This window comes from Littorina saxatilis, linkage group LG9, assembly GCF_037325665.1.
Source record: "Littorina saxatilis isolate snail1 linkage group LG9, US_GU_Lsax_2.0, whole genome shotgun sequence".
NCBI classification, from domain to species: domain Eukaryota; kingdom Metazoa; phylum Mollusca; class Gastropoda; order Littorinimorpha; family Littorinidae; genus Littorina; species Littorina saxatilis.
In genome coordinates this window covers 63027429-63099517 of record NC_090253.1, presented here as the reverse complement: position 1 = coordinate 63099517, position 72089 = coordinate 63027429, and the positions used below count along the sequence as shown (strand labels likewise).

The 72089-nt window shown below is 40.6% G+C and overlaps 1 protein-coding gene and 1 long non-coding RNA gene across 2 annotated transcripts; both read right to left on the bottom strand.

Annotated features, from left to right (window-relative positions):
* Positions 1-23835: 23835 nt before the first annotated feature.
* On the bottom strand, positions 23836-28105 carry LOC138976761 (uncharacterized). The gene is made up of 3 exons (XR_011459137.1): positions 27324-28105; positions 26441-26531; positions 23836-25436 (listed from the first exon to the last, which is right to left on the bottom strand). It is a non-coding gene; the product is annotated as an uncharacterized lncRNA (long non-coding RNA).
* A 2369-nt stretch (positions 28106-30474) lies between these two features.
* On the bottom strand, positions 30475-58960 carry LOC138976756 (zinc finger protein 665-like). Its single transcript, XM_070349646.1, has 5 exons — positions 57295-58960; positions 53539-53639; positions 52480-52592; positions 45625-45836; positions 30475-38636 (listed from the first exon to the last, which is right to left on the bottom strand). Exons 1-5 carry the CDS (start codon positions 57512-57514, stop codon positions 36505-36507), a joined length of 2778 nt encoding a protein of 925 aa, XP_070205747.1. The 5' UTR covers positions 57515-58960; the 3' UTR covers positions 30475-36504.
* Positions 58961-72089: the final 13129 nt, after the last annotated feature.

Sequence of the window (72089 nt, the reverse complement as noted above, 5' to 3'; positions counted from 1 at the left end):
ATTACACACTCAGACTATTTGAAGCCGCGTTTGTTCTCCAGTGTCCAATTGCATAAGAATATTCTGGTGATGAATAAACGCGCTTTGTGTCATTAGCATCTAAAGATTTCTTGTTTACAATAGTTGTGTTGATCTGATGAAGCGCGGAACTGATCTTAGGGTTGTCATGGTGAAACACTCGCTTCTGAAACAGTGCTTCCTTGTAGTTATCATGCGATATGCTCGACTTTACAACCTGTTTGCTTACACCCTTTGCTTTTTTAACCACCCCTTTCTCACTTGCAACACTGTACATCTTTGCACGCAATCCAACATACTCCTTAATTATCTTCCCATTCATTTCATCTTTCATCTTTCCAATAACCTTCTTGTTAACATTTGAGTGCAATGGTGATTCTTTAGGGTAGTCGCAAGTGTCATAAAAAGAATCTTTTCCTTTTACTGCAGGACTTTCAGCTTCTAGATCTTTGTAAATGTCATCCGCTGGAATGTCAAGTAAGAATGAATCTGTGTCTGTGTAAAGTACTCTCGATTTGGGATATCTTGGTTTCAAATAATCATACAAAAACTCAAGCATCAACAGTTTTGACAACTCTAGCACAGTAAAGCCTATGAATACTGGTTTGTCAAGCTTGACTACAAGTTTTTTCATTAAGATACCATACAGCTGTTCATGAAAGTATTTAAAGTCTTGATACTGTGGTTTGGATGTCAGCTTGATGGCCTCATTTTCTCTTGTAACAAGTCTAACATCCTTTCTCTTGTGTGGGTTTTCCATTGTCTTACCAAAGCAACTGTTGTTCATCAGTTTAAAAAAGTCTTTCTCTGATGCATCAGCGGCTTTGGTTCTCAGTTCTGTGTTTTTCATGATGTAAGGTTTCATAAACTGTTCTTGATCAAATAAAATTATACGATGAACAGCCTTCAAAATTAATCCATGTCTAATGTAAAACTGTAACAGTCTGTAGTGACACACATACTTCTTTTTGTGAAACAGATTGGGCACCAGCTTTGGAGGTTCTCTTGGGTTTACTTTTAACCTCTCAGCCGCTAAAGGATAATCATTATGTAGATCATGAAGTGATAGTGGATAGTCTAAGTCAACTTCTAGTATCCATCCCTTTCGACTGTCTGGGCCTGCTTTTAATATTGTCAGCACAACACATTGTGAAAATGGTCCTGAATAGATCTTAAAGTTCCGAAGTGGAAGCGTCTGACACATTGCCCAACCATACAAATTGTTTGCATCTAGATACATGATGTAATTAGAAGGTTTCATAGGATCAAAGTCGTCCAAGTATTTGTTGTTGGCTTTGCAGTAATTGTGTGAAGCCATACTGATTCCTCCACGTAGTCCATTTTCAATCATCTGAAGTGTAGGTAGATCTGATAGCAAGTCAATCTTTACTCCTGTAAATCTAAGAAATGCATCCCAGCTCATGCCTGGTGCAGATATGTAATGTGAAGGATCTAGATTGTAGTGCTTCATACATGTTCTTCTGTAATTCTCAAATATATCTGCAAGTAAACAAACATCAGCCAACAAATATTGATCATGATAATCACCCATTGTATTACATCCTAATTTATTCCATGCAGTCTTAGCGTGTTCATAGTCTTCGTCACTTATACCTTTACCCTTCAGCCGTGAGAAGTAAGCATCCTTTGGTGGTAACTCATCTTCATCAAACCTCTCCCACGAATCCATGTATTCATATGGATAGACTCCCTTTCTAACTAAGTCACTGTCAAAGTACTTACATGTGATTGGAAAAGCAGTTAGTGATGAAGATAAAGACTCAAGTGTTCCCATCAGATGTTGAGCAGAATCGTAGAAGTGTAAACTATTCAGAGTAAAGGCCATGTACTTTTCTGAAGACTGCGCAATGCATCTTGCTTTGTATTCATCAGTTACTGCCTGCATGATCAGATGTGAATCATAACCGCGCAAGTTATGGAAGAAGATTGGAAGCTTCCAAGTCTTAGGATCAAACTTTAATTGTAGATTACATTTGCTGTGTGCTGCTCCTCGGAACTGCCCACTTACATGATCATGATCTCTTACTATTGGATTGTCTGTGTTTGGTGTTAGACTTTGTTCGCATATCCAACACTGTGTGGTAGAGTTAAACTGTTCTTGGTCTTCAGGTTTCATAACAATGTCTGAAAGATTCAGTTGTTTGGAGCAGTCATTTCGCACTTGGTTCATTTGCTGTAAGAAGTTCTTTGCTGCATTAGGTCCTCTGTACAATTGCGGTTTAGAATGTTTACCATCTGAACTAACAACAATAAATGCATATGAACAGACTTGATGATTACTTAGAGTTACTGTTTTAGGTAGGTCTTTTGGTAAAGGTCCTTCATATGGCACAATGATAGATTCAAAGTCAGCATAAACAACATAAGGACTTTTCTGTAGTTTGCATACATTCTTAAAATACACTTTGCTGTCTGGCGGTGGTGTTGTTAACTTCACGACCGCATCATCAACGCTCTTACAATGTTGCTTGTGTATAAGTGCTGCATGAATTGATGGAATACGCAAGAGACATCGCCTACAAAAGTCTTGTTTACTATTGTGATTGCTTGTGCTCGCCATCAGTCTACTCATTGTACGAATCAAAGTGTAATGATATTTTACACCATCAGTCATTAGTAACATGTCAACATGGTTAGTATCACAATCACCAATCGTTGGTGAGTTCTTTGATATTCTGACTGGTTTCAGTTCATCTTCCTCATCCCACGTGTAAACATTTACGGTGATGGGTTTGTTTTGCTGTTCAAATTTGTCAATGCTTGTAATGCTGACAGGAAATTCAATACCAGTAAAGTTTAGTTTATTTCTGTATGCATGATAGTTAGACACTCTTTCTGCATTTTTCTTTACACTGTACAGTCTTGCCAGAACACACCACATAAAACATTTGTCATCATCATTCTTTATGTTCAGCACAGCACGTTTTTTGACAAGAGCAGGAGGTAAAGGTATGTAACTTCTACCTCTGATGGGGGCAAATTTACTTAGCTTCAATTCTATTTTTATAATTTCACCTTCTGACCATCCGGATCCTTTCATCTTTGCATCCTCTGCAGCTTGCTCAAACCGTTTCATCATTTCATCTGCCCAGTTTCCATTCAATTCTGCCATAGAATTAAGTGCTAGTTGTCTGGTTGAAACATGAACTTCTAGCACCTCATCACTGACTGTTTTGTATTTTATTAAACTGACTATCTGCGCTTTTACTGGAGGTTCAATCAACAAATTGTTTGGAATTTGTTCAATGGCGTCTTGCACACTGGACTGCACATTTTGAGGATCCGTTACTTGTAATTCAACGGTGTCAAATACTGTCGATAAAGATTCTAATACAGAGTCTTCCATCGCTGTGAGTTTGATTTTATAACTCAAAATAAAAATATAAATTAAAAAAATGAAGTTGCTTAGAATTCTTTCTCAGAGCTTCCATTTTTGTTAACACTATAAAATCTGAAATAAAAAATTATTTAACATTTGTACCACGTGGAACTAATTGTAATTCCTCTTTTACAAAGGCTCTTTGCGGTGCTGGTTCTCTCAAGTAATATATAGGTGGATTTGTCTCTACTACTCTCTTGATTTCATGAATGTCAATACTCCAGATTGGATCCGTTGCACGCTTCCTGCTGTCACCCTCAGCTTCACCGGGTGCATATAAATATCTGACTTTCTGATTGAAAGGTAGTAATGCCACTGGTGTTGTTGACTTTGGAGCAACAGGTATTGTTTTCTGTTTGATTGCATCAACTGGTCTTAACCCTGTAGCTTTAAATACCTCCAGATTCATTGCTCTAAGTACTGATGGTAATCTTTTGACCCATTCAGTGTTACGCAATTTACTTTCTGTGTCCAAAAATTCCTGATGGTACTGATATGAAAACAGTTTTTCTGCCAACTGTTTGTTAAAGCTCTCAACAATAGCCTGTGACCTGTGGTTTCCTGGAATACCTCTCTTCACTGTAACATGATGTTTTAACAGAAGCTGGTTGACAGCTCCTTTAAACTCCTTACCATCATCGCACTGAATCATTCTGGGATACTTTAGTGGTCCACGTCTGTAAATTTCTTGCAGGGCAACAGCTGTAGCTATAGCACTTTTCTCTGTCAACGGTTCAGCATCTTTGTATCTTGTTGCAACATCAACTACAGTCAGTGCATACTTATATTTCTTCCTTCTGACTGTGTCATGCGGTAAATACAGCAGGTCTATTTGATGAGTGTCATTCGGTTTAATGTTAACAAAGTGTGGTCGTGTAATTTTTCTTGGTGCAGGTAAATAGATCTGCCAAACTGCCTGCTTTGACAACCATTTCTTTGCTATATCTTGAGAAACACCTGCTGCGTCACTGAGCTTGTCAATAGCAGTTCTTCCTTTCCAGTATCCTTTTGGGGAATAATATATTTTAGATAACAAAGCATCACTCATGGTTTTTTAAATGACAGAATATTAAGATTTGACAGCACGCGCAATAAAGTAAACAACAGCCATACCAATAACAATGAAAACAATCTCGCCCACCTTCTGCTCTTCTGAAGGCTGATAAAAGTCACCCAGTTTTGGAGGAGCACTTGTCTTCATTTTCTTTCCAGTTACAAGATAGTATTCTTGAATGGCTGCATCAACATTGGCAAAGGTTTTGTTTGCATGTCCTTGCTGCCTGAGTTTATCATTCATAAAGTCTAACTGCGCAATTCGTTTCTTCTCGTATTCATCCTGTGCTTTCGCCAGTTGTTCCATGGCTTTGTTGTGCCTTTCCCTCTCTTCACCATTTTGCAGTTTAGAAAACAAATAGTTGCTGCCAGAAAATGCAAGCGCATTTACAATCGCACCTCCCACCATCATAACCAAGCTAGCCATTTTATTGTCTTACATGTTTATATTTTCTGGAATAATTCCTTGCTTCACCAGGAAGTCTTTTGTTGCAAAGGAAGCTGTCACAACACCAATTAGTTTAGCACCGTCTTCGAAGTCTAACTTTCCCAAGTCGGCTGGTTTCATTCTGAGGAGACTTTTACCCAGCATTGTGTAACCTACACTCAAGCCTCCAATCACTGCAGCGTGATAAACTAGATTAACTATTGTCTTTTCAGAACTCATTTTTATGTTATCAAAATTAAAATATTAAAATTATTCCATATGAAATGAATCCACTGCAGGTACTACTGTGGGCTTTTTTATTGTTTGTACTGCTTTGTTTGTTGGTTTTGGTGTTTCTGATTTTGGTGTTTCTGATTTTGGTGTTTCTGACACTTTATATTTGCCTTGCCAAAGTTTGTAAAGCAAGTATCCACCTCCTCCAACAACAGCTGCTACAGCTACTTTTCTGTATGATAGAAATGAAGATTTTAATTCTTGATCAGTTTGTGTGACCTTAGTCACTTCAGGAATGTCTGGTGTCTGCTCAACTTCAGACATAATGTTCTGCTTTGCCTTTTGATTTAACTTTTTTTGTCTGTTCCATTCGGCTAGTTTTTTTCCTGCTTCTACTCTACCAGGTTTCTTTGTCACTGTGTTCACTTCTGGTATTTTCGTCTGCTCCACTGTCTGCTTCAACTGATCCGTCATCTTTTTTATTCTGAAAATTAATGTGTTTGAAAGTAATTAATCCAGCAACAAATGGTACTAATAAAGCACCAAATCGATAATACAGGCCACAGGCAAGAGATTCGAGGGACTTGGAAACAACAGGGTCATGAGTTAGATCATGTGTTAAGTCTTCCTCCGAGTCGAGAGGTGTAAAATGTCCAAAAATCTTTGTGTACAAACCTATAACAGTCTGTCCAATACTTCTAACCATCTTAGAACCAAGCACTGATTCATACCGTCCATGATACTTTTCTATATCTTCTGAGGAAAGATGTTGTACTTCTTCCACAGTTAACTGCTGCCCAAGGTAGTGTTTTGTTTTTCCACAAACAGCAAGTGAATACAATCTTTCTTTTTTATCAGGTATAGTCCTACTGTCACAGATTTCAATATCTGTAGCAGTCTGCATCAGCAATTCATCACAGTTCATTTTATTTTGATGCAGAATAAAATTAAAATCTAGTAATTAAACTTGAGTAAGAACTTGGGTAGGAACTTAACAAGAACTTAGGTAGGAACTTGAGTAAGAACTTAGGTAGGAACTTAACAAGAACTTAGGTAGGAACTTGACAAGAACTTAGTAAGAACTTGACAAGAACTTGACAAGAACTTGAGTAAGAACTTGACAAGAACTTGAGTAAGAACTTGACAAGAACTTAGCAAGGATTTCTACAAACATACATACTGAACTGGTTGATCAGTTTTTAAAACCAGTTTCGAGTGCTTAGAAGATTTCAGATTATTCTTTATTCTTTCTCTCTCCTGTTTGTTTTCAATGACATCATTTTCTCGAAGACACTCTTCAAAACTGTCACGGTCCTTTGAATAGAACAATGTTATTGTTTTGAGTTGCTCTCTAAAGTCTTTCAGAACTGCATTGTATTTTTGTGTTAATATCCAAACTGATATTAATGCATGTCGTCCACTGAATGCAAGCTTTGCTAGTGCACTTTTCTTTCTAACAATGTCACGTTCTGCTGCACAGTCATCAATAATAAACAGTGTTGGCGTGTTCTGAAAAAGATCGAAATAATGCTCCAAGCAAACATTTAGACGATCAGAAGGATTTACAATAAATATATTTTGATCAGACCATATGAATTTTCTCTCCTTGTATGTTCTGTTATGCTTTATGGTTGGACAGAATATGACTATGTGTTCAAAGTGATTTATGTAAACAGTCTGTAATAAATCCAAAACATATCTTGTTTTGCCGCAACCTGTTGCCCCACAAATCAAAGAACAGTGTGGATCTTTTGGAAGAAAATCTAGATACTTCATTTTAACACGTTCAATAAACAATATCCTGTAATCTGCTTTCAGAGATGTTTAACTGCGCATCTGACACAACAAACACGTAGATCTTAACTGATTTACTACTACTCCCTACTTCCTTTTCAATTTGTATTGTGATTCCTTCTGATCCGTTTTCAATTCGCCTTCCACTTCCATGCAGTTTGTTGTCGTCAGTTGTTCTGAGATCCAGCCATAACGCATATTTATTTGTCAAGAAATCTTCTACGCCAACACCGTGTAAATGTAGATCTTTAGCCACAAGATCAGATGTTGGGTCTTTCAATCTTCCTCCAGTAAAGTACTTTCTTGCTTCATCATAGTGTTGGTATGGCAGCATGCCAGATGCAAATATTTGGTTTGGCTGCCCTTCAATTGTGCAATATACTCTATTGATTAGTGGATTGTAAAACTTTTCTATTTGCCTTTCATATGAATCTTTTGGTTCCTCAAACAACATAAGTATTCCCTTCATTGACCTAGCTGGTGTATTCAAGTTAATGTTCCAGATTGGATCAGCCTGGCTTTTTGAAAGTGTACTGTGATTCAACACTCTTTCATAATAGATAGGCAGCTTAGAACTGTACTGATTTTCTATAAGTCTAGCCAGTTCAGGATGGTTTACAACATCAAACTCTAAAGAAATTCCAGACACCTTATACTTTGCTTCCGGGTCTTGTGAAAGCATAACACGATCATAACTATTGAAAGTCAGGTCGTATGACAGCCTGTCACGCAATGCTCCTTGATAGAAGGGAGGATGTGAATTTATGAGTTCAAAGTCAAGTGGAATACAAAATTTGTTTCCAAAAGCAACATTGACAGCGTTATCTTTTTTGTTGTCAGCTTTATCTCCGGCTCCTATTCTAACTTTTATCCCATTGTCTGACTGAATCCCTTGAAACACTCTGTTTTTCTTTTCATTGTCAGTTAACCAATTATCTGCATAAACTAAAAATACATCTGCATTATTCAATGACATCACTTCCCGCCCTTCCAGTTTGACAGTAATCTTCCTCACAATTGCTCTTCCTACATTATAAGCCAAAGTCCTATTTTCATCTGAGCCAGATTCTAATTCTAATTTGAATGATAGTCTTACAGTGCCTGGTACAATAACATCGTTCTTACCTAGATTAGGAAACCTAACAGTAAGTATTTCATTCTGATCAATAGTAGAAGGATTATTTGTAACTATAACTGTTTGCCTTATTCCTTTTACCCCGAGAGGTTCTTTCAGCCTTCTGTAAGGATCAAGAACAGAACCGAACGATTGTGCCATCTTTTTTTATTTTCAAAATAAAAAATAAGTTACAAATGGCAGAAGGTGGATTTGAAGATTTATTTGAGCCAGCGGACGACATGAGCGAAGCAATCCCTTTGGTTCCCTACCATCATTCACTGCATTATGAGGTGGCACGACATGAACTTCTGGAAGGTAAAGTTAGAGATTTCTACAAAAGTTTAGGAGAAGAACCTGATGTTTTAGATCCAAACCAGTTCAAAATGGAAGCAAATCATTTATATACAACTAGCGATAAAGGAGAAAAAGTCCAACTTACATATAAATCTAATCCTGCTAAGTTTCTATCAAAAGTTTCACTAAAACAAAAACTTACTGCTAATCGACTTAGGCAATTAGATATTGTGCCTAGCACACGGTCATCACCTTCCCATGTTGTTTCCTTACTTCAACAAGCAGAACTAGGACTACCAACTGCTACTCAAATAGAATCTGTTCCATTGCAAGATCTTAATAAACTTGCAGATGAGGCTGATCAACTTATACAAGAGATAGAGACTTCTTTTTCTGAGGAAACTTCATTGAAGACTCCACATGAACTATTACCTATGAGAGAAATAGAAGCCCTTAATCAATCACTACAAACCATCAGAGGTGAAATAGCAAATAATCTGTCAAAACTAGGTCAGCTGGATGAAGATATAAACAAAGAGAAACAAAAACTTGCTGATGCTGATGATTTGAACCTAGAACAAGAAGTAAAAAACAGAATTTCTAAGCGTTTAAAAGATTTGCAGGAGGAGAAAGCCATAAGGTTAGAAGTTCTAAGTAACAATAGAGAACAACTGAGAACACAGGTCAGCAGAATAAAAAATACAATTCAAAGAATCCTTTACGAAGACACAACTCTTGCTGAAAGAATTAGAACGCTTTTCAGAGAGCAGGGAATCACAATAGCTAGTATACTAACTGCGTTAGGATTTGCAATAAGCACATTAGTGTTAACACTCACAGGTGGCACTGTCACACCTCCACCTCCACCTTCACCTTCATCTCCATCTGATCCGGGATGGGTAAAGAAACAACTCAAACACATTGCAGAACTATTAAAGAAAATAGCAGCAAAAGCTTTGGATGCACTTCCAGGAATCATTGGTTCAATTGTTAGCTGGCTGTTATCTTTTGCAGGTAAAGTTGTTGGTTTCATGGCTGAACATCTCTGGACTCTAATAGTTTTAATTGCAGGTGTTCTGCTAACGAGAATAAAGCAAAAGTAAGCCTACACCCACTCCACCAATTACTAGAGCAGTCTTCTGCGATTCATGATCATCACTAATACTAACAGCTTGATCATCACTAGTGACAGAATGATCTTCACCTGCAGCGTGATCTTCACTTGTCACGCTTTGTTTCTGTTCATTGTGATATGGCTGTAACATCGTTCTGATTTCTGAATTCAGTTCTTCACCCTTTCCAAGCGGCTGGGTGTCACTAGCAATAATGATTTCATTGTTATAATTTGTTATTGTTCCAATCTGCAGCTGGAGATCAGAAGGTAACATGTAAAGGCAGTTACCAACAGCAAAGTCAACTTTTGATCTTGCATAACGGAGAGAGTCTTGATACCTTTTGATGCTGGAAGGCAGATCAACTGCAGAGTTTATGACATCTTCTAAATTTGATAACAACTGTTTCTGTGCACCAAACCCTGTGCTTGTTCTCATTATGTTTGATCGTGTCTGTGCCTGCGAGCCTAGCAAGCACCACGCATATGTTCGGATAGATTCATTGATCCTTTCAACACCTGATCCAGTGAAACCTTTGCCGGTGTCTAATATAAAAGTAGTCCATGCATTGTGGTGCTCTTGTTCTATTGATCCTAACTGTACCTGCACATTTGAAGAAAAAGATGTATGACCTGGCCAGTAATCAAAATTATACCTCCTGTGGACACCCCATAAATATAGTGTTCCCATGCCATGGTTTTTGTCTTGCTTTTGCCTAAAGTCGGTCTTAAAATCTATATTGAATTCATTGCAGAGACGCTCATACACTTTCATGTTTATCCTATTGTTGAATGGGTTCCAGCTCTTTTCATGCGGCATTGGTGCCTGAAGTTCAGACAAGATTCTCCTGCACTGATAGTAAACGTGAAATGTGTACACACACTTTGTCAGTAAGTTTGAATTATTCATGTGGTCTGCATAGGACACTCCACATCCTGTGGTTGCACAGAATATTGCAAAGTTTAACTGATTCTGATAGAACTGAATTGGGTGAGAGTTCCACATCTTTGGAACACTATCATTTTTGATTGGGGGATTTAGGTAAGAATGGAATGGGTCAGGCACTTTAACGCGAATGGATTCTGTTTCTGTTACAGCAAAGTCCAACTCATGGAAAGAAATAGTCTTTGGATTGTAATATGGTCCAGTTTTGTATTTAACGTCTTTGTTGAATTTATACTGAATCATTTTTGTTGTTGAATAAAAAATGTTTATCACACTAACAAATGTGAAGACTAGTGTGCCAGTTAAACTTGCAAACCCTATCAACAATCAAAATGGAGGAATGAAAGTTGCACTGCATGAAATTATGTACAAGGTTACTTGGTATAATATCAGTAAAAAAAAGGCTAACAACTGGGTTAGAATTAATGGTAAAACACATTCTGTAGAAGATGGTTACTATGACTTCTGCACTTTAGAGAAAGAATTGTTTGCTCCAGTAGGTATTACAGCGAGTTTAAATCATGCAAGTCTCATTGCTACTCTTACTATGCCCAAAACTAGAGAAGTAAACGTTGAGTTTCCAACCAAACTCCTTGATATGCTTGGAATTACAAATTTATACAAGGGAACACGTCCCATTGACATGGATGTTAACAGTGTACTGTTTGTTCACATGAGAGAGCTTAACACATCCTATAATCTGTTTAATGATCAGCGTTCTGATCTGCTTAGAATTCTTCCACCGAGTGATGCCTCTTTTTGTAAAATGCACGTGCCAACATTTAAGACACTTCAGTTCAAGGACTTGGAGGAAGGGTGTCATGAATTCCTACACATTGATCTGAAAAATCAAAGTGGACAACCAGTTGATTGTTTGTTTAACATTACATTGGAAATAGTTCCATAAAATATTGAGTATTAAAATGTCGAGTGGACCTACAATAGCTTATCCTGTTGCATGTTCAACTATAGAGTTGAAAGATTTAGCAGACGCTATCGACTTTGAGAGCAATGCTGAAGTTGGTGCAGTGTATGCATTCGAGTTTACAGACACTGGTCATTACAAGAGAAAGGAAATCGACGATGAAAAGAAACCAAGATTCCTCAAACTAGGTCAAATCCGTGATGTTAATGTACCTGATCCAATTGTCGATGACACATTCTACATGTGGAAACATCAGAATAAAAAATGGGTACTTAGTCCTGTTATGAAAAAGATTGACTGGGAAATGAAGTTTGAATTTGTGAGTCCATACACTCTTGTTGGAAAAGACGACACATTCCGTAAGTCAATCAATGCTAAACCACTAATTGTTAGCCTTGTTCCTGCGTTTAACAGCAGGGGAGAAGTTGCAGTTAAACCTTTCCATAAGAACAACTATCTCATTCACAGAAAACAAAGTGTTGAAAAGGACGCTGACACCATTGTCGATTTTATACCCAAGCTTCCAATAGGGCAGAATGCAACTATGATATTTGATATAGTTGTCAGGAAAAGGGAAGAAACCACAAACACTGTTCTAATGAGAGGAATAAATCTCAACTGGAGACCATTAAATGTTGAAGAAGTCAGAGTATTTATTGCTGTTCAAAAGGATTCTAACACAATAAAAAAACAGACGTCAAACCAAAATGTTGTTGTTAACGCAGATATAAATAATTTAACAGAAATAAGAAGTATTAATCTTACTTATCTTGATTTGATTGCTTTCTACTATACAGATAAGGTGTTAAGCAATGAACAGCTTCAAAGCTTAGCAGAAACACTGGCCAGTGAGAATTAAGATAAATATTTTATATTTTGCATTAAAAAGATGACTAGCAGTGTGAAGCTTTATCCTAATATTGATGAAAGTGCAGCAGAAAGTCAACAATTCAGACTGGCACACATTAGTAATATACAAAAACAACTAGAAGATGAATTAGAAAAATATTCTCGCGCTAGACGTAAGTACTCAACAACTTACAACAGCCTTTCTAATGCCAGCACTGGTTCTACTATCCTTGCATCAGCTGCAGGTGTAACGGGAACAATTCTGTTAGCTACCGGAGTAGGGACTCCAGTTTCTCTAATCCTAGGTGGTGTGGCAGCAGCAGTTGGTGGTTTATCATTTATAGCATCAGCTATAATGAAAAAAATTGTGAAAAAGCTTGAAAAACACGAATCCATTTCCACTCTTGCATCATCAAAATTGTCTAGCCTAAAACTGTCTATCAGTAAAGCACTTGAAGATTCAAAAGTTTCTGACGAAGAATTCAAACAGATACAAACAGACTTTGATGACTACAAAAGTAAGAAAGCAAGTATTCAAACAAAAACACGAGCTGAATATAACAAGCCACTCGATATAGAAGATCTGAAAAAGCAGTTTTTAAAAAAGGGGATTCAAATAGGACGGGAAGAAAAAGTAAAAATAGAATCACTTGTAAAGAGTTAACTATTCGTTTAGACAGTCACATTGCATGTATCAGATATAATTCTAACAGTGAAAGAACATATGAAGTAAAGTTTGTAAATGAGAGAGCGTATTGAGCTTAAGAATGTTGTATCAGAGAAAGGGAGAATGTACGTTCTGGGTTACTGATTCCGACAGACCCGGCATTGGTTCAAAACAACCTTACTTTACTGTATTTTTTTTGTATGGATTTATGCAGTATTTTTCTGATTTTGTCGCATGTTTCATTTTAGTAAAAGTTTAGTCCAGAAGCCTATTTTGCGTTAATATTTAGGGTCTGTCGGAATCGGTGAGCCAGAACGTACATTCTCCCTTTCTCTCCCCTTTTAGAAGTACCATATGCAAAACAGACGGGACACCAAAAGGAGCTTATCTGAGTGTGCGCAGGTCACCTAGGTTTAATTTCCCCACCTAGCTAGCTTTTTTAGGACCGTTCAGTCACCTGAGGCTGACGTTCTAACAGTCCGGTTGTTTATTTCTGACTATCTACGAATTCTCGCCTATGTATCTTTTGAACCTTTACTGGTATTTGAGGTAAACAAGCCAGTCGCATGCAGGGCTATCCTTTGTAACTGAATTACTCCTACGCTGTCCTGACTTTATGACAAAGTGGTACGATTCTCTAAGTTCATTTACTCTACGTTTTTCCCTGTGCTATCCTGTTGAAAGAAGTCTCCTCTTCTTGTCCCTAATCTAAATCTTGATCTAGTCTACCTTGCCTCTTCTCTCTCCCTATTCTAATCCCTAACCTAGCGCCCTCAGTCTATGTCCTTATTCTAACCCATTCTATTCTGTCCTAGAGCCTGTCCTGATGCGTGTAGGAACTTCATTTTACACTGTCCAATCTGCACAGCAACGTAAACAAACACACCGAACCAAAGGCATATTGGCTGACCGAAAAAGAACATTAACCACACTACTCAGTTTCAAAACTTAACGCGGACAATATAGTCCGTCCTTTTTCCTTTATCTTTACACTTGCTGGTCACAACAAGCGCTCTTTTAATAACTGTTGGCCATATTAAGCAACCTACAACACTATCTTCATCAAAGAAACCTTGTCTCTCCTCCCTTTTACGGATGCTGTCTCTCCAAGTAAGATCACTGAACAACTAGCGGTTAACGTTATTGCCACAACGACGAGTCGCTATGACTTTCGCGTTGCCTGACTAAATAGACCTGTTCGGTATCTGAGCAGCTCTCGCGAGATATACGCGAGACACGCTCTTTGTTATGCTTTGAACGTCGCGAGAACTTCGAACCTCGGCTTCTGCAGCTCGCGCGCGATCACTGTACCACATGCTTTGCTATGCTCTGAAGTTTGCGAGAGCTTACGAGAGCTTAGAATACCGATAGGGTCTATTGACAACTACCTTTCAATGGCTTCAAAACATATTTTAAACACTTTCATCCACATTTCTACCATTTATCATATTAACAAACACATTTTCCCAATGTTTATGAATCTTTACTGCTAGACCGCATCGGTACCGTCCAAAACGGCCGACCAAAACAGAAACCGAAAGTTCGATTACCTCCCTTAATTGCGTCGTCTAGCTTTGGTTTCGATACTAAATACACTTCTTTTAAAATCTGGGGCCAGCGATAGCATGACAGAGGGAACTCTGTATGCCATGACTGTCCCGAACCTTCAATATTTACTTCATCTAATGCTAACTTTTTCAAATATGGCTCTCCAGCCACACTATTATTCACACTCCCTGGTTAACATCTGTTAGGATATCAAGTATGTACAGTCTGGTGGGTCATCAATTTAATTCAGTCTGTTGGATTATCAATTTAATTCAGTCTGTTGGATTAGGTCTGGTAGGTTGTCAGAAAAATCCTTTCAGTTGGGTTATAAGGGTAAATTCTGAGTAGTCTGTTGCGTTATGAAGTTAATTCAGCCTGTTAGGTCATCAGTCTGTTGAGTTATCAATGCATAAGGCAAATCCAGTCTGTTGGGTTATCAGGTTAAAATTCAAATGAAGAAAATCAGAACAGAGGATGGCAATCAGTACAGTGGTCGCCGCTTAATAAAACCGTGGTTAATAGAGCCAGCCGCTTGTGACAAATGGATTTGTACATAATTCAGTATTAGATGGTTTAAACAAATGTGTACAGATTGGCTTGCCATACTTGTAGTTATCACGGCTTGACCGCGTGATCCCAGCGGCACCTGTTGAGATGAGGTGACCTATTTTTGTTAGGCGTATCTCCATTGGCTGCTGTGACCAATGAGTCATGTCATCTTCAGAAATTTTCTGACGACTCTGCCGTGGTTGGTTGTATTCTTGATGGTGATGAGAGCTTGTATAGAGAACGTATTGATGATTTTGTGTCTTGGTGTGATTCCAACTTTTTAGTATTAAACGCAAGCAAGACGAAGGAAATAATTTTTGATTTTCGCAAAAAGAAAGACTGTCCATCCTGTAGTCATCAAAGGTGATGCGATTGAGATAGTCAGCGAGTACAAGTATTTAGGTGTAGTTCTAGATAACAAGCTTAGCTGGTTTAATCATGTTGATGCTGTTTTTAAGAAGACGCAGTCAAGATTGTTTTTCCTGCCCAAGCTGAGATCATTTCATGTGTGTAACAAGATGCTGTACATGTTTTATCAGAGTATGGTGTGCAGTGTGATGGTGTTTGCATCAGTGTGTTGGGGAGGGAATGCCACTGCATGGGACACTGGCAGGCTGAACAGGCTGATAAAGAAAGCGAGTTCTACTGTAGGCCAGAGCCTTGACACCCTTGAAGTCCTTGTTGAAAGAAGGCTTGCCAGTAAGTCCAGAGCTATTCTGCTCGACCTAGGGCATCCCCTCCACGACGCACTGATGGATCTCCGCATCACACGGAACGCTCGGTTTCTTATGCCTAGGTGTCGAACGGAGCGTTTTCGGTGTTCTTTTCTTCCTGCAGCTGTGAGATATTTTAACAGCAACCGAGCCATTGTCCTGGCCACAGACTATCAGTGATGCCTTTTAAATGTACCTCTTAATGATAGATTTAATTTGGTTTGATGACTGTTTGACCTTTGATCATAACTAGTGCTGTGATAATGAGCTTTAGCACTGTTGTGATGGTGTTGACACAATACTTTGCCCAATTGAGTCTAACTACCTGATGGCTAATCTACTGTGATACCTGTGATAACTGATGATGATTACTGGGATTGGTTTTATGTGTTTGGTAATGGTCTCTTCTTTTGGTAGTGCAATAGAGTTAATTATGGATTGTTGTTATCATCATTTACATAAAAACTTATCTGTTAATCCAAACAATGATATAATTACTGTGATGTTCTTAACTACACTTTAACATGGAATGTATGAATGTATGTATGTATGTATGTATGTATGTATGTATGTATGTATGTATGTATGTATGTATGTATGTATGTAGGTATGTATGTATGTATGTATGTATGTATGTATGTATGTATGTAGGTATGTATGCATGTGTGTCGGTGTGTCATGTGTGCAATTAAAAAGGGTATTGTAGTTGTACATATATTACTTTAGATATTTTTTTTGTTATCATGGGTTTTATGAATTTTCTTCTCTTATTCTTTTATAATTATTAATTAATGACCTATATGTGCTGATGACCAATTTAATTTCCTTTGTTGGATCAATAAAATGTTATGAGTTATGAGAAAGAGAGGTTAGCATTGTTGGATGTGAAGGGTAGAGCGTGCCCGACAGTTGCAGAGAACAGACGTGTTTCTGACTGATGTCTCCACGTTGGGCTGTAACGCTGCTCACCGAACACTGAGGTCGAACACCGTACGACTCGTGTTGCGGAAGAATCATGAGTGGTTCTATGCTGTAAAGATACAGGTATTTATTGAATTGTATTTTGCTCAGTAATATTGACTGGTGAAATGACTGTGAGAGTCATGTTGTAAATTGGGTTGGAGAAGCGTGAGCTGTGTCAGCCATTTTGAAAAGGAAGGTTGTATGTTCTTTTGGTAATGAAGTTACTTGTAAATGAGCTGGTGTAAATAATATAACAGCATAAGTTGGTGAACGGATAGTTGAACAGTATTGAGAAAGAATAGCAGTATTATTTCGTAGAAAAGTTTATCTAAGAATTGAGACTTATGGTAGCCTAAACTTTTTACGCAGCACCCCGGTCGGAGTGACGAATGGCACCACTCGGCAGCGGGAGAGAGAGAGACGGGCATTCCCTCGTTAGCGCTACGAATCGTTGATTGTGGGCGCAGGGTTGTATCAGCGCTGGAGTACTGGAAACTGGTGGAGCCTCACCCCATAGTCACCACGAGCGGTATTTCGTCGTGGGTGATATGGATCCAGGGTATGTACCCGCTTAAGATTGTGGAGTCACTGTATGTGTGAACTGCCACCGAAGAAACATAATCGTCAGAAAGATTGTGTGAGACGAAGACGTCGTCAACTAAGAATTACGTGACATGTGAAATGTGCGTAAAGTGAAACTGTGTTAAACAGGAAATCAAAACGTTAGAGGAATTGTGTGAAACGAGAACTTCATCAATCGTGCGACGGTTGGTCTCCGACGTGTTTCAAGATATTATTCTTCTTATATGTGAATGCAAGTGATTTGTAGAATGCATGAGAAATAACATATTTGTATTATTGTGTTGATGTTACAATACAGGTACGAGGGCAAAGGGCATTAACTGTGTTTAGTCTTTGTGCCTTGTTTGAGTGTTGTGTGTGAGTAACAGTTAGTTAGTAAACAGAGCAGAGCACGCATATTTTCTGATATAGCATAAATACACACAAACACTTACCCGAAAATTCATCAGTAACACCGCTTATAAAAGCCGATTTCAGACGGTCCGGATTTATCACTCTATCTTATGTATTAGAAAAAGCCGGTTAATAAAACCAACCCGCCGCTTATTAAAGCCAGTTTTCTCAGAGAAATCACGTAGTTTGTGACTAAAACTCACATTAGCTTGTTCTTGTAATCGCTCAAGTCATAGGCCTATTTATTTTCACACCATCGTCACTGATTTGCGTGAACGTGCGAATGTGGAAGCCGGGCTATCGGACTTGACAGGTGATGATGAAGATGACGAGGAGGATGAAGAGATGCCACCCCCACCGCCTTCAAACACAGAGATGAGGCAAATAATGACCCGCCTTCGATCTGGTCTGGAAAGTCGTGGTTACTGCATGGAATTTGAACCATTCGCAGACTCAGTGAGAGAACTGATGTGGAAGACGACCAACAAACAAACACTCATAAAATCGTTCTTCTCTGCCGTGTAATGATTCGTGACGGTGACAGTGAAATTATTGATGTACGGAAGTGATCAAAGTAAACGTACATGTATGTACATAATTAATACAAAAGTTCAACATCCTTCGTGAAGTTTTGTTTAGATTCAAACAAGTGTAAATGACGAAAGAAAGTGACTGAGTGAGGTAAACAAAAGAGAAGAATTTTTTTCTCGAAAATGACGTATTCCTGGACCACCGATTAATAAATCCGCCGCATATTAAAGCCATTTTTCGTCGGTCCCGATGTGGCTTTATTAAGCGGCGACCACTGTACCAATAAATGTTCAAGTTGAACATCAAACACTGTCCGTCCTCTTCTTTTCTTCAATCTCTTTCTCTCTCTGTCATCCCTTCTGTTTTATGTATTTTATGTGCTGAAGAAGAGTGCATGTCTCTCTCTGTCATCCCTTCTGTTTTATGTATTTTATGTGCTGAGGAAGAGAACATGTCTCCCTCTGTCATCCCTTCTGTTGTATGTATTTTATGTGCTGAAGAAGAGTACATGTCTCTCTCTGTCATCCCTTCTGTTTTATGTATTTTATGTGCTGAAGAAGAGTACATGTCTCCCTCTGTCATCCCTTCAGTTTTATGTATTTTATGTGCTGAAGAAGAGTGCATGTCTCTCTCTGTCATCCCTTCTGTTTTATGTATTTTATGTGCTGAAGAAGAGTACATGTCTCCCTCTGTCATCCCTTCAGTTTTATGTATTTTATGTGCTGAAGAAGAGTACATGTCTCCCTCTGTCATCCCTTCAGTTTTATGTATTTTATGTGCTGAAGAAGAGTACATGTCTATCTCTGTCATCCCTTCTGTTGTATGTATTTTATGTGCTGAAGAAGAGTACATGTCTCTCTGTCATCCCTTCTGTTTTATGTATTTTATGTGCTGAAGAAGAGTACATGTCTCCCTCTGTCATCCCTTCTGTTTTATGTATTTTATGTGCTGAAGAAGAGTACATGTCTCTCTCTGTCATCCCTTCTGTTTTATGTATTTTATGTGCTGAGGAAGAGAACATCTCTGTCATCCCTTCTGTTTTATGCATTTTATGTGCTGAGGAAGAGAACATGTCTACCTATGTCATCCCTTCAGTTTTATAATTGTATGTGCTGAAGAAGAGTACATGTATCTCTCTGTCATCCCTTCTGTTTTATGTATTTTATGTGCTGAAAAAGAGTACATGTCTACCTATGTCATCCCTTTAGTTTTATGTATTTTATGTGCTGAAGAAGAGAACATGTCTCTCTCTGTCATGCCTTCTGTTCTATGTATTTTATGTGCTGAAGAAGAGAACATGTCTCTCTCTGTCATCCCTTCAGTTTTATGTATTTTATGTGCTGAAGAAGAGTACATGTCTACCTATGTCATCCCTTCTGTTTTATGTATTTTATGTGCTGAAGAAGAGAACATTTCTATCTCTGTCATCCCTTCTGTTTTATGTATTTTATGTGCTGAAGAAGAGTACATGTCTACCTATGTCATCCCTTCAGTTTTATATTTTATTAGCTGAAGAAGAGTACATGTCTACCTCTGTCATCCCTTCTGTTTTATGTATTTTATGTTCTGAGGAAGAGAACATCTCTGTCATCCCTTCTGTTTTATGTATTTTAATTTTTATGTGCTGAAGAAGAGAACATGTCTACCTATGTCAACCTTTCTGTTTTATGTATTTTATGTGCTGAAGAAGAGTACATGTCTACCTATGTCATCCCTTCAGATTTATGTATTTTATGTGCTGAAGAAGAGAACATGTCAAAACCGGCCCACTGTGAAGTTGTTCGTGTTGCTGTTTATTCTGGTGAACATTTTTTTCCTTGTTATCTTGTCCCAGAAATTGATAATTTTTCTTTTTATGGGGCAAGCACGACCTCACTATGACCTCAGCATTTGATTTTAACCAGACCTGTATCATGATGGGAGGTGGTCATCCAACCCTAGAAGCCAGTAAAGTTACAAAGCTCTTAGTTTAAACATCTGAGAAAACCTAAAAGTAAATTTTAATGACATGAACGTGACACACTGTGACCTTGAAATTTGATGCCAGACTTGCAGTTTAGAAACCTTCAAACCCAAAACATTTCAAAGCTCTAGCTGCAAAAACATTTGAGATATATGTAACCTCAACGTTTAGATCTTTGCTGACAGACGGACGGATGGACAAACTGACACTGCTCATTACAACGACTGACTTATTACTCAGGTGAGTCAATAGAAGCAAGCTTACCGTATTGAAGGTGTTCAGCCCTGTAACAACACTGCGGCATGTCTTCAGCCACATCAATCTCTATCTTGACGTCTGACACAACGCCTGTGTCTCCTTCCTCCATGCTGTTACGAGAAGCCCCGACCCCTGACTGTTCACTTTTTAGGGTGTTGATGATCCCTGACTGTTCACGACCCCTGACAATCCCTGACTGTTCACTGTTCCAGGCACTGCTGTGACAAAACAAAAACAAAACTGTCAGATTCAACATTTACAGCAAAGCAGGTAAAGGTATTCCAGGATATATAAACTGAGCAAAAACATTATTGCACCCATTTTTGTACCCCAACTAAAACGTTCATTCCTGTGTCATTTCATTGAAACTTTATATTCTTTCTTTATTTGGTGTTTAATGTTGTTTTCAACCATTCAAGGTTATATATCGCGACGGGGAAAGGGGGGAGATGGGATAGAGCCACTTGTCAATTGTTTCTTGTTCACAAAAGCACTAATCAAAAATTTGCTCCAGGGGCTTGCAACGTAGTACAATGTATTACCTTACTGTGAGAATGCAAGTTTCCAGTACAAAGGACCTAACATTTCTTACATGCTTGACTAAAATCTTTATAAAAATTTATTATTCTATACAAGAAACACTTAACAAGGGTAAAAGGAGAAACAGAATCCGTTAGTCGCCTCTTACGACATGCTGGGGAGCATCGGGTAAATTCTTCGCAGTGGCTACACTTATGCCGCCCGTAACTTTTCCTTTCTTTGCTTTGATTACGCCACAAAGAATTTCTCCGCCAGGGCCGCGCTCTACTTCCGGTTTGATTCGGTTTGGGCGGCCATTTTAAAGCGTGGGTCGTGTGAGGACAGACGTGTTCAACAGTTCATTAGTAGTGGTTGTGCGTTAATTTCTACCCGTATGCAGGCCGGTTTACTTTAGTCATGGATAGCGGACTTCACAGCGAAGCAGTTTTGACAGTAGGAAGTACGTTTGAGTCCTTCGACAGGTTGCAAAAAGTTATCTCGGACTTTGAAACGAACACGTTCGTCCAGCTCTACGTTCGGTCGTCGCGAACCCTGCAGGTGCAGCGCTAACGAGCCCCCAGAAAGACTTTCAACGAAGCATTGCAGTTTGGCGAGTTGGACTATGCCTGCATCAATGGAGGACGAAACTGATCTGATGCAAACAAACAACCACTACATTTTCCCTCCAATTAACCTGTACGCATAGTACACAGTCATACGGGAAAAATATAACCCATAGTACATTCAGTACAGTACATCCTAGTACACACCATGGAGGAAATTCCACCACAAATCATACACACGATTCCTAGTGAATAATAGTGAGCGTGTTACGACAGTAAAATGGCGTCATGTCGTAACTAGACAATGTCCGGGTAGGATCACGCCGCGCCGTACGTAATCAAAGTCTGGCCGAGTGACTCTACGACTCGTGGAAAAGGTGTAACCGAAGCCTGTAGTGAGCGGGTTACGACAGTAAAATGACGTCATGCCGTAACTATAGAATTTCTGAGTCGAATTACGACTTGAAAAAGACGTAACAGTAGCCCCTACCTAAATTCTTCCCCCAAACCCACATGGATTATGATCTTTGAACTGACTACGCTCAAGTTCAACATTACCCTTATTTGTTGAATTTGCCGGGGAAGCATTCAGCCTTGAGTTCATTTTGGTAGAAGCCAGGCTGACGTCCTACGAAAAGCCGCATGTTTTCAAAACTTACATTTGATGGTAGTTCGATCGCCATTGGAGCTGAGAAATAGGGGACTGTATTCTCCGTCAACTTTTACTCTGTGTGGCCAAGAGTTCAGTACCTTTCGCTGTGCACAGGCGCCTGGAGTATGTCAGCTGCGTCAGTGGCTGTAAACAATACCGGTCAGCGTCTGTGAACAAGGACAGGTAGCTGGTCTCAGGAAATGTTGTGGTGTCATAAACCAAAGAAACGTTGTAAGGTTCAGGGACGTGACAGAAATAAAATTATAACCAAAAGGTAAAATTATGAAATTGACAAAGCTTGGAAATTATTACACAAAAATAAACTAACAAAAAAAAGTACAAATAACATCGCATAGAAGGCACAAGGCTCATCTGGCCTACAGGCACTCCATATAATTTGATAGTTATGATATGATAATTGACCCGAAGTCCCATGTACAAGGCCAACTTTTTATTAAGGTATAACATGGCTTTAATCTCACCCTGATCCGGGAACCAACACTCTGTAAACTTCTACCTTTGTAAGCAATGCCAATATTAAGTTCACATTCGTTCTTGCAATGATGCATATGCATGGATATTGAGATTGCCAAATTAACTCTCACCGTAAACATGGTAGTCACCATGCCCCTGTCCGCAACACACCGCAACAACATGTATTACTAGATTCTGTCACAGGTACACATTTTGAACACACGTAAAAGTCCATATCCCGCACAACACAGATTTTTTTTTAATTAGAATCAAGTACAGTGCCATCTGTCTTCACTGGCAATAACACATCAGGACTCGTGTAACATCTTTTAGTTCGGCCTTCGGGCAAAACTACCACGTGTGACACTAGCCCAACAAAGGAACAAGGGGGTGTTTTGCATTACTTACGTAATCAATCACTTCTTTGGTTAATCACCTCACCAAAAGCATGTCTGATAACTTATTCGACATGCAAAACATCCAAAAACAAAGAGACTGCCAACGTTCCAAAATTCAGAATTAAAAAACAAGAAAACTAAGTTGTTCAGTCGAACGGTTGTTATTTGACAAAACAATAAGTTACGTTCACAGATATTTCCACCCAGCTTGTGTCTTCTCCCCAAGCAGCTGCACTTTTTGCTAGCTAAGTATTTTTTCTGTTTGATTAATATTAATTTTGTTTGTCTGTGCACTTAAAAGACCGCTGGGTCGAAATATCTGTGAACGTAACGTATTGTTTTGTTAAATAACAAACGTTTCAACAACTTAATTTTCTTGTTTATCTTAATTTTTATTCAACATAGATGATTGGCAGATCTATAAAGATATTGCACGTAGTAGCAGGTCAAGTTACTAGTTCACTATAAGGCCACTGGTTGAGAACACTTGAGGGTGACAGCAGCGAAATATCCAAGGGAAGTAACTACCTAAATAGCTCGACCCAGAATGTACACTGGGTTACTTCCCGTATACTGATTTGACAGCGTACTTCACCCAAATGGTAGGTTGAAGGGTGTCTACTTCAAGTCAAAGAAACTACAATGGGAAGAAGGATAACTTCCTCATTGGGCATGCTTAGAAATGAGAATGGCTAAATATGAGTTATTCCCCTTTGCTGCATGCTGACCAGACTGTCTCCTGCTTTGTTATGACTAGTACAGTCGATCTTTCTCATGTTGTGACTTGCTTTATTTTCACATTTTCGGTATTTAAAACAGCAAACACACACACACACACACACACACACACACACACACACACACACACACACACATACACTGAAGAAGTTTCCATTCTGATTCGGTTATTTTATTTGGTGCTATATGTTTGCTTCACATTGTTTCTTTTTTTTACATTGCTTGAGGTATCCCCATTCGCTAAACACATCCATAATGCATGCATGGCTCATTCGAAAGAGGGCAACTGAACAACTGATGCCCAATAGCAATAAATACTGAACAACTGAACAATAAATAGCAATAAAATGATGACAGTGCCAAGTTTTTAAGTACAAAGTGAAATCATGTGACTGGACAAAGGCACAATTACAAAATACAAATAAAAAAATCGTGGCCCATTTTAAATTAAGTTCTCAGCTCATGGGGAAGCATAAGATGACCCTAGAAACCGAAATTAGGAGACCTCCCGCCCCCAGGGCAGACTACAAAAAAAAAAGGGGGGGGGGGGGGGTAATTTGTGAAAAAGTATAAAAGGAAACTGTATACATGTAATTAGTTAATACCCCAAAAAGTTGTATAGTATATACAATGTCAGACCCTAAAGAAAGTTTGTTAGTCATTGCTTAGGCAAAACAAAGCAAAATAGTCTGTTTACGGTATCCCGACCAACCCTATTATTTTTTCCCCGCCAACCCTAGACCTTTTTTTTGGCATTTGGAGAAAAAGAAAAAGAAAAAAAATCAATTTTGTTCCTGTTTTTTTGCAAAATAATTTAAAAAGATGGTTATAAAAAAAAAATTAAGAAAAGCCGACCTACCGACCCTCTTTTTGTGTGCCTATGTTACTGTAAACAGACCAAAAGGTACATCAAAAACAACACACCAGGGATGCTACTCTCCCCTTAAAAATAGCCATGGGTCATAGGTGTGACGTTTGAATCTTTTAGCTAAATAAAACCATAGGCAATTGATCGGAAATATCAGGAAAAATCTTACAAGTTTATTATTTGTTTGCTTGGACCAATCCTCTTGCCGAAGTGTTTTACAGTAAAAATTGATTTTACGTCAAAAGTATCACAGGAATATCGAATGTTGAGGTAAGGCTGGGATAGCCAAGTTCAAGAATAACGGAAGGTGACTGTTGAATCTTTTTGAAAATGTATAAAAATATAGATGGTAGGCAATTCAAAATTAAAAAAAGGACTCTCGGAGCATGGACTTTTGAGTCAAAAATTAAAGAAGGCTCTATGAGCCGAAGTACATGTTTTGTCTCTTTTTTTTTATTTTGAATTCCCTACGATCTATATTTTGATACAATTTTGGACCCTCTTTGTACGGAGAGAGTTGGCAATTGTTAATCACATTCTCTCATCTCATCGACTCTCCTTCGGCTCCTTGGTAACATGCGTTCCGTCTCTGCCAGGAATGGACACAGCAGCAGATAACCGGTAAATATGTAACAGGCATAAATGGCAAAATAGCTCGCCTCGCCTGATAATATATGAGACAACTGTTCTATTACAAAGTCTTTCTTGGGAGGCTTGGCTAATTTACTCGCTCGTTTTACACGGGGTTCCATCGTTTTCTTTTCTAATCGGAAAACCTTGCTCCTCAGTTTGTTGACCTTCTGCCGAAGTTCCGCTTCACGAGGGGATGGAGAGGATGACGACTTTGATGCTTTACATCCTATGTCCTCCAGGATCGCCTGAATGTCATCTAAAAAAGAAAACACACACACAAAACACACATAAAATAACATAACCATAACAAGTTACAACCTGGAAGAAATTAAAACATGTGTAATTCAATCACAAAATGAAAATAAACAATAGCGTAGGAAGGCAGGCCAGAAATGAAGTGTATTAGCAACTATGGATTCGATGTGGAACAATGATGGAATTGACCTTGTTTGGTACTGAATGGGTGAGGCCATTAGAACTGTACCCACGGAATACGCGCTATATAAGCTTTATATTGATTGATTGATTGATTGATTAGGACAACAGTACCAGGTAAACTCCTCACACACCATGCCTCTTTCTTTCTTTCTTTATTTGGTGTTTAACGTCGTTTTCAACCACGAAGCTTATATCGCGACGGGGAAAGGGGGGGGGGGGGGGGGAGATGGGAATAGAGCCACTTAATTGTTTCTTGTCAAACCATGCCTCTAACAGGATATGTTTCCCATCTTTACGTGTGGGAACTACAGGTACAATTTCATCCATCCATGCATCCGCCCTATACAGCTTCTTCTTCTTCTGCGTTCGTGGGCTGAAACTCCCACGTGCACTCATTTATTTGCACAAGTGGAATTTTATGTGTATGACCGTTTTTACCCCGCCATTTAGGCAGCCATACGCCGCTTTCGGAGGAAGCATGCGGGGTATTTTTGTGTTTCTAAAACCCACCGAACTCCGACATGGATTACAGGATCTTTTTCGTGCGTATTTGGTCTTGTGCTTGCGTGTACACATGAAGGGGGATAAGTCACTAGCAGGTCTGCACATAAGTTGACCTGGGAGATCGGAAACATCTCCACACTTAACCCACCAGGCGGCCGCGACCGGGATTCGAACCCTCGACCTTCCGAGTTAATAGACCGACGTCTTACCACCCCGCCCCAGCGCCCGTCACCCTATACAGCGATTATCAACTATGTAATGGATGGGTTTAAACATTTTTTGATGTCAGGGTGTTCTTCATGGTTAAAAATCTCTTACCTGGTTGAACAATTTGTGTATCAGGCGACAGGTCGGTGCTGGCTTCATTTGTAGCTACCCTTTGCGATGGTGGCTTCCTCCCACTAGCAACCTGCAAATTGCACAGCTCTTTAACTGACAAACTCACAACCAACACCCAGTCACAATGAAACATTTCTCCCAATTTCATGGCATTGGTCTTAGGCCACACACAAAAAGTGTATGTTTCTGGTAAGGCAAAACAAAAAATAATCTGTTTACGGTATCCGGACCGACCCTATTTTTTTCCCACCGGCCCTAGACTTTTTGGGGGCATTAAAAAATAAAATTAAAATATTCAGATGGCTAAAATACAAAACTAAAAAGCCGACCTACCAACGCTATTTTTGGGGGGCCTATGTTACCTTAAACAGACTTTTTTGTGACCTAACATGACTAAAGGTGGAGATTTTTTTTCTAACCTTTTTTTTTAAAACCATCTTTTAAACTATTTTGTTGAAAAACAGGAAAACAATTGATTTTCGAATACCCCTTTTATTTTTGAAAATGCAAAAAAAAAAAAAATGTCTAGGGTCGTCGGGAAAACATAGGTAGGGTCAGGTGACCAGAAACATACAACTTTTTTGTTGTTGACGCCGACCCTATACCTTTTTTGCCATTTGGGGCTGTTTTTTTGCAAAATAAGTTCATCATATCATCATAATCAGGACGTCGATCCAAAATAAGTAACTTTTTTTTGTTGGCCTTATCATTTTTTTGCGCTAAATGCAAACAGGCATTATTTGATGGGAACAATGCTGTTGTTTTCAATTCTTACATCAGCCTCAAACTTGTCATTACTCAACCTGCATTTAATAGTGTGCTTCTTTGGTTTGCAAAAACCTAAAACCAATAAATAAATAACCTTCGGTGGTGGATTGGGCACTGCAAACAATGTCGGGACAGCATTCCACACAAGTGATCCTCTCTGCAGGATTGTTTTACTGGTTGGCCTCAAAGTGATCAATACAAAGCTTGAGACCTTGAACAGCAGCTGGCTGCAGCTTTTCAAAGTCCTCTCGCCTTGTGAATTGCATCCATATTCTGCACCTAGTTTGACAATAAAAACAACAATGTTATTGTTAAACTAAGCAAAAAGGAAAGACAAAGAAAGCTAAATCAGATCTTCAGTCTAAATCTAACGCTCTGCCTGAACGCAAAACGGATGAGTGATGTACCTTTGTACTGTAGTTTTCCCGTAAGCAAGGTTTGATAAAGGTTTCGGCAAATATTCCCACGGGTTTGTCATCAAGTCAGTGTAAACTGTTGTTTTGTACTGACTGCTGACTCACACTCACAGTCGTAAGTACTCGCTGACGCTGTAGTCTACTGAGTGAGTTGACTCGAGCCATTGCATTCTCATTCTGAAGAAGGTAAACCTGATGAAATAATCACTGCACAACCCACCTTTTTTCTTCTGTAGGGAACTTGTGGAAAGTTTTCCCGAAGCAGCTCTGTTTGTAACGGGCGTTCTTGCAACAAAAAGCCGAGCACAATTATTTACCACCACCTCGCACACGATCGGTACCTACGCGATCCGCCATTTTGTTTTCGCCGCCAGCATGTGACTAGGGACGATAACCCACAAACACTTTTTCGCATTTTCTTCGCAAGTTCCACGTCTTCCTTTTGTACAGTGTTTGTTCAAGTGCATGTTGTTACTTTCAGTCTGTGTGAAGTAAATAGTGAAGTGTTTCTTTTCCGGTTTGGTGCAAATCATTTCTGGGCAGATTTTTCACTGTTGCCACAAACACAGAAACAGACAGACAGACAAAAACACATACACACACACTCTCTGATTACACATACGCTACAACGAATAACATATTATTGTCAGGGTATATTTTAATAAGATGCAAAACATCTTGAGAATATTTGATACATAACAAGGCAATCCTAAACATTCTCCACCAATAGATATTTGGCTATAGTAATCACATGTGCAATATTCATATAACATATTACAGTTAAATAGCAATAAGACCAAAAAAAGCCTTGCACATGTGAGCTTGGGAACGACAGTTACGGTACACATGCACCTGTGTGCATCCGTGTGAACTCGTGGTACCTCTATACTATCGGGGATCCATTAAGGTTTCCGAGACTGAGTTTCATTTCTATTGAATTGGTCTCGCGGAATAGCCGATTCTAAAATTTGCATAGGTAAAACGATTGGTTTTTTTGGTACAAGCCTCTGGAGTAAATTTTGTGATTAATGTTTTTGTGAACAAGAAACAATTGACGGGTGGCTTTATTCCATCTCCCTTTTTCCCTCCGCCGCGATGTAAAGTTGAATAGTTGAAGGTGACGTTAGGCACTAACTAAAGAAAGTGGGGCTGTCTGACACCCCTCGAGTTGAATGGGTTAATCTTGTGACACCGGTGCACAGGATGTGAACGCTAAAACTGTGCTTTTGCTTGGAATCTTTGAGGGAAAAAGACGTGTATTTGGTGCGGCGTGTTTTCGATGCCGTTGTGTGACATGTCTGTCACGGCCGGAAATCTTTCCGGAATGTGAGGATTCTTTTGCTGGTAGGTTAATTTGATTTGATGGGGTTGTTATGTACAACTAGAAACACATTTTTCATTGTCTGCGATGTTCTGCCTAGCATGTGTGTACAGTTTTATGCAATTCGACTGAAATGTGTGATTGAAAAAAAAATGCAACACTATTTACTTTTGATCTCAAGTCTGAATCTTTTTTTTCTAATTGGACCAATGTGCAGTTTTATGTTATTTTTGTATTTGACTGGTATCTACCTGATTTGAAACTGTTTACAGTGATGCTAAACCTGAACAGAACTTTGTACAGTTACTTTTATGTTTTTTGACAAGTGTGTGATTTTAAACAAAAACAACACTGTTTATGTGGATGCCAAACCTGAAACACAGTATTAATTTGACTTATGTATCTGTATGACTTGTGCTGGCGTGCATGTGTGTAGTTACTTTTTTTGCTTCCTGGCTCAAGTGTGTATTTATATTATTCAAAACATTTTTCTAGGGCTCAACACTATTCCTTATTTGATTTTGAGATCTGATGCTAAGTGTGTGGTGTGCAGGGGCGGACGAGGGGGGGGTTTCTGGGGTTTCCGGAAACCCCCCCCCAGCCAAAAAATAAAAATATTTTTGTGTGTTTTTTTGGGTTGAGTTTCAATTTTGTGGGTATTAATCAGTGACAAAATCTGCTGCCTGGAACTGGTAATGATCATCCTCAGAATGCACCAGCTTGCACCATTTTGCATCCTTTTTTTCAAAATTTTCCGGGGGGGCATGCCCCCGGACCCCCCTAGCAAGCTAGGCGCTTCGCGCCGTCGGCTCGGCGCTTCGCGCCTTCACACCCATATCTTCACAATATACTTTTGGAAACCCCCCCCATAAAATGAACTGATCCGCCCCTGGGTGTGTGTACAGTTCTTTTCTTTTTTACACTTTGACGGTATTGATGTGTAAACTGTTACCATTCATTGATTCTAACCCTCAACAGCAGTATTAATTTGGCTAATGATTGGAAACACTAATTCACTTATTGTCTGAGATGTGCTTTTTGACTGAAGTGTGCAATTTGAAACAGATTCAACACTGTGCATGCATGTTGATGCCATAGCTTTTTGACTGAAGTGTGCAATTTGAAACAGATTCAACACTGTTCATGTTGATGCCATAGCTTTTTGACTGAAGTGTGCAATTTGAAACAGATTCAACACTGCTTATGTTGATGCCATAGCTTTTTGACTGAAGTGTGTGCCTTAATCAGTGCTGGTTAGCATGTCTTTACAGTTTATGATTTTTTATTTAAGCATGTGATTTTAGTAAGAACTAATAAATACCTTGACAAGTGTGTGCTTTAAAACAGAAACATAACTTCTGTGGATGACAAACCAGAAAAACAGTATTAATTTTACTTATGTATCTATCTGATTTGTGCTGGCAGGAATGTGTGTAGTTACTTTTTTGTTTTTGCTTTCTGAATGAAGTGTGTATTATTGAAAACATTTTCAAGGGCTCAACACTGTTCCTTATTTGATCTTGAGATATGATGCTTAGTATGTGGGTGCATGTACAGTTCTTTTCTTTTTACACTTTGACAGTATTGATGTGTGAACAGTTATTGTTCATTGATTCCAAACCTCAACAGCAGTATTAATTTTGCTAATGATTGAAACACCGATTCACTCGCTTTTTGACTGAAATGTGCAGTTTGAAACAAGATTCAACACGGCTTATGTTAATGCCATAGCTTTTTGACTCAAGTGTGTGCCTTAATCAATGCTGGTTAGCATGTCTGTATAGTTTATGCTTTTTTTAATTGAAGCATGTGATTTTAGTAAGAACTAATAAATACATTGTTGTTGCCGTAACGTTTTTGTTCTTAAGACTTTTTTTTTTTAAGCTTGCGTGTGTCTTATCTGAGACATTTCTTAATTGTGAAGAATCTGGTGAGTGATTGTCAGAATGAGTGTGTATCTGTGTAATGGCTCCTTTGTTTAGTCAACAAAATTAATATGTTGAGCCCAGCTGTCCTAAACGGAAAAATATGTGTCTGGTTTGTCTCAAAACAGTAACGTTTCACAAAATTGAACAAAACTGTTGAAAACACACCTACTGGAGCTAACAAAGGCAGAGATTAGGTACAAATCAAAAGTAATGTGTTAAATATCACACTCACACCAGCTTCACATTCACAGAGTGACAGATTGGTAAAAATTAAAATACATATAATGTGTTCAACGCTTTATTTAACTGAACTGTCATTGTCAACATATATATATAAAAATTAAAAACAAAAAACACGTAACACTGAATTCAGGGAAATTTTTAGTTACTGTCTTCAGCAGCACTAAAGAAATAGAAAAAATAAAAAAGAAGAACAAAAAACACACACACACATTACACATTTACAGGTTCACAATAAATGTTCTAAGGTAATATCAAAGTAAGCACTAAAGCAGACACCAGACTTGATCCCAAAAAGGAAAAAAGAATCGCTTCTCCAAACATAAACATACAAAGTTAGAAATACCATTTCTCGAATAACAATGAAATGAAAACTCACACACACTGAAGCAGAAATAATAGGTAATCTAAAACTAAAGAGCTTCACACATAAACATACAAAGTTAGAAATAGAACTACAAGTTCTTGAATAATAACAAAATGAAAACTCATGCACACACTCCCGAATCATCGAGCGGCGCACTGACGCTAGCCGTTCCGCTTCTTGCCCTCCAAACCATTTCTGCGTATCACGTGACACCGCTCCGAAGTACGCAAAAGGGAGACCTCCATACAGGGTGACTAATGTTGACTGCCACTATACAGGGTGACTCATGTTGACAGCCACTATACAAGGTGACCCATCTTGACTGCCATTATACAGGGTGACCCTCGCTGACTGCCACTATACAGGGTGACCCATATTGACTGCCACTATACAGGGTGACCCATGTTGACTGCCACTATACAAGTTGACCCATGTTGACTGCCACTATACAGGGTGACCCATGTTGACAGCCACTATACAGGGTGACACATGTTGACAGCCACTATACAGGGTGACCCATGCTGACTGCCACTATACAGGGTGACCCATGTTGACCCGTCAGACCTCAACTGAGGCGGTGTGACATCATCCTTCTCGTACAAGTACTTCATCACAAACCAGAACATAAACCATATCTTTGAAGAACAATGCGGGAGGTACCTGGCTCGGTCAGTCATGTGATGTCCGGGTCAGAGGTCAGCCACCTGATGCAGACCTTATAGGGCAACATAGGTCTTAATACGTATGATGATGTCAGCTCAATCATATTCAAAATTCATGTCCAACACAGGTAATTAGACCTGACGGACAATAAGCCCCTACTTTAGTTCAGTTCATGATGTCAGCTCAATCATATTCAAAATTCATGTCCAACACAGGTAATTAGACCTGACGGACAATAAGCCCCTACTTTAGTTCAGTTCATGATGTCAGCTCAATCATATTCAAAATTCATGTCCAACACAGGTAATTAGACCTGACGGACAATAAGCCCCTGCTTTAGTTCAGTTCATGATGTCAGAAGTATCCCCGTGTTTTTCTCTCCCCATTGTGGGTTTAAAAAAACCCGCTATGAGAATAATTAAGGTTTTCTTTAAATGTTTTTTTAAACAGTTTTTTATTTAGTTACATATTTATACAAAGCCGTAATTGAATGTTCCCGAAATACCATCAAACGTTGAGACAAGAAATTCACTAAAGACGCCACATTAAACTATAGCTAGACTTAGCGTCTTTATAACATACCAGCGAGTGTTCTAGTGAGTTATAACGTTAAAGAATAAAACAGTGTTGAGACCACAGTATTGGCTGTATGTTTTTATGCTTGATGTGACCTGGTGGCAGAGGGTACGTGTGGACTGCTGGTTTTCGATGCTTGGTGAGTGGCAATCGTGAGTTCTTTCTTTCTTTATTTGGTGTTTAACGTCGTTTTCAACCACGAAGGTTATATCGCGACGAGGGAAAGGGGGGAGATGGGATAGGGGAAAGGGGGGAGATGGGATAGAGCCACTTGTTAAGTGTTTCTTGTTCACAAAAGCACTAATCAAAAAATTGCTCCAGGGGCTTGCAACGTAGTACAATATATGACCTTACTGGGAGAATGCAAGTTTCCAGTACAAAGGACTAAACATTTCTTACATACTGCTTGACTAAAATCTTTACAAACATTGACTATATTCTATACAAGAACCACTTAACAAGGGTTAAAGGAGAAACAGAATCCGTTAGTCGCCTCATACGACATGCGGGGTGCAGAGAAATAAGGATGTGGAAAAGAAGACTTTTGGTAAGTGAAATAAAGGTGATGGATCCAGTCAGGTAGAAATAAGACAACAAGAAAAGAATTGGAAAACTGCAGGGAATAGTAGGGAGAGTTTTCTTGGAAGGAAATATAGGTGAAAGGACTGGTAAGGCAGAAATAAGACAAAAGAAGAGAAATAAAGGGGTGGGGTAGCTTGGTGATAACACTCCCACCGCGTGAAGGCGACCCCATGGGAGCGGCAATCGTGAGTGTAAGTTGAATTCACTAACACACACACACATACACACACAAACACACACACATAGACATACACAAACACACACACACACACACAAACACACACACACACAAACACACTCACACATACGCACACACACACACAATATTACAAATATATATACAACTATGCAAAAAATACAAATGGCCAAACTATGACATGTTTTGTGGTCACTCAAACAGGAAGATAATACATCTTCAAGGAAGTCTGCCAGAGCAATTATCTAAAGACATTTGACCAGCCAGGGAGGACAATTTCCTATATATGGTACTCACTTTTTCATTGCTATTACTAAATGCTATCTGACTCAGTCAATCACATTTCAATTCCATAACATTCAAATCGATATCCACCAGCCATTTTAGCAAACAGGCTCGCATGAGCTTTGTATGGTGAACATGTGTTGCTTTAAATCGAGCATCATAACCTGTCAATGCATCTATTTTGCTGAGATGTATGTGTTAACATGTGTCACTTCAAAGGGTCAGACTGGGTAAACTGCACACCACACCCCGTGCATACGTTTTTACATTTAGTCAAGTTCTTTCTCGTCCCAACCAATATGGGACTCCCCCTAACCCGCGGGGGGTGCTTACGCGACTTGTTTTCTTCTCCTGTATGTATGTGCCAACATGTGTCTCCTCATATCACCGTACCTTGAAATCCTATCATCACAGTTCACACTCTGTACATGCACTTTGTATCTTCTGCTGTATTTCTCAACATGTGCGTTTTTACATTTAGTCAAGTTTTGACTAAATGTTTTAACGTAGAGGGGGGAATCGAGACGAGGGTCGTGGTGTATGTGTGTCTGTCTGTCTGTCTGTCTGTGTGTGTGTGTAGAGCGATTCAGACTAAACTACTGGACCGATCTTTATGAAATTTGACATGAGAGTTCCTGGGTATGAAATCCCCAGACGTGTTTTTCATTTTTTCGATAGATGTCTTTTATGACCTCATATCCGGCTTTTTGTAAAAGTTGAGGCGGCACTGTCACACCCTTATTTTTCAATTAAATTGATTGAAATTTTGGTCAAGTAATGTTCGACGAAGGCCGGGGTTTGGTATTGCATTTCAGCTTGGTGGCTTAAAAACTAATGAGTGAGTTTGGTCATTAAAAATCTGAAAATTGTAAAAAAAATATATTTTTATAAAACGATTCAAATTTACGTTTATCTTATTCTTTATCATTTTTTTTTCTTCCAAAAACATATAAATATGTTATATTTGGATTAAAAACAAGCTCTGAAAATTAAAAATATAAAAATTAGTATCAAAATTAAATTGTCCATATCAATACACTTTCATCTTTTTTTTTTTTTTTTTTTTTTTTTTTTAACCTCAGTTGCATGCAGGTTTGCTACTACAATTATTTTTTTTGCCTTTTTTTTTTTCTTTTTCGTGTGTGGCTTGGAGCAAACCTTCTTCATAGGACTTTTCTTTTCTCAGTCAAATGTGTACATTTTTAAATCAACAAACTTTATCAGTAAACTAATATGTTTAAGTAAATAAATAAAAATAATCATAACATAAATTTATTCCTTATCATACATTTCTATCCCATAAATAACAGTCTCTAAATATTATTATTTCAAACCCTCAATTTAAACTTACACTTGTTTTATACCAGTCCCCTGAGGGTTAAATCCCTTTGAAAAATAAATAATATTTCAAGGGGTGTCCCATATCTAAATTTACTTATACACATTTTTCCAATCAAGATTAAATAGGTAAGATACTTAAACATATCATGTGTCAAACCATTCTTATCTTGCACACAAATCAGGACATCTGTTGCTTGTAAAATAATTGCTATGTTATATCGATCGTAAAACAATGTTTCAACATGCTTCCACAAATGGTGAATTTTACTGCAATAGAAAAAGAAATGTTCAATATAATCAACTTGTTCAATACAATATGGACATTTATCATTATTTGTGAGTCCCATTTTTAAGAGAAGAATATTGGTTGGGTATATATTGTGTAATATCTTCCACTGTAATTCTTTTAGTCTGGTTTCTGTTGTTGTCTCTTTTGCATTGAGCCAAACTTTTTCTTCAATATTAATACCAAGTTTGTTCAGCCAAAATCGAACACAGCAGGGTGGACTATATTTCATATTTGTCATAAAATTTCGAAAGTCTCTAGCTTTTAACATAACTTTATCATTAAAATACAATTTCGAAAATTCTTCAGTAACAGCATATACATAATCCGTATTGTTTTTTAAATAACGAGACAACGCCGAGTGAACAACAATGTACTGTAAATAGAGTTCTGGTGAAGTACCAATTAAGTTCTGTACATTTTGAAATGACAAAATGGAATTGTTTTCTAAAAGGTCATTGACATGTGTTATTCCTTTTTTGCCCAGTTGTCAAAATAAATTACATTATTTTGATATTTTATATCGACATTATTCCATATGCATGCCATCTTCAGAGATGAAGGAGAGTGCAGTGTATTATGTTCCAACCAGACTCGCAGTACTTTGCTCCAGAAGGAGGACTGAAGACTATCTAACCCTTTAAACTTTTTAGGACCAATAATTGAATTAAAACAAGATAAATCTGTTCCAAAATTACTTTCATCTTATTCCTTGTCGGTTCCTGATTCCAAAAACATATAGATATGATATGTTTGGATTAAAAACACGCTCAGAAAGTTAAAACGAAGAGAGGTACAGAAAAGCGTGCTATCCTTCTCAGCGCAACTACTACCCCGCTCTTCTTGTCAATTTCACTGCCTTTGTCATGAGCGGTGGACTGACGATGCTACGAGAATACGGTCTTACTGTGTTGCATTGCGTTCAGTTTCATTCTGTGAGTTCGACAGCTACTTGACTAAATGTTGTATTTTCGCCTTACGCGACTTGTTGATGTACCAGTCTGTGTGAAGCAACACTCACACTCTGTACATGCACTTCTTGTTTTTGTATCCTGTGTCTCAGCATATGTTGCTTCAAACTCCAGTACCGTGTAAACTTAGCATCACACACTGTACAGCATGTCTTTTCTCACCTGTATGTCTCACCATGTGTTGCTTCAAATCACTAAACTGTATGAACCTAGCATCACACTCTGTACATGCATGTTTTTTCTCCCCTGAATGTCTCACCATGTGTTGCTTCAAAGTACCAGACTGTGTGAACCTAGCATCACACACTGTACATGCATGTTTTCTCTCCCCTGTATGTTTCAACATGTGTTGCTTCAAATGACCAGACTGTGTGAACCTAGCATCACACACTGTACAAGCATGTCTTTTCTCTCCTGTATGTGTTAACATGTGTCGCTTCAAAGTACCAGACTGTGTGAACCTAGCATCACACTCTGTACATGCATGTTTTTTCTCCCCTGTATGTCTCACCATGTGTTGCTTCAAATGACTAAACTCTATGAACTTAGCATCACACATTGTACATGCATGTTTTTTTTCTCCTGTATGTGTTAACATGTGTCGCTTCAGCTGACCTGACACTATGAACCTAGCATCACACTCGGTACAAGCATGTTTTTTCTCTCCTGTATGGGTTACCATGTGTCGCTTCAATTGATAAGACTGTGAAAACTTAGCATCACAGTCTGTACATGCATGTTTTTTCTCTCCTGTATGTGTCAACATGTGTGCCTTCAAAGTACCAGACACTTTGAACCTAGCATCACACACTGTACAGGCATGTTTTTTCTCTCCTGTATGTGTCAACATGTGTGCCTTCAAAGTACCAGACACTTTGAACCTAGCATCACACACTGTACAGGCATGTTTTTTCTCTCCTGTATGTGTCAACATGTGTCCCTTCAAAGTACCATACGCTTTGAACCTAGCATCAAACACTGTACATGCATGTTTTTTCTCTCCTGTATGTGTTAACATGTGTCGCTTCAAATGACCAGACTCTGTGAACCTAGCATCACACTCTGTACAAGCATGTTTTTTCTCTCCTGTATGGGTTAACATGTGTCGCTTCAAATTACAAGACACTGCAAACTTAGCATCACACTCTGCACAAGCATGTTTTTTCTCCCCTGTATGTCTCACCATGTGTTGCTTCAAATTACCAGACTCTGTGAACCTAGCATCACACTCTGTACAAGCATGTTTTTTCTCTCCTGTATGGGTTAACATGTGTCGCTTCAAATTACAAGACACTGCAAACTTAGCATCACACTCTGCACAAGCATGTTTTTTCTCCCCTGTATGTCTCACCATGTGTTGCTTCAAACTATTAAACCGTGTGAACTTAGCATCACACACTGTACATGCATGTTTTTTCTCTCCTGTATGTGTTAACATGTGTTGCTTCAAATTACTAAACCGTGTGAACTTAGCATCACACTCTGCACATACATGTTTTCTCTCTCCTGTATGGGTTAACATGCTGACTGCAGTCTGTGTTTCTGGTGTCTGTATTTCTTGTTTCAGGCAGGTATCGCTGGGAGTGTTGACTGCAGCCTGTGTTGCTGGTGTCTGTATCTCTTGTTTCAGCCAGGTATCACTGTAAGTGCTGACTGCAGTCTGTGTTTCTGGTGTCTGTGTCTCTTGTTTCAGCCAGGTATCACTGTGAGTGCTGACTGCAGTCTGTGTTTCTGGTGTCTGTATTTCTTGTTTCAGGCAGGTATCGCTGGGAGTGTTGACTGCAGCCTGTGTTGCTGGTGTCTGTATCTCTTGTTTCAGCCAGGTATCACTGTAAGTGCTGACTGCAGTCTGTATTTCTGGTGTCTGTGTCTCTTGTTTCAGCCAGGTATCACTGTGAGTGCTGACTGCAGTCTGTGTTCTTGGTGTCTGTATCTCTTGTTTCAGCCAGGTATCACTGTAAGTGCTGACTGCAGTCTGTGTTGCTGGTGTCTCTATCTCTTGTTTCAGCCAGGTATCACTGTGAGTGCTGACTGCAGTCTGTGTTTCTGGTGTCTGTATCTCTTGTTTCAGCCAGGTATCACTGTGAGTGCTGACTGCAGTCTGTGTTACTGGTGTCTGTATCTCTTGTTTCAGCCAGATATCCCTGTGAGTGTTGACTGCAGCTTGTCCTTCCAATGTCTGCACTGTAGGCATGGTAGCTGTGTTGTCTGTGACCACAACCTCCATGAAAGGCACTGGAAAAAAAGCAAGACTCTTACATCAAGGTGCTGAACATAATCCATGATCATTTGATATAAACTTTGCAATGCGTTTGACATTACTTATCTGCAGGTAGAAGTGTGTGTGTGTGTGTGTGTGTGTGTGTGTGTGTGTGTGTGTGTGTGTGTGTGTGTGTGTGTGCGTGTGTTGAAGCATGTGTGTGTGTGTGTGTGTGTGTGTGTGTGTGTGTGTGTGTGTGTGTGTGTGTGCGTGCGTGCGTGCGTGCGTGCGTGTGTGCATGTGTGTGTGTGTAAATTTTTAACAAGTGAACACAATTATTTCAGAAAAGCTCAGAAAAAGCGCATTCCACTTATTTGTGTTTAACATTCACTGTGCTTACTGGGTGATGGACGACACAAAGTCTGTCTTCTTCTTCTTCTTCTTGTTTGTTCATGGGCTTGGACTCATGTTTTAGCACCGTCACGAATGGATTTTTACGTGTATGACCGTTTTGACCCCCCATTCGGGCAGTATTTGCCAATTTCGGGGGAGGTATGCTGGGTATTTTCATATTTTTATAACCCACCGAACTCTGACATGGATTACAGGATCTTTTCCGTGTGCACTTGGTCTTGTGCTTGCGTGTACACACAAAAGGAGTTAAGTCACTAGCCGGTCTGCACATAAGTTCACCTGGGAGATCGGAAAAATCTCCACTCTTAACCAATCAGGCGGCAGCGACCGGGATTCGAACTCACGACCTCCCGATTAGGAGGCCAATGTCTGACCACCACGCTACTGCGCCCGTCACATAGGCTGTCAAAAGTCTCTGTATCTTTAAAACAATACTATTTTTTGATTGAGACTTTATGTAATCCTAAAACACCATAACTAACTTAACGATGACGTAACTTGAAGTACTCAGTCCGGATGCTGTGGGTCGTGAACCTATACTCTCCAAAGGGGTGGTTAAAGGTTTTCCCTTTTTGGATCGTGGTGGCCGTGTACAATCAATATACTTTTTACGTTGAATTCTTCTTTAGAACATATCATATGGGTCAAACACGACCCACAGCATCCAGACTGTGTAGTCCAAAGTGTGATCCGCTGAAGGTTTAACTATTGTCAAAGTTTTCCTATTATGAAGATTGTAAATCTGTTGACCCGGCGAAAAACCGTGAGAGTTGTAGATAAGAAACAAACAACGTCTTTGGTTTAGCTCTACAGATCTATTGTCTCATGCGTGCACTTATTATTTACTCGTTTCCATGTCTAGTTTTGCCTCGCGTTCTGTTCTGTCTCCTAGTGCATGCACCTCTAATCGCCTAATTTATCCTCTCTCACCTAAAATTACCGGGTTAGTTTATCTTCCTAAAAAGGCCAAGATTGCGAGAAGAAATGACGACCTACGTGATGATGAAAACCATTCAGACGAATAATGGAGCCAATTTCATGGGATTACTTTTCTATAAAATAGTTTATTAGACTTATTCTTCTAGAAAAGTATACAAATAGAATAATACAACAAGCATAATTTACGCAATATTATAAATGCACATACAAAGTCAGTTAAAAATCCCGGGTCGCCTTTATAAGGCTAACATCAAAGAGCGCAAGTGTTACAAAAAAACAATGAAACCACCTAATCTCCCATCCCTCGAATAAATCCTATTCTAAGGTGAGACTCCGCATATCAAGCTAGCTACATTTTTACCCACTACAGGATCTTTTGTCACCTGACTGACTAACTATGAAATTCCCTCAATCTATTTACTTTGTTGGACCTCTAGATGGAAGAACGGTTCTTTCCTATTGGGATAAATTTAAGGATGGTCTAAGACCTCAGAATTTGCTATTTTAACTTCGATAAGAACCGGACGGACGAATCCCCCTATTCTTCACCAAAGTGTTTTGTCCCTAATGCCAAAATCAAGTTTCCCCCTTTTAGAAGTACCATACGCAAAACAGAAGGGACACCAAAAGGAGCTTATCTGAGTGTGCGCAGGTCACCTAGGTTTAATTTCCCCACCTAGCTAGCTATTTTAGGACCGTTCAATCAAACGTCACCTGACGTTCTAACAGTCCGGTTGTTTATTTCTGACTATCTACGAATTCTCGCCTATTTATCTGTTGAACCTTTACTGGTATTTGAGGAAAACAAGCCAGTAGCATGCATGGTTATCCTTTGAAACTGAATTACTCCTACGCTGTCCTGACTTTATGACAAAGTGGTAAGATTCTCTAAGTTCTTTTACTCTGTGTTTTTCCCTATGCTATCCTGTTGAAAGAATGCGAAGACTCCTCTTGTCCCTAATCTAAATCTTGATCTAGTCTACCTTGCCTCTTCTCTCTCCCTATTCTAATCCCTAACCTAGCGCCCTCAGTCTATGTCCTTATTCTAACCCATTCTATTCTGTCCTAGAGCCTGTCCTAATGCGTGTAGGAACTTCATTTTACACTGTCCAATCTGCATGACAATGTAAACAAACACACCGAACCAAAGGCAGATTGGTTGGGGCAAAACGAATTTGAGTGCAGTATGCCCCATTCATTATAGATAATTTAAGTCTAAATTTAATTAAGAAGTTATGCGATTGTTATTGTACGTGTATATGCAATTGTGATGTATACTTATGTACTCTCTCTCTCTCTCTCTCTCTCTCTCTCTCTTTCTCTCTCGCTTACTCTCTCTCTCTCTCCCTTTCCTCTCTCTCTTTCCCTTTTATATTCTTTGTCCATTTGGCGTGTCCGGTCTCCATTATGCCTTTGCTTTTTGTCATATATCTATATATATGTATGTTTGCACATTTTGTTTGTTTCTCGTTTGTTTTGGTTTAAAAAGTACTTGTCGAAGTGTTGTCGCAAGTTATCGTAATCCATATGTTAAATTCTCCCGTTAGGGTCACCACCATAAGCTTGAACTTGTTGATGATCCGTAACATGTATCATGTTCAAATACATGAATTGTTGAATAAACACTGTTTTAAACCAAAGCCAGATTGGCTGACCAAAAAAGAACATTAACCGCACTACTTTCAAAACATAACGCAGACAATATAGTCCGTCCTTTTTCCTTTATCTTTAGACTTGCTGATCACAACAAGCGCTCTTTTAATAACTGTTGGCCATATTTAAGCAACCTACAACACTATCTTCATCAAAGAAACCTTGTCTCTCCTCCCTTTTACGAATGCTGTCTCTCCAAGTAAGATCACTGAACGACTAGCGGTTAACGTTATTGCCACAACGACGAGTCGCTATGACTTTCGCGTTGCCTGACTAAATTGACAACTACCTTTCAATGGCTTGAAAACATATTTTAAACACTTTCATCCACATTTCTACCATTTATCATATTAACAAACACATTTTCCCAATGTTTATGAATCTTTACTGCTAGACCGCATCGGTACCGTCCAAAACTGCCGACCAAAACAGAAACCGAAAGTTCGATTACTTCCCTTGCATCGTCTAGCTTTGGTTTCGATACTAATTACGCTTCGTTTAAAATCTGGGGCCAGCGATAGCATAACAGAGGGAACTCTGTATGCCATGACTGTCCCGAACTTTCAATATTTATTTTATCTAATGACCTAACTTTTTCAAACATGGCTCTCCCGCCACACTATTATTCACACTCCCTGGTTAACATCTGTTAGGATATCAAGTGTGTACAGTCTGTTGGGTCATCAATTTAATTCAGTCTGTTGGATTATCAATTTAATTCAGTCTGTTGGATTAGGTCTGGTAGGTTGTCAGGAAAATCCTTTCAGTTGGGTTATAAGGGTAAATTCTGAGTAGTCTGTTGGGTTGTAAGGGTCAATTCTGAGTAGTCTGTTGGGTTGTAGAGTTATAAAATCTGTTGCGTTATGAAGTTAATTCAGCCTGTTAGGTCATCAGTCTGTTGAGTTATCAATGCATAAGGCAAATCCAGTCTATTGGGTTATCAGGTTAAAATTCAAATGAAGAAAATCAGAACAGAGGATGGCAATCAGTAGTGAGTACCTTATGTTTAAGTTGAACATTAAATACTCTCTGTCTTCTTTTCTGGTTTTTACATTTAGTCAAGTTTTGACTAAATGTTTTAACATAGAGGGGGGAATCGAGACGAGGGTCGTGGTGTATGTGTGTGTGTGTGTATGTGTGTGTGTGCGTGCGTGCGTGTAAAGCGATTCAGACTAAACTACTGGACCGATCTTTATGAAATTTGACATGAGAGTTTCTGGGTATGATATCCCCATACGTTTTTTTCATTTTTTTGATAAATGCCTTTGATGACGTCATATCCGGCTTTTCGTGAAAGTTGAGGCGGCACTGTCACGCCCTCATTTTTCAACCAAATTGGTTGAAATTTTGGTCAAGTAATCTTCGACGAAGCCTGGACTTCGGTATTGCATTTCAGCTTGGTGGCTTAAAAATTAATTAATGACTTTGGTCATTAAAAATCTGAAAATTGTAAAAAAAAAATTTATTTTAATAAAACGATCCAAATTTACGTTCATCTTATTCTCCATCATTTGCTGATTCCAAAAACATATAAATATGTTATATTTGGATTAAAAACAAGCTCTGAAAATTAAATATATAACAAGAAGGGCAAAGCCCATACGACTCACATGCTTTACACATTTTTCCTACCAAAATACATGTGACCTTGACCCAAGGTCAAGGTCATCCAAGGTCATGCAACACAAAGCTGTTAATTCAAGACATAGGAAGTACAATGGTGCTTATTGGCTCTTTCTACCATGAGATATGGTCACTTTTAGTGGTTCACTACCTTATTTTGGTCACATTTCATAAGGGTCAAAGTGACCTTGACCTTGATCATATGTGACCAAATGTGTCTCATGATGAAAGCATAACATGTGCCCCACATAATTTTTAAGTTTGAAACAGTTATCTTCCATAGTTCAGGGTCAAGGTCACTTCAAAATATGTATACAATCCAACTTTGAAGAGCTCCTGTGACCTTGACCTTGAAGCAAGGTAAACCAAACTGGTATCAAAAGATGGGGCTTACTTTGCCCTATATATCATATATAGGTGAGGTATTCAATCTCAAAAACTTCAGAGAAAATGGGAAAAATGTGAAAAATAGCTGTTTTTTAGGCAACATTTATGGCCCCTGCGACCTTGACCTTGAAGCAAGGTCAAGATGCTATGTATGTTTTTTGGGGCCTTGTCATCATACACCATCTTGCCAAATTTGGTACTGATAGACTGAATAGTGTCCAAGAAATATCCAACGTTAAAGTTTTCCGGACGGACGTCCGGACGGACGGACGGACGGACGGACGGACGGACGTCCGGACGGACGGACGGACGGACGGACGACTCGGGTGAGTACATAGACTCACTTTTGCTACGCATGTGAGTCAAAAATTATTATCAAAATTAATTTGTCGAAATCAATTTAAAAACACTTTCATCTTATTCCTTGTCGGTTCCTGATTCCAAAAACATATAGATATGATATTTTTGGATTAAAAACACGCTCAGAAAGTTAAAACGAAGAGAGGTACAAAAAAGCGTGCTATCATTCTCAGCGCAACCACTACCCCGCTCTTCTTGTCAATTTCACTGCCTTTGCCGTGAGCAGTGGACTGACGATGCTACGAGTATACGGTCTTGCTGCGTTGCATTGCGTTCAGTTTCATTCTGTGGGTTCAACAGCTACTTGACTAAATGTTGTATTTTCGCCTTTTGCGACTTGTTTTTATTCTCTTGCTCTCTCGGTCATCCCTTCTGTTTTGTGTATGTTATGTGCTGAAGAAGAGAACATGTCTCTCTCTGTCATCCCTTCTGGTTTATGTATTTTATGTGCTGAAGAAGAGTACATGTCTATCTCTGTCATCCCTTCTGTTTTATGTATTTTATGTGCTGAAGAAGAGTACATGTCTCTCTCTCTGTCATCCCTTCTGTTTTATGTATTTTATGTGCTGAAGAAGAGTTATGTGTACATGTTATGTTATATGAAGTCTTATATCGCGCGCGTATCTCCAGACTCGGACTCAGGGCGCAGGGATCTATTTATGCCGTGTGAGATGGAATTTTTTACACAATACATCACGCATTCACATCGACCAGCAGATCGCAGCCATTTCGGCGCATATCCTACTTTTCACGGCCTATTATTCCAAGTCACACGGGTATTTTGGTGGACATTTTTTATCTATGCCTATACAATTTTGCCAGGAAAGACCCTTTTGTCAATCGTGGGATCTTTAACGTGCACACCCCAATGTAGTGTACACGAAGGGACCTCGGTTTTTCGTCTCATCCGAAAGACTAGCACTTGAACCCACCACCTAGGTTAGGAAAGGGGGGATAAAATTGCTAACGCCCTGACCCAGGGTCGAACTCGCAAACCTCTCGCTTCCGAGCACAAGTGCATTACCACTCGGCCACCCAGTCCTGGCTGAAGAAGAGTACATGTCTACCTATGTCATCCCTTCTGTTTTATGTATTTTATGTGCTGAAGAAGAGTACATGTCTACCTATGTCATCCCTTCAGTTTTATGTATTTTATGTGCTGAAGAAGAGAACATGTCAAAACCGACCCACTGTGAAGTTTTTCGTTTTGCTGTTTATTCTGGTGAACATTTTTTTCCTTGTTATCTTGTCCAAGAAATTGATAATTTTTCATTTTATGGGGCAAGCACGACCTCACTATGACCTCAGCATTTGATTTTAACCAGACCTGTATCATGATGGGAGGTGGTCATCCAACCATAGAAGCCAGTAAAGTTACAAAGCTCTTGGTTTAACCATCTGAGAAAACCTAAAAGTAAAATTTTAATGACATGAACGTGACACACTGTGACCTTGAAATTTGATGCCAGACTTGCAGTTTAGAAACCTTCAAACCCAAAACATTTCAAAGCTCTAGCTACAAAAACCTTTGAGATATGTAACCTCAACGTTTAGATCTTTGCTGACAGACGGACGGATGGACAAACTGACACTGCTTATTACAAAGACTCACTGATTACTCAGGTAAGTCAATAGAAGCAAGCTTACCGTATTGAAGTTGTTGAGCCCTGTAACAACACTGCGGCATATCTTCAGCCACATCAATCTCTATCTTGACGTCTGACACAATGCCTGTGTCTCCTTCCTCCATGCTGTTACGAGAAGCCCCGACCTCTGACTGTTCACAGTTCAGGGTGTTGATGAACCCAGACTGTTCACGACCCCTGACAATCCCTGGCTGTTCACTGTTCCAGGCACTGCTGTGACAAAACAAAAACAAAACTGTCATATTCAACATTTACAGCAAAGCAGGTAAAGGTATTCCAGGATATATAAACTGAGCAAAAACATTATTGCACCCATTTATGTACCCCAACTAAAACGTTCATTCCCGTGTCATTTCATTGAAACTTTATATGCCATTAAAGGCCCTGCATTGGGCTATCTGGCACACTTTTCGGATCAAAGATTTCTGTCATAGGTATCATGTGACTGCCCCTAAAGTACTTCTGATGAATTAAGCACTAAACCAATTATTTTCTGTCCCTAAACACCACAAAATGCCTAAAGTCGAAAGATGTAGTACAAACAGGGGAGTAAAACGGAACAGCCGTTTTTGTGTGCCTGTGTGAGCTCAGTTGCCGACTGACACAAACTTTCGCATTCGGCTTTTCTTATCTCGTAACTCCACACTAAATACCCCACTTCCCCTCTGAAGGATTGATGTACAACCCATGACACTAACATTCATGTAGTCGTTTATAACTGAGGTTGAAAAATTCGCTTCATGACGAGACAAGTATAAATGCCATTCACCCAAACTGAAATTTTTGCTGCCGTCTGCTCGCGCTGTACGGATTAGCTGTTCTCTTCTCCTCCCCTTGTTGCATCCTAGTTCTTCTGTTGTTTCTAGTTTTCCGTTGATGTTGTGTTTTGGTCTTCTTCATAAGTAGTCTTGTTCAAAAAAAAAAAATAAATAAAAACTTCTTTTTGTTGTATACGAATGAACTAAGAAAAAGCTGTTTAACAGCTGTGTTGTCAAATCAAGTTTTTTTCCAAAGTCAGTGTGGCGCCTGCGCAAAACTAATGCGCATAAGAAACGGCGTCTGCAATCAAAACCTGAGATCAACGCATCGACGCAAAAACTGTGATTTTGTAAGTTTGGAACAACAAATCAAGGTCAGAACAGCTATATAATTGCTATTGTATTTTCAGCGTAGCAATAGGGTCCGATATTTATTGACTCGAACAAGTATAATGCGACTCATCGGCATTATACTTGTCTCGTCTATATCGGACCCTATTGCTAAGCTGAAAACACACTAGCTGTTAATATAATGGATGGTCTGAATCTGGAAATCACTGATGCTTCACGGGCGCTGTGGCGGGGTGGTAAGACGTTGGCCTCTTAATCGGAAGGTCGAGGGTTTGAATCCCGGCCACGGTCGCCTGGTGGGTTAAGAGTAGAGATTTTTCCGATCTCCCAGGTCAACTTATGTGCAGACCTGCTAGTGGCTTATCCCCTTCCGTGTGTACACACAAGCACAAGACCAAGTGCGCACGGAAAAGATCCTGTAATCCATGTCGGAGTTCGATGGGTTATAGAAACACGAAAATACCCTGACCCAGCATGCTTCCTCCGAAAGCAGCGTATGGCTGCCTAAATGGCAGAGTAAAAACGGTCATACACGTAAAATTCTACTCGTGCAAAAACACGTGTACATGTATGGGAGTTTCAGCCCACGAACGCAAAAGAAGAAGAAAAACTGATGCTGAGATTGAGAAGGATTTGAGGACCACAAACACGAAGTTCAGAAAAAAAAAAGCTCTGAGTCTCTGGCATGATATTGATAGTCCATAATATTGAGTACAAGCCAAAAGACATCATAGTACCTCTTTTCAAATCACTTGTTCGTCCTATTCTTGAGTATGGGAACGTAGTGTGGTCACCTTCCTTAAAGAAGCAATATTACTCATAGAAAGTGTATAATAGCGATTTTCGAAAAAAGTTGCTTGCAGCCAGGGGCTAAACTATGAACAGAGATTGAAGTTTCTTAATATGCCAAGTCTGGAGCACAGGAGGTTGCGAGGCAACATGATCGAGACTTACAAAATACTACACAAACTCTATGATGAACACGCTGCTAACTCAATCCTTGCAGTTATATGAGGGTTCCAGCTCAAGAGGACATAATTATAAACTAATTTTAAAAAAACCTGTTCAGACTAACTGGTAATCTTGAAGTTTAGCGTGTTAATTAAATTCATAGCTCATAATTCAGAGGCATTTTAGTCTCCAAATTTGTAGAACGTCCTGCACTTGTAATCATAACAAGTCATTTTAGATCCCTTTGAAGTTACGGAATGAACTCCGATGAACTGTACGAATGCATTTCGTTTACATGGGTCAAAGAAGGAATTATCCGTATGAGCGGACAAGGGAGACAACTCTTTCGTGTTTAAAATGATGTCGCATGGTTGACGTTACGTACGCCATTTTTGGTGCATTTTTGTCGATTGAACAACCAAATTAATTAATTGTGCTTCAAGTCTGGAGCTCAGTCCGTCAATTAATTTCACGACAAATGTTCTTTGGCTTGCTTACATGGACTTGTATCAAAAATAAGTAAAGAATGTCACTGGATTCTGAGCTATAAATTTAACACTCTAAATTAAGTTCAAGATTACCCTAACCTGTATGCAAACCTTTTCTTACGAACCGTGTTGTGAATAACTGGAACATTTTACCAACCAACATTGTGTCACTGTCAGCAGGAACACTAAATACGTTTAAAAATGTACTTGCTGGAGACAATTTATGTCCTCTTCGAATTTAAAACTCAACTGAGACCGTCCTAGGACGTACGCAGCGCGCAAATTATGAACAATGATATTTCAAATCATCATTTAAAAACATAGCAGGCAAAAGGCTGGAAAGCCTAGGCCGCATAAGATGTTATGTTATGTTATGTTCAAAGCAGGTAGGCCTAATTCTGCGAAATTGCAATGGATTATGATCTTTGAATTGACTACGCTCAAGTTCAACATTACCCTTATCTGTATCTGTGGGTTACGTCGCTAGCATCCAGATTGCTGGCTTTGGCGCGACGGGTGGGTGTGCGCAGCGACGTCGTTTATCGGCGGCTGGTAGTCAGCGCCGCCTTGAATGCCTCAGTAGAGGCTGAGTGGACAACTGTGTTGTCCAGGTGATTCCACTCTATTGTGGATCGTGGGAAGAACGACTGTTTGTATTGTTCAGTGTTGCAGCGTGGTACAGCGAAACATCTGTTGTTGTTTTTTATGTAATTGTCCATGGGGTTGCTACCAACGTAGTCTGCTGTTTGTCTTCTGGGTCGGATCATGCGGCCAGCACGTTGAGGGGTCAGGAATTTTTTCTTCTTCTTCTTCAGCGTTCCAGAATTGTCTGGTGACGTGTGAGCTCGTTTGCCCATTTGGGTTCCCCACACTATACTCTGAGAGCATAGTCAGCTTCACTCCGCTTTCGTTGAGTAGGCATGCTGAGTATTTTCGTGTTTCCATAACCCACCGAACTCTGACATGGATTACAGGATCTATTCCGTGCGCACTTGGTCTTGTGCTTGCGTGTACACACGAAGGGGGTTAAGTCACTAGCAGGTCTGCACATAAGTTGACCTGGGAGATCGGAAAAATCTCCACTCTTAACCCACCAGGCGGCAGCGACCGGGATTCGAACTCACGACCTCCCGATTAGGAGGCCGACGTCTTACCAACACGCCACTGCGCCCGTCAGGAATTTGTCTGGAGGCATTGCCGGCACCAGCCCCTCAACCACCTTGTAGTAGAAAGTCAGGCGGAGGTTTACTCGACGTTCCTGGAGAGTTGGGAGGTTGTGGCGTGTCAGGAGGCCCGTAACAAAGCCAGGACGTCTTGATCGGTAGTCGTTGGCGATGAAACGTGCTGCTGTGCGCTGTATGCGTTCCATCCTATCGATGTCCTGCGCTTGGTACGGGTCCCAGACTACGGCTCCGTACTCAAGGAGGGGTCGGACGAGGGCCAGGTAGGCATTTCGTCTGCAGGCTGCCGGGCAGTGGCGGAGGTTTCTGCATAGGAAGCCAAGAATGCAGTTTGCTTTCTTGGTGATGCTGCTGATGTGGTTTCTCCACTTGAGGTTGTCCGAGAATAGGATGCCTAGGTACGGGTTGGAGGGGACAGTTTTGAGGATGGTGTTGTTGAGGGAGTACATGAAGGTGGAGGGTGGTTTGTGGGAGATGCTCATGACATAGCACTTGGTGGCGTTGAAGCGCATTCCCCATTTCTCTGCCCAACCTTCTAGACACTTCAGGTCCTCTTGTTGGGTGTGGTGGTAGTTGAAGGTGTTGATCTCTCTGTAGACGAGACAGTCGTCGGCGAACAGCCTAACCTGGGATCTGACTGCCTGCGGGAGATCGTTGATGTGGATGAGAATTAAGAGGAGTGGGCCCAGCACAGTGCCTTGTGGGACGCCTGAGTCGACGGTAGTGGGCTGGGACGTACTGCCTTCAACGACGACTTGCATGCTGCGTTCCGTGAGGAAGCAGTGAAGCCATGCATGGAGGGGGCCTGTGATGCCATAGTTGGCCAACTTGAGGAGGAGCCGGTCATGGGGGACGGTGTCGAATGCTTTGGAAAAGTCTAGTATGGCCATGTCAATTTGTTTGCCTTGATCAAAAGACTGTAGTAGGTCGTTGGTGGTGGTTAGTAGTTGGGTTTCAGTGGAGTAGCCAGATCGAAAGCCGTGGTTCAGGTTTGTAAGGATTTTGTGGGCTTGGAAATGGGACATAATGTGGCGGAAGATAATTAGTTCAAGGAGTTTGCAGGGGACAGAGGTAAGGGAGATTGGGCGATAGTTGGCGGGTTCGTGGCGGTCCCCTTTCTTAAAGGCACACAACACGTTGGCCGACAACCAGTCCTTGGGTAGGCGTCCGCTGTCGACAGAGGTCTGGAAGATCAGTGCCAGTGCTGGGCCGACGCTGTCGGCGAGGGTCTTGAGGACGGTGTTCGGGATGCCCTCTGGTCCGGACGCCTTGTTGACTTTCAGTTGTCGTAGCAACTTGGTGACTCCGGGGACTGTGATGGTAATGGGTGGGATGTCAGGGGCGGTGGGTTGGAGGTGGGGGAGGGGTTGGGAGGAAGTTTTGGTGAAGACAGATTTGAACTGGTTAAGGAGGATGTCCGCTTTTGACTGGCTGTCACTGTGGAGTTGGCCTTTGGTTTTGAGGGGGGCTACTCCGACATTGTCCTGTTTCCTGGCCTTGATGAACCGCCAGAATGGCTTGGTGTCGTTCCTATCTAGCCCTTCTTGGATGGTGTCGTTGATGTACTTCCACTCAGCTCGGCGTAACTCTCTTTTGCAGTGTTTTTGGAATTGGCGGTAAGGGGACCAGTTGTTGGAGGATCTCGCTCGGTGGAAGAGGCGTTTCAGCATACGTTTCAGGGGGACGGTTAGCCAGGGTAGGGTCTGCGATGGTTTTAGTGTAAAGGTTGGGATGTTGGTTTCCATGGTGTTCAGAAGTAGGTTCTTGAATGTGGACCATAGGGTGTCGACGCCTTTTCCCTCCTTGTGTTCATCAGCCACGGTTTGGGCAGCGCTGACAAGGTCACTTCTCATCTGGTCCCAGTTAGCCTTCTTGAACTTATAGCATTTACGGGGCTTCTGGCGCGTGATCTGTGGTCGGACGTCAAAGTCCGCGGCGACAATGTCGTGGTCTGAGACACCAGGTATGCTAGCAGTCGATTTCACCAGGGTGGGGTTGGAGGTGAACACAAGGTCTAGTAGGTTGGGGCCTCGGGTGGGGGTGTGGTGTACTTGGGTGAGGGGTGCGTTTGATGTGATGTTGATGAGGTGCCCTTGTATCTCGTTGTCTTTCCCTGAGGAGTGGGCGGTGTGCGTTGTCCAGTTGATGTCTGGGCAATTGAAGTCTCCGGCAAGGATGATCTCTCGCTGTTTCTTGCCGTCTTCAGTCAGTTTGTTCAGGGCTTTCTGGAGTTCGTCCAGGTCACGTTAATTCCGCTCGGGCATGTAGAATGCTCCCACATACAGGTCTTTGCGGTTCTTCAACTTGACCTTGACCCACTCCAGTTCACAGTCGGTGACAAGCTAGGGCTGCTCGACGGTAGTCAAGGACTTGTGCACAAGGACGAACACGCCACCACTGCTTCTGCCCAGGCGGTCATTCCTGAATATGTCGAAGTAGTCTGGGAATATTTCAGCTGACTTGATGTGGTCTGGTGATGGTGGTTTCCCTGGCTGGATACCTCGTAACCAGGATTCAGTGTCGCAGACAATATCGGGCTTGGTGTACTGGAGTACCGTAGCAAGCTCCTGCTTCTTGGCATTGGCGCACTGACAATTTACGTTGAGGACGCGCAGGTTAGATTTCTTCGGTAGACCGTAGGTAAGTGAGCTGGTTGATCTTGCTTGAGATCGTTGTTGATCTTTCTGCGGGGAGGATAGGGAGGAGGGGCGACTGGTGACTTTAGGGCTACTAGTACGGGGCGGGGAGAAAGGGTCACCAGATACTATGGAGTCGACGATTGAAGCATTCTGCAGAGGGGCAAAATAGTTCGTGCAGTTGAGTTCATAGCTGCGGAAGGTAAAGCTATCACAGTTGGTGCTGTCGCACCTGGGGCAAATCCACGCGACGTTAGGGCGGCTGATAGCATCGTATTCTGCAGAACCCACGTCCACACCCTTATTTGTTGAATTTTCCGGGGAAGCATTCAGCCTTGAGTTCATTTTGGCAGAAACCAGGCTGATGTCCTACTAAAAGCCGCATGTTTTCAAAACTTACATTTGATGGTAGTTCGATCGCCATTGGAGCTGAGAAATAGGGGACTGTATTCTCCGTCAACTTTTAATCAGTGTGGCCAAGAGTTCAGTACCTTTCGCTGTGCACAGGCGCCTGGAGTATGTCAGCTGCGTGGCTGTAAACAATACCGGTCAGCGTCTGTGAACAAGGACAGGTAGCTGGTCTCAGGAAATGTTGTGGTGTCTCCTAAACCAAAGAAACATTGTGTCTCTCATAGTAAGGTTCAGGGACGTGACAGAAATAAAATTATAACCAAAAGGTAAAATTATGAAATTGACAAAGCTTGGAAATTATTACACAAAAATAAAGTAATCAAAAAAAAGTACAAATAACATCGCATAGAAGGCAAAAGGCTCATCTGGCCTACAGGCACTCCATATAATTTGATAGTTATGATATCAGGGTTCCTGCAGGGCAGAGCTGATACAATTCAATGAGTTTTCAAGGACATTTCCAGGACCAAATAAATGTTTTTCAAGGACATGATTTTCCCCAAATTAAAGTCTTTTTTACACACGAAGCATCGCGCATGATGTTTCGATTTATCCGATGCTTCTAAAAGCCAAGCTTTGTATTTTGCATTGGCAAGCCATTGACGATTGAAGACGCAGTTGCCTTTCCCCATTTTCCACGCTAAGACACAGGAAGAGATATAAAAATGCCACTGCGGTTCTCCACGTCTGCAAACTATTAGTCATTCCGTAGTTGTTTCCCTTGCCAACTTCCGGGAAGGGAAGCAACTACGGGTGACTAGTAATAGTTAGTTCGTCTGCTTTCGTTTTCACTCGGTCTTTTATTCTCCCAAAATGTGTGTACTGTATTTGACTAAAAACAAAAGGGGGGTTGCATTTTTTTTTTAAATAAGACAAGCTGCTGACGAAATGTATAGGCAACAATTTGGAAAAATCAAGTACTTTTCAATGACTATTTAACAAAACTCTATTTTCAAGCTCTTTTCAAGGCCTAGAAAAGGTTTTCCAATTTTCAAGGAGTTTTCCAGGGTTTAAGGACTCTGTACGAACCCTGTGATATGATAATTGACCCGAAGTCCCAAAGGCCGACTTGATATCTGTTAAATTGTGATCCCCCCCCCCTCCCCCAGAAATACAACAGCAAAGTAACATATACTTACTGGTTCTGGTCTTGTGGTCTTTCTTGTTTCAATGGACTTTCGTGGCATCCAGTGGACCGGCAAGCTCCCTTGAACAAGGCCTCTGCATCTCCCTGATGGGGCTGAAAAGAAAGAAGTTACAAGTGGCTTGTTTCAATTCTGACCAAATATATATCATTATATTTAATAAAGGGTGCAAACATGTGGAGACCCACTTAGCCATCCATGTAAAAAAATGTGTAGGCCGAAAACACAAGCCCATGCACTGATGCAGTGATAATAATAATAATAATAATAATAATAATAAATGAGCATTTATATAGCGCAACATCATAACTTTACAATTATGCTCTATGCGCTTGACACATTTAAAATTAAAACACAGTTATTCAAGCATTTACATCTACATTCATAGTCAACAACGCTTAATTAAAAGCATACACCATTAAACATACATTACAAAAGATTCTTCCACTAACTAAGTAATAAAAACATGAATAAAATAGGTTGTAAAAAACAAGGAAATACCAGCTGAATACCAACAGAACATGTTATCAACAATGCTGAAAACAGTCCTAGATGTTTATACATTATCACTAAAACAACAAATACACTACATGTAGCCTACTGATGGACTGAGAAAACAAAATCAGGGGCTGTATTTCTTGAAGAGGTGCGTTTTAAGTGCTCGTTTGAATGCTTGGGGTGACTGAGAGTGGCGGATGTGAAAGGGGAGAGAATTCCATTGTGTGGGTGCGCAGAAAGTAAAAGTGCGTTGTCCGTATGTTTTGGTTTTGGTGTGTGGAATGGTAAGGATGCGACAGTCAGAAGAGGCACGGAGTTGTCTTGCTGGAGAATAGACGGTGAGAAGTTCAGAGAAGTTAAAGCAGGAGACGAGCCAGAAAAGAAGTTAAAGCAGAGGGTGGACAGTTTGTAGTCAATGCGGGCTTGAATAGGTAACCAGTGCAGTGTGTGAAGAAGTGGTGTTGCGTGATCTCGTTTTCGTGCTTTGAGAATGAGGCGTGCTGCCGAGTTTTGGACTTTTTGTAGTTTATGCAGGAGGTACAGAGGACAGCCAGAGAGAAGAGAGTTGCAGTAGTCAAGTTTAGAAAGAACAAAGGCACAGACAAGAGTGTTAGTTGTTTGAGAGGAGAGTGTGTGGCGAATGGTGCTGATCTTACGAAGCTCAAAATAAGCTGCTCTACAGACTAAAGATATATATGTTTGTTAAGGGTCATGTCAGATGAAAGGGTGAATCCAAGGTTTCTAGCTGATGGTGAGAAAAGAATGTCGGTGTTGCCTATTTGAACAGAAACAGGTTGGGGAGAGGGAAATGTAGTGTTCTTCTTTTTGCACAGTAAGACTTCAGTCTTATCATCATTCAGCTTCAGTTTGTTATCGACCATCCAAGATTTAACATCAGTGATGCATGTCTGAATGGTCTGGATGGCGGAATGTGTCTCTGCAGGGGGACTGGGTTTATACAGCTGGGTGTCATCAGCAAAAAACTGATTTAAAACAGAATGGTTTTGAATCAGTGTGGAGAGGGGCTTAGTGTACATGATGAAAAGGATGGGACCGAGTACTGAACCTTGAGGAACGCCGAAAGAAAGTGGGGCTGGAGCAGACATCTGGCCATCGACAAGCACAGCCTGAGTCCTGCCAATGAGATAGGACTCAAGCCATGCTAACGGTGGACCGGATATGCCGTACAGAGTCTGAAGTCTATGGAGAAGCGTGACATGGTCAATCGTGTCGAACGCTGCAGAAAGGTCAAGTAGGGTAAGCACTGACACATCACCACCATCCAGAGCAGACAGAATGTCACTGATTACTTTTAGTAAGGCTGTTTCAGTACAGTGAGAAGGGCGATAAGCGGACTGAGAGTGCGAGATCAAATCATGGGTGTTCAAATATGACAACAGCTGCTTCAAAACTACCTTTTCAAACACTTTGGACAAGAATGATAAATTAGATACAGGACGATAATTCTTCAAAATATTGACATCAAGACTAGGTTTTTTGAGAAGTGGTTTGACAAGTGCAGTTTTGAACAATGATGGAAAAACACCAGATAACAGGCTATCATTGACAATTTGAGTAAGAGTTGGCAACAACACATCAAGATTCTCAAAAAGCAGTGGTGTGGGTATGGCATCAAGTGGACAAGTTGTTGGTTTGGACTTCAGAATAATGGATTTAAGGTCTTTTTCACTGATTGGCTGAAATGATGGAAAAGAACAATCAGTGAGAACATCAACATGACTGGAGGAAGCAGAATGTGCACTCATCTGATCAAGTTCAGAACGAATATCAGAAACCTTCTTGATAAAATAATCACTGAATACATCTGGCAGCTGACTAGCGGGGAAAACAGTGGGAAGTGGGGATACCTTACTGCGGCCGGTCAACCGGCAGCAAATATCGAACAGTTTTTTGCTTGAATCGCAAGCAATAATCTGGGTTTGGAGGAAGGTTGTCTTTGCTGCGTGTACTAACTTAGTTACAATGTCCTTTGCTCCTTGAAATATTTGTTTATGGACAGTAAGACCAGTCTTAAGATACCTGCGCTCAGCACGCCTACGATCACATTTGGCATCACGCAGTTCAACACAGATATATTGGAATACCACGGTGCGGACTTGGACGGACGGACACGGCGACGTGAAACGGGGGCATGAACGTCAAGGGCAGCACGAAGTGTGGCATCAAGTTGGTCAGCTGAGGGGGAGGGGGGCAGCGCGTTCTGCAGCTCGTCCCTAAAAGCGTCTTTATCCATCGTACGGAGACAGCGGACAGACTTAAACATGGGTGGAGGAGGAGGACACTGGGTCATCAGATCAAACAAAACACAAAAATGATCTGAGGCTAAGACATGTGTAACAGACACAGATTGAACAATATGATCATCAGGCCTATGCATAACCCAATCCAGTATGTGATTCTTCTTGTGCGTTGGATGACTGACTGACTGTGTGAATTGAAAAACATCTAAAATATCTAACATCTTGACAGTGGAAGGGTGGTTGCAGTCATCAAAATGAACATTGATATCACCAAGCAAAACAGGAGTTCCAGACAAAGTGTTACAATGGTCAACAAGCCACAAGGTCATGAAATTCAGAGAAAAACATGGCATCAGTCAATTTGTTTTTTGAGTTTGGAGGAGGCCTATAATCTATGCAAAACAACTTAACTGGTTTCTCATGAAGGGCTAGTGTCACTTGTACACACTCAAAGGATGGATGTGTAAATGGCAGTACCGAATTAAACGACACATGACTAGAGAGAGAGTTTTTGAAGATCACTGCTATTCCACCACCACGAGTGACACTGCGGTGAAACGATCGGAGGGAATAGTTTGCTGATGTCAAGTCAACAATAACACTGTCGTCACCGTTCTCCTTGAGCCAAGTCTCGGTCAAAATCAAAATGTCTAGGTCATTGTCTGTGACAAACTCGACGATTTCTGTTCTTTTAGTTTTACATGCTTGCTGAGTTGAAGAAACAGACTGAGCGTTGAAAAGTGCGATGCGGAGAGGTGTGATGGTGGAAGTGGGGAGTAAGGTATGTGATCGAGACTTACAGTCTTTTGGCGTCGGTAGCACTGCCCCATTCCTCCGACGTGGTCTACGACGATGTCCCCTGTGTGCCTTCTTTGGAGGGATGCGTAGGCATGGAAGCTGATGGCAGTGAAAGCCAAGGTCGTGAAGACGACGACACAGCGACGACGCGTCACTGGGTGCAATAAAAACAACATAAAAGCATTAAACTTACCTCGCTTTAAGTCTTTCTCCTCGAAATGACGAGAACAGATGCAAGCATTTTCAGAATTGAAGCTGGAATCGCACCGGTCGATAACACGAATCAACTCTGCTCGCCATTTGTCAGCACTTGGAGACTTTCCAGCCTTTGGAATGCTCAAAAAAGAAAGGCCTCTGCACTTTCCTGCCGTTGTATGGCACCCGACTATGCAACAGTTCCTGTGAGATGGCATCGCTATTATCAATTTTGGAGAGAAAAAAAGGACAAAACTGGATGAAAAATTCTACGGCCCCAGCAATCTCATTACTCTGAAAGATGAACCGGAAGTGGCTGGTCCTCAGGTTTCGAAGTTGACCGATATTCCAGCTAAAGTGACCTAGATCCAAAGCCAGCCATCCAAGCTTTGAATGTAGGTCCGTGCTGAGGGTCACAGCAGCGAAATATCCAAGGGAAGTAACTACCTAAATAGCTCGACCCAGAATGTACACTGGGTTACTTCCCGTATACTGATTTGACAGCGTACTTCACCCAAATCGTAAGATGAAGGGTGTCTACTTCAAGTGCATGTTGTTACTTTCAGTCTGTGTAAAGTAAATAGTGAAGTGTTTCTTTTCCGGTTTGGTGCAAATCATTTCTGGAAAGATTTTTCACTGTTGCCACAAACACAGAAACAGACAGACAGACAAAAACACACACACACTCTCTGATTATACATACGCTACAACGACAAATACAAATACTCGGGGACAAATACAAATACCCGATTTTTCCGAGCGCTCTCCAGTCCACCCAGCTGGAAATGGGTACCTGACCCTATTCAGGGCCGGGGAAGGCAAAGGCAGCGAGGGAGAGGAGATGGGCACCGCCCTCATAAAAAGCTGGCCCCCAGAAAAGTGGAGATCTCTAACATCTCTCTCCCCTACGACCAGATGGTTATGGGAATACCTTTACCTTTACCTTTTACAACGAATAACATATTATTGTCAATTTTAATAAGATGCAAAACATCTTGAGAATATTTGATACAGAACAAGGCAATCCTAAACAATCTCCACCAATAGTTATCTGGCTATAGTAATCACATGTGCAACATTCATATAACATATTACAGTTAAACAGCAATAAGACCAAAAAAAAGCCTTGCACACAAAATAGATACAAAGACGCAGATGTTGCATAAACATTTTTCCATCTAATATGCATCGCATTGCAATTGAGAAGTGGCCATGTTAAGCACCACACAACTATGTGACTATGTGACACAAGGTGCACACAAAGGGTGACCTACGTTGACTTCCTTTATACAAGGTGACTCATGTTGACAGCCACTATACTGGGTACGTGACTCGATCATGTTGACAGCCACTATACAGGGTGACCCATGTTGACAGCCACTATACAGGGTGACCCATGTTGACAGCCACTGTTGACAGCCACTATACAGGGTGACTCATGTTGACTGCCACTATACAGGGTGACCCATGTTGACTGCCACTATACAGGGTGACCCATGTTGACTGCCACTATACAGGGTGACTCATGTTGACAGCCACTATACAGGGTGACTCATGTTGACAGCCACTATACAGGGTGACTCATGTTGACAGCCACTATACAGGGTGACTCATGTTGACAGCCACTATACAGGGTGACTCATGTTGACAGCCACTATACAGGGTGACTCATGTTGACTGCCACTCAGTATACAGGGTGACTCATGCATGTTGACAGCCACTATACAGGGTGACTCATGTTGACTGCCACTATACACGGTGACCCATGTTGACTGCCACTATACAGGGTGACCCATATGTTGACAGCCACTATACAGGGTGACTCATGTTGACAGCCACTATACAGGGTGACTCATGTTGACTGCCACTATACAGGGTGACCCATGTTGACTGCCACTATACAGGGTGACTCATGTTGACTGCCACTATACAGGGTGACTCATGTTGACTGCCACTATACAGGGTGACCCATGTTGACTGCCACTATACAGGGTGACCCATATGTTGACTTCCTTTATACAAGGTGACTCATGTTGACAGCCACTATACAGGGTGACTCATGTTGACAGCCACTATACAGGGTGACCCATGTTGACTGCCACTATACAGGGTGACTCATGTTGACAGCCACTATACAGGGTGACCCATGTTGACTGCCACTATACAGGGTGACCCATATGTTCACAGCCACTATACAGGGTGACCCATGTTGACTGCCACTATACAGGGTGACTCATGTTGACAGCCACTATACTGGGTACGTGACGCCGGTTAACATGCAGCCACTATACAGGGTGACCCATGTTGACAGACACTATACAGGGTGACTCATGTTGACTGCCACAATACAGGGTGACTCATGTTGACAGCCACTATACTGGGTACGTGACTCATGTTGACAGCCACTATACAGAGTGACCCATGTTGACTGCCACTATACAGGGTGACTCATGTTGACTGCCACTATACAGGGTGACTCATGTTGACAGCCACTATACAGGGTGACCCATGTTGACTGCCACTATACAGGGTGACCCATGTTGACAGCCACTATACAGGGTGACCCATGTTGACAGCCACTATACAGGGTGACCCATGTTGACAGCCACTATACTGAGTGACCCATATTGACTGCCACTATACAGGGTGACCCATGTTGACAGCCACTATACAGGGTGACCCATATTGACTGCCACTATACAGGGTGACCCATGTTGACAGCCACTATACAGGGTGACCCATGTTGACAGCCACTATACAGGGTGACCCATGTTGACAGCCACTATACTGAGTGACCCATATTGACTGCCACTATACAGGGTGACCCATGTTGACAGCCCCTATACAGGGTGACCCATATTGACTGCCACTATACAGGGTGACCCATATTGACTGCCACTATACAGGGTGACCCATGTTGACAGCCACTATACAGGGTGACCCATATTGACTGCCACTATACAGGGTGACCCATGTTGACTGGCACTATACAGGGTGACCCATATTGACTGCCACTATACAGGGTGACCCATGTTGACTGCCACTATACAGGGTGACCCATGTTGACTGCCACTATACAGGGTGACTCATGTTGACAGCCACTATACAGGGTGGCCCATGTTGATAGCCACTATACAGGGTGACTCATGTTGACAGCCACTAAACAGGGTGACCCATGTTGACAGCCATTATACAGGGGACCCATGTTGACTGCCACTACAGGGTGACCCATGTTGACTGCCACTATACAGGGTGACCCATGTTGACTGCTACTATACAGGGTGACCCATGTTGACTGCCACTATACAGGGTGACCCATGTTGACAGCCACTATACAGGGTGACACATGTTGACAGCCACTATACAGGGTGACCCATGTTGACAGCCACTATACAGGGAGACTCATGTTGACAGCCACTATACAGGGTGACTCATGTTGACAGCCACTATACAGGGTGACCCATGTTGACTGCCACTATACAGGGTGACTCATGTTGACAGCCACTATACAGGGTGACCCATGTTGACAGCCACTATACAGGGTGACCCATGTGGACTGCCACTATACAGGGTGACTCATGTTGACAGCCACTATACAGGGTGACTCATGTTGACTGCCACTATACAGGGTGACTCATGTTCCCGAAATACCATCAAACGTTGAGACAAGAAATTCACTAAAGACGCCACATTAAACTATAGCTAGACTTAGCGTCTTTATAACATACCGGCGAGTGTTCTAGTGAGTTATAACGTTAAAGAATAAAAGAGTGTTGAGACTACAGCATTGGCTGTATGTATTTATGCTTGATGTGACCTGGTGACAGAGGGTACATGTGGACTGCTGGCTTTCGATGCTTGGTGAGTGGCAATCGTGAGTGTAAGTTGAATTCACTAACACACACACACACAAACATACACACACACAAACACCCACACACACACACACATACGCACACATACACACACACACAAACACACACAAACACGCACACACACAAACACACACACACACACACACACAAACACACTCACACATACGCACACACACACACACGCACACGAAAACACACACATGCGAAAACACACACACACAATATTACAAATATATATACAACTATGCAAAAAATACAAATGTCATTGTGCGTTGGTAAAGTGGTTTGATTTTTACGTTTTTACACAAATCATTTTCAAATCCACAGATTGCCTCACATGTAGGTGGTTTGACACTGAACAGTGACAACACTAATCAACAACAAAGCAACAAGAAAAAAAACACAGTCACACACACACACAAACAAGCAAAAAACAAGCCATACGCAACCAAATGAAAATGGATCGATTGAACATTGGATTTCTCTTCTTTTAACTATGTGACGACAAAAAATTCATATCTAGGTGGCTAGCCGATACTACCTTCTTTCTTTATTTGGTGTTTAACGTCGTTTTCAACCACGAAGGTTATATCGCGACGGGGAAAGGGGGGAGAGGGGATAGAGCCACTTGTCAATTGTTTCTTGTTCACAAAAGCACTAATCAAAAATTTGCTCCAGGGGCTTGCAACGTAGTACAATATATTACCTTACTGGGAGAATGCAAGTTTCCAGTACAAAGGACTTATCATTTCTTACATACTGCTTGACTAAAATCTTTACAAAAATTGACTATAAATTCTATACAAGAAACACTTAACAAGGGTAAAAGGAGAAACAGAATCCGTTAGTCGCCTCTTACGACATGCTGGGGAGCATCAGGTAAATTCTTTCTCGTCCCAACCAATATGGGACTCCCCCTAACCCGCGGGGGGTGCTTACGCGACTTGTTTTCTTCTCCTGTATGTATGTGCCAACATGTGTCTCCTCATATCACCGTACCTTGAAATCCTATCATCACAGTTCACACTCTGTACATGCACTTTGTATCTTCTGCTGTATTTTTCAACATGTGCTTTTTTGATGTATCAGTCTGTGTGAAGCAACACTCACACTCTGTACATGCACTTCTTGTTTTTGTCTCCTGTGTCTCAGCATATGTTGCTTCAAACTCCAGCACCGTGTAAACTTAGCATCACACACTGTACAAGTTAAGCATGTCTTTTCTCTCCTGTATGGGTTAACATGTGTCGCTTCAAATTACAAGACACTGTAAACTTAACATCACACACTGTACATGCATGTTTTTTCTCTCCTGTATGTGTTAACATGTGTCGCTTCAAATGACCTGACAGTGTGAACCTAGCATCACACTCTGTACAAGCATGTTTTTTCTCCCCTGTATGGGTTAACATGTGTTGCTTCAAAGAACAAGACACTGTAAACTTAGCATCACACTCTGTACATGCATGTTTTTTCTCTCCTGTATGGGTTAACATGTGTTGCTTCAAATGACCAGACTCTGTGAACCTAGCATCACACTCTGTACAAGCATGTTTTTTCTCTCCTGTATGGGTTAACATGTGTTGCTTCAAAGAACAAGACACTGCAAACTTAGCATCACACTCTGTACATGCATGTTTTTTCTCTCCTGTATGGGTTAACATGTGTCGCTTCAAATGACCAGACTGTGTGAACTTTGCATCACACTCTGTACATGCATGTTTTTTTCCCCCTGTATGTCTCACCATGTGTTGCTTCAAATTACCAGACTGTGTGAACTTAGCATCACACACTGTACATGCATGTTTTTTCTCTCCTGTATGTCTCAACATGTGTCGCTTCAAAGAACCAGACACTGTAAACTTAGCATCACACTCTGTACATGCATGTTTTTTCTCCCCTGTATGTCTCACCATGTGATGCTTCAAATTACTAAACCGTGTGAACTTAGCATCACACTCTGTACATACATGTTTTTTCTCTCCTGTATGTGATAACATGTGTCGCTTCAAATGACCAGACTCTGTGAACCTAGCATCACACTCTGTACAAGCATGTTTTTTCACTCCTGTATGGGTTAACATGTGTCGCTTCAAATTACAAGACACTGTAAACTTAGCATCACACTCTGTACATGCATGTTTTTTCTCCCCTGTATGTCTCACCATGTGTCGCTTCAAATTACAAGACACTGTAAACTTAGCATCACACACTGTACATGCATATTTTTTCTCTCCTGTATGTGATAACATGTGTCGCTTCAAGTGACCAGACTCTGTGAACCTAGCATCACACTCTGTACAAGCATGTTTTTTCTCTCCTGTATGTCTCACCATGTGTTGCTTCAAATTACTAAACCGTGTGAACTTAGCATCACACTCTGTACATACATGTTTTCTCTCTCCTGTATGTGTTAACATGCTGACTGCAGTCTGTGTTTCTGGTGTCTGTGTTTCTGGTGTCTGTATTTCTTGTTTCAGCCAGGTATCGCTGTGAGTGTTGACTGCAGTCTGTGTTGCTGGTGTCTGTATCTCTTGTTTCAGCCAGGTATCAATGCGAGTGCTGACTGCAGTCTGTGTTGCTGGTGTCTGTATCTCTTGTTTCAGCCAGGTATCGCTGTGAGTGTTGACTGCAGTCTGTGTTGCTGGTGTCTGTATCTCTTGTTTCAGCCAGGTATCACTGGGAGTGTGGACTGCAGTCTGTGTTGCTGGTGTCTGTATCTCTTGTTTCAGCCAGGTATCACTGTAAGTGCTGACTGCAGTCTGTGTTGCTGGTGTCTGTATCTCTTGTTTCAGCCAGGTATCACTGTGAGTGCTGACTGCAGTCTGTGTTTCTGGTGTCTGTTTCTCTTGTTTCAGCCAGGTATCACTGTAAGTGCTGACTGCAGTCTGTGTTTTTGGTGTCTGTTTCTCTTGTTTCAGCCAGGTATCACTGTAAGTGCTGACTGCAGTCTGTGTTTCTGGTGTCTGTATCTCTTGTTTCAGCCAGGTATCACTGCCAGAGTTGACTGCAGTCTGTGTTTTTGGTGTCTGTTTCTCTTGTTTCAGCCAGGTATCACTGTAAGTGCTGACTGCAGTCTGTGTTTTTGGTGTCTGTATCTCTTGTTTCAGCCAGGTATCACTGCCAGAGTAGACTGCAGTCTGTGTTACTGGTGTCTGTATCTCTTGTTTCAGCCAGATTTCCCTGTGAGTGTTGACTGCAGCTTGTCCTTCCAATGTCTGCACTGTAGGCATGGTAGCTGTGTTGTCTGTGACCACAACCTCCATGAAAGGCACTGGAAAAAAAAACAAGACTCTTACATCAAGGTGCTGAACATAATCCATGGTCATTTGATATAAACTTTGCAATGCGTTTGACATTACTTATCTGCAGGTAGAAGTGTGTGTGTGTGTGTGTGTGTGTGTGTGTGTGCGTGCGTGTGTGACTGTGTGAGTGTTTTGTGTGTGTGTGTGTGTATGTATGTGTGTATGTATGTATGTATGTATGTGTGTATGTATGTATGTATGTGTGTGTGTGTGTGTGTGTGTGTGTGTGTGTGTGTGTGTGTGTGTGTGTGTGTGTGTGTCAGTGTGTGTGTGTGTGTGTCAGTGTGTGTGTGTAAATTTCTAACAAGTGAACACAATTATTTCAGAAAAGCTCAGAAAAAGCGCATTCCACTTATTTGTGTTTAACATTCACTGTGCTTACTGGGTGATGGACGACACAAAGTCTGTCTTCTTCTTCTTGTTTGTTCATGGGCTTGGACTCATGTTTTAGCACGAATGGACTTTTACGTGTATGACCGTTTTGACCCCCCCCCATTCGGGCAGTACAGTCGAACTCGCTTAAGACGAATCACTGGGGATCGGAAAAAAAGTTCGTCTTAACCAAAATTCGTATTAAGAAAATTGGTTGATTTTTTTTTGTAATTTTTTTAAAGTCTTGTACATTTTATGGTGTTTCAATTTGTTTCTTTCGCAACTTTCATGCTGCTTCACGTTTGGACAATAAAGTGACATATTCAGTTACATGTTCATGTGTGTCTCATGTTGAGTGATGATTGTTGAGTTTGAGTGAGAGTGAGCACACTGACACAGATGTTTCATCCAGTTGTTACGTTTTTGGTCACACACACACACACACTGACACTGTATATGCCAATTTCGGGGAGGTATGCTGGGTATTTTCGTGTTTTTATAACCCACCGAACTCTGACATAGATTACAGGATCTTTTCCGTGTGCACTTGGTCTTGTGCTTGCGTGTACATACAAAAGGAGTTAAGTCACTAGCCGGTCTGCACATAAGTTCACCTGGGAGATCGGAAAAAATCTCCACTCTTAACCAATCCGGCGGCAGAGACCGGGATTCGAACTCACGACCTCCAGATTAGGAGGCCAATGTTTTACCACCACGCCACTGCGCCCGTCACATAGGCTGTCAAAAGTCTCTATCTTTAAAACAATACTATTTTTTCTATTGAGACTTTATGTAATCCTAAAACACCATAACTAACTTAACGATGACGTAACTTGAAGTACTCAGTCCGGATGTTGTGGGTAGTGAACCTATACTCTCCAAAGGGGTGGTTAAAGGTTTTCCCTTTTTGGATCGTGGTGGCCATGTACAATCAATATACTTTTTACGTTGAATTCTAGATGACTACCACACAATGTCCAGAGAGCAGCAAGTCAACCTCATCAGGCTGCGTACTGGCCACAACAGGCTCATTGCTCACATGAACCGAAAGTTCAAGCTGGCGCCATCACCAACCTGTGCCTGCGGTCAAGAGCACGAAACAGCGGAACACATCTTACAGCGATGTCCCTTACTAGATGAGGAACGAAAAGAAGTGTGGCCGTCACCAACTCCCTTGCAGACCAAACTATACGGCAGTCGACAGGAGTTGGAGAAAACGACAACATTTATCACCAGTGCTGGACTGATTGTGTAACCTCTGCGAACGCCAAGAAGAAGAAGAGACGTTGAATTCTTCTTTAGAACATATGGGTCAAACTCGACCCACATCATCCAAACTGTGTTGTCCAAAGTGTGATCCGCTGAAGGTTTAACTATTGTAGGAGCTTTCCTATTATGAAGAGACGTTGAATTCTTCTTTAGAACATATGGGTCAAACTCGACCCACATCATCCAAACTGTGTTGTCCAAAGTGTGATCCGCTGAAGGTTTAACTATTGTAGGAGCTTTCCTATTATGAAGATTGTAAATCTGTTGACCCAGCGGAAAACCGTGAGAGTTGTAGATAAGAAACAAACAACGTCTTTTGTTTAGCTCTGCAGATCTATTGTCTCATGCGTGCACTTATTTTTCACTCGTTTCCATGTCTAGTTTTGCCTCGCGTTGTGTTCTGTCTCCTAGTGCATGCACCTCTAATCAGTCTGTCGCCTAATTTATCCTCTCTCACCTAAAATTACCGGGTTAGTTTATCTTCCTAAAAAGGCCAAGATTCTTTCTTTCTTTCTTTATTTGGTGTTTAACGTCGTTTTCAACCATTCAAGGTTATATCGCGACGGGGAAAGGGGGGAGATGGGATAGAGCCACTTGTCAATTGTTTCTTGTTCACAAAATCATTAATCAAAAATTTGCTCCAGGGGCTTGCAACGTAGTACAATAATTATTACCTTACTGGGAGAATGCAAGTTTCCAGTACAAAGGACTTAACATTTCTTACATACTGATCTTTTGACTAAAATCTTTACCGGGTTAGTTTATCTTCCTAAAAAGGCCAAGATTCTTTCTTTCTTTCTTTATTAGGTGTTTAACGTCGTTTTCAACCATTCAAGGTTATATCGCGACGGGGAAAGGGGGGAGATGGGATAGAGCCACTTGTCAATTGTTTCTTGTTCACAAAAGCACTAATCAAAAATTTGCTCCAGGGGCTTGCAACGTAGTACAATAATTATACATTTCTTACATACTGCTTGACTAAAATCTTTACAAAAATTGACTATATTCTATACAAGAAACACTTAACAAGGGTAAAAGGAGAAACAGAATCCGTTAGTCGCCTCTTAAGCTGGGGAGCATCGGGTAAATTCTTCCCCCTAACCCGCGGGGGGTGCCAAGATTGCGAGAAGAAATGACGACCTACGTGACGATGAAAATCATTCAGACAAATAATGGAGCCAATTTCATGGGATTACTTTTCTATAAAATAGTTTATTAGACTTATTCTTCTGGAAAAGTATACAAATAGAATAATACAACAAGCATAATTTACGCAATATTATAAATGCACATACAAAGTCAGTTAAAAATCCCGGATTGCCTTTATAAGGCTAACATCAAAGAGCGCAAATGTTAAAAAACAATGAAGCGTTGTTGACTATGAATGTAGATGTAAATGCTTGTATAACTGTGTTTTAATTTTAAATGTGTCAAGCGCAAAGAGCATAATTGTAAAGTTATGATGTTGCGCTATATAAATGCTCATTTATTATTATTATTATTATCATTATTAATCTCCCATCCCTCGAATAAATCCTATTCTAAGGTGAGACTCCGCATATCGAGCTAGCTACATTTTTACCCACTACAGGATCTTTTGTCACCTGACTGACTAACTATGAAATTCCCTCAACCTATTTACTTTGTTGGACCTCCAGATGGAAGATTGGTTCTTCCCTATTGGGATAAATTTAAGGATGGTCTAAGACCTCAGAATTTGCTATTTTAACTGCGATAAGAACCGGACGGATGAATCCCCCTATTCTTCACCAAAGTGTTTTGTCCCTAATGCCAAAATCAAGTTTCCCCCTTTTAGAAGTACCATACGCAAAACAGCAAACGCGGACAATATAGTCCGTCCTTTTTCCTTTATCTTTACACTTGCTGATCACAACAAGCGCTCTTTTAATAACTGTTGGCCATATTTAAGCAACCTACAACACTATCTTCATCAAAGAAAACTTGTCTCTCCTCCCTTTTACGGATGCTGTCTCTCCAAGTAAGATCACTGAACGACTAGCGGTTAACGTTATTGCCACAACGACGAGTCGCTATGACTTTCGCGTTGCCTGACAACTAGCTTTCAATGGCTTGAAAACATATTTTAAACACTTTCATCCACATTTCTACCATTTATCATATTAACAAACACATTTTCCCAATGTTTATGAATCTTTACTAGTAAACCGCATCGGTACCGCCAAAAATGGCCGACCAAAACAGAAACCGAAAGTTCGATTACCTCCCTTGCGTCGTCTAGCTTTGGTTTCGATACTAATTACGCTTCTTTTAAAATCTGGGGCCAGCGATAGCATGACAGAGGGAGCTCTGTATGCCATGACTGTCCCGAACCTTCAAAATTTATTTGATCTAATGCTAACTTTTTCAAACATGGCTCTCCCAACACACTATTATTCACACTCCATGGTTAACATCTGTTAGGATATCAAGTGTGTACAGTCTGGTGGGTCATCAATTTAATTCAGTCTGTTGGATTATCAATTTAATTCAGTCTGTTGGATTAGGTCTGGTAGGTTGTCAGGAAAATCCTTTCAGTTGGGTTATAAGGGTCAATTCTGAGTAGTCTGTTGGGTTATAAGGGTCAATTCTGAGTAGTCTGTTGGGTTATAAGGGTCAATTCTGAGTAGTCTGTTGGGTTATAAGGGTCAATTCTGAGTAGTCTGTTGGGTTGTAGAGTTGTAAAATCTGTTGCGTTATGAAGTTAATTCAGCCTGTTAGGTCATCAGTCTGTTGAGTTATCAATGCATAAGGCAAATCCAGTCTATTGGGTTATCAGGTTAAAATTCAAATGAAGAAAATCAGAACAGAGGATGGCAATCAGTACCAATAAATGTTCAAGTTGAACATCAAACACTGTCCGTCCTCTTCTTAAATTCTTCAATCTCTTTCTCTCTCTGTCATCCCTTCTGTTTTATGTATTTTATGTGCTGAAGAAGAGAACATGTCTATCTACGTCATCCCTTCTGTTTTATGTATTTTATGTGCTGAAGAAGAGAACATGTCTATCTCTGTCATCCCTTATCTGTTGTGTGTATTTTATGTGCTGAAGAAGAGTACATGTCTCTCTGTCATCCCTTCTGTTTTATGTATTTTATGTGCTGAGGAAAAAACATCTGTCATCCCTTCTGTTTTATGTATTTTATGTGCTGAAGAAAAGTACATGTCTCTCTCTATCATCCCTTCTGGGTTTTTTTGTGTTTTATGTGCTGAAGAAGAGTACATGTCTCCCTCTGTCATCCCTTCTGTTTTATGTGTTTTATGTGCTGAAGAAGAGTACATGTCTCCCTCTGTCATCCCTTCTGTTTTATGTATTTTATGTGCTGAGGAAGAGAACATCTCTGTCATCCCTTCTGTTTTATGTATTTTATGTGCTGAAGAAGAGTACATGTCTGACTCTCTGTCATCCCTTCTGTTTTATGTATTTTGTGTGCTGAAGAAGAGAACATGTCTGACTCTCTGTCATCCCTTCTGTTTTATGCATTTTATGTGCTGAGGAAGAGAACATGTCTACCTATGTCATCCCTTCTGTTTTATGCATTTTATGTGCTGAGGAAGAGAACATGTCTACCTATGTCATCCCTTCAGTTTTATGTATTTTCAGTCCTGTTTACACTAAACCCGAGGCAAGAGTACTTTCCCAAAAAGTTGAGTGTATTTTTTAAAAAGTTGGTGTACTTTGTGTAACCGAGTGCCAAATTACTTTACCCTTTCTCACCGAGCTCAACCACTCAAAGCAACTGACACAAGTTATATTACCAGGTTCTTTTATTCCATAAGATGAAATGGGGAATGTGTGGGATAACGGGGGTTTACTTTCCAATACAAAACTTTCAATGTATTACTATAGGACTAAACAACTCCAAAAAACAACGCTCTCAATCCTTCACTGCAAAGCTATATTCTAAATTCTCCCTCTAAACTACACTCTAAAAACACGCTAAATCCTAGATAGATAGATAGATAGATAGATAATTTATTGCCAAGTGTACAATACATGAATGAACATAAAAAATACACGAGGAAAGCAGCTTGCTGTGTGATAAAAACAAAAATAAATAGCATTCATACATCACTGGCGCATAGCATCATACATACATGGGTAAGACAATTTGGTATCACAGTAACTAATACATACACTATACAGACATGGTGAGAACTATGAAACTCTAAGAGCTATCGTAACCACAATAAAAGTACGCAGAATAAGATAGGATCACCCCCCCCCCCCCCCCCCACTATCAACTACTGTAAGAACTGAACATGTTCCATACTGATAAAATGTACCTCTAAAACAGCACATAAAAATAAACTCTTCCAACACATCACAGTGGTTAAAGAACGACTAAAACTACTAAAACATACTAGATGTGTATTCCGGTAATATAACCAGCTGCCAAAACATAGTCTGGCTTCATCGCGTCACAGTGGTGTCACCATACTAAAACCCACTCTATATATCACAGTATGTAATGTCAGCTACTAAAAGCATACTCCTAGAGCATCCTAAAACGTGTCACAATCTGTAGAGTTCATTTACCGGTTATTAAAAGCCAGGACAGCCTGGGGGTAGAAACTGTTTCTGAGTCTTGCCGTATGGCATCTGAGCCTGCGCCCCGAGAGCAGAGGCTGGAAGAGATAACCAGCCGGGTGTGTGGGATCCTGCATGATGGACCTACATTTCCTCATCATGCGCAGGATGTGAAGGGAGTCTATAGAGGGGAGATCTCTGCCAATGATCCTGCTGGCAGACCTAACTATCCTTAGCGGATTATGACATTATTCAGTTATTCTGCAGAAAAACCAAAATGCTGGAGAAAAACTGTCTTTTCTGCAGCATTTCTGGATAATGTCATCTTTCGCCGAAGCAGCGTTTTTTTCTGCAGCAAAACATTTTACTGCAGTAAAATTGAAATCAAGAATGCTGCAGTAAAACGGTGCTGTTGTTTTACTGCAGAAAACCTGTTTACACTTTTTCTGCAGCATTTTGTACTGGCTCTTGGCGGATTATGACATTATTCAGTTATTCTGCAGAAAAACCGAAATGCTGGAGAAAAACTGTCTTTTCTGCAGCATTTCTGCATAATGTCATCTTTCGCGAGAGCAACGTTTTTTTTCTGCAGTAAAACAGTTTTACTGCAGTAAAATTGAAATCAAGAATGCTGCAGTAAAACGGTGATGTTGTTTTACTGCAGAAAAACTGTTTACACTTTTTCTTCAGCATTTTGGCATTATTCAGTTATTCTGCAGAAAAACAGAAATGCTGGAGAAAAACTGTTTTTTCTGCAGCATTTCTGCATAATGTCATCTTTCGTCGAAGCAACGGGTTTTTCTGGAGCAAAACATTTTACTGCAGTAAAATTGAAATCAAGAATGCTGCAGTAAAACGGTGCTGTTGTTTTACTGCAGAAAACCCGTTTACACTTTTTCTGCAGAATTTTGTACTGGCTCATTATAATGTTGGAGCACGCGAGCCCCCCTCTGTCGAGAGATGGACTCATCCAGAATTACCAATAGTTGTGCTACACGCCTTCTGATTGGTACACTGCGGAACAAACTATTATACTATCCCAGGGGGCGACGAATACAAACGCTACTTTACAAGGTCGTTCGTTTTTCTCCAGAAAAACTGCGACAGACTATTCTGCAGTAAAACAACATCACCGTTTTACTGCAGCATTCTTGATTTCAATTTTACTGCAGTAAAACTGTTTTACTGCAGAAAAAAAACGTTGCTCTCGCGAAAGATGACATTATGCAGAAATGCTGCAGAAAAGACAGTTTTTCTCCAGCATTTCGGTTTTTCTACAGAATAACTGAATAATGTCATAATCCGCCAAGAGCCAGTACAAAATGCTGCAGAAAAAGTGTAAACAGGTTTTCTGCAGTAAAACAACAGCACCGTTTTACTGCAGCATTCTTGATTTCAATTTTACTGCAGTAAAATGTTTTGC

Coding starts and splice junctions, on each gene's coding strand:
- LOC138976756 (XM_070349646.1), bottom strand. CDS start 57,514: ATGCCATCTCACAGGAACTGTTGCATAGTCGGGTGCCATACAACGGCA. Junction 52,593..53,538: donor AGACCACAAGACCAGAACCA/GTAAGTATATGT, acceptor TCTTTGGTTTAG/GAGACACCACAACATTTCCT. Junction 45,837..52,479: donor GCGCCTGTGCACAGCGAAAG/GTACTGAACTCT, acceptor GTTTTGTCACAG/CAGTGCCTGGAACAGTGAAC.